The sequence below is a fragment of the Brachycentrus maculatus genome, unplaced genomic scaffold (assembly GCF_059751285.1).
Source record: "Brachycentrus maculatus isolate JH-2025_06_01 unplaced genomic scaffold, ASM5975128v1 h1tg000780l, whole genome shotgun sequence".
Classification (NCBI taxonomy): Eukaryota; Metazoa; Arthropoda; class Insecta; order Trichoptera; family Brachycentridae; genus Brachycentrus; species Brachycentrus maculatus.
The window spans coordinates 5,187-77,275 of NW_028281508.1; the positions used below are offsets into that span (position 1 = coordinate 5,187).

The window sequence follows — 72,089 nt, forward strand, 5'->3', positions numbered from 1 at the left end:
CCTGTTAACCCCCTGGCGCCATTGACACGGATGAAGTCCGTTTGTGTTCCGCCTAAACGCGACAAAGGTGACCACTTTATTATGGAAAATTATTCCGCCACGTATTTGGAGCACAATGGGTCATTTTTGTTGCCAAGCGAGTTCAGGTGTTGAAAAATTCAACTGTTTTTTTTTAGCACACTATAGAAATGATCAAGTATTGATAATATTACTGGCGTATTAAAATTATTAACAATCTCCTTATCATTCATCGTTCAATTCAATTTTATTCAATTCAATTCAATTTATTCAAAATTTAATATATACATTACAAACAAAAATTTAAGGCGTAGACATTAAAATTACAATTTGAAAATTACAATTACAATTTATGTAATACCACCAACAAACACTACTCAGCGCCCTTAGGGTATATTTTTTTATCTACCTCAAGGTACATAGAGAATATTCTTTCTTTTCTACCTTAAGACAGATAGTTTACCTCCAATTACAGGAGTATTTCATATTATTTTTTGACATCTCATCAAAGGTGAAGAAGAATATGGAGTTTCTGCTCAATAAAAAGCTTATTTTTCTCACCAATAGATGTCTCTAATGAAGTTCTAGTGATTCAAGAACAAGTTTCGAAATTCGAAATCACACATATAGAACTTCCAAAAATTTGAGTAATTCGGTTGTCAATATTGGATAGGATTGGTGAATGTTACACGTGTGTAAAGTGATCACATAAACCAGCCTATGACGGTCGTCATCCCTGTAAATGCCTAGACTTCCATATTCTTCATCATCAAAGATGAAGAATATGGAAGAATATGGAGATGTTTCAAAATGTTATAATTATAACCTTATGACATGAATAAACAAGTCATTATTAAGTCAACGGTAGACTACAGTTGACCTGATGATGGAATGGTTATCCGTAACCGGTAGTCATGAAGCATTGTTTTAATGTGGTATTTCACAAAGTGAACGATGAATGATAAGGAGAGTGTTATATTATCATACCGCAAAGTTAATAATGCTTTTAATATGTAAAATACATATGTTCAAAAAAACACTTCATATTTTGCTTCACATAATAAGAAATATGTATATTTTTTAGCTGGACCAAATATATGTTAAAGGATTTTAATTATTTAAGCGTTTCTTTGTTTGTTGGGAGGGTAAAAAATAAAAACGATATAATTTATGTCTCACACTTGTGTAAAATTATTTATTTGCTGGGGCAAAGTAATTAACCATCACGAAGGAGCATATTTTTGTGTCGTCCAATAAATTTACGGGGGTGTTGTAAATCTTTCAATTCTAGCAGGAAGCATTAAGTCAAAAACAATGAAACGTTGTGGAATTTAGAACCTTATTAGAAATGAAAGTGGGAAATTCAGTAGCCACCCTTTATCTTTATAAATTCATTTTCGTTTAATAACATAACATAAAAATTAAGTTAAATCCATCAAAAAACCTGTCGTAATAGATCTTAAGAAATAGTGGTATTTTCGCATTGATGCAGTGTTATTTTGATCGTTACTTGCATGAAGGTAAGGTGATTATTCCTGCTCTTCATGGATCAGTCCAGGGTAATAATAAATAAATATTATAGTGTAAAAATTACGAATGTTTTCACTCCCCCTTTGGAATCGAACCCGGACCTCCATACGGTAGCTTAGCGTGCCAACCATTTCACTACGGAGGTGGACTAAAAATATATTTTCACTGACGATAAACATGAAATAAATTTCGATATTATATATTTTTACTATAATAAAATATTCTTTCAGGGTTACTCCCTTAAAATATATATATATATATATATATATATATATATATATATATATATATATATATATATATATATATATATATATATATATATATATATATATATATATATATATATATATATATATGGACTTATTCTGAAAGAATCTCATACTTGAATCAACTGAAGGCATAAAATTGGCAGCTATAATTGATTGGATGACTTGGAGTTTTTTATTGAAATAGTTATAACTCATTCATTTTGTGAAATACATAATGTGTATTACACGAAATGAACGATGAATGAAAAGTAGAGCGTTATGTTACCATACCACAAAGTTTATAATGCTTTTCGTATACAAAATATGAAATATGAAAAAAAAATACAAATAAGTATAAAAAACACTCTCCTTATCATTCATCGTTCACTTTGTGTAACATAACTTTAATAAACACTAATTTGTGACTATCGGTTCCAATGCTTTTTTTTAATATACAAAATAAAGTATGAAAAATCTGTTTTTACTAATGGTTTTGGAGCTCATGCAAAAAGTAACGAAGTTATAATTGTATGTAACTAAACAGCAACAATGTAGTTTTTTATCCACATTAATTTAATATATAATTTCAACATTAAATATTCATTTACGTATCATTACGTGTAGCGAGTCGTAAAAACTACGTTCAACGTTTGAAATAATGATGTAACGCCATATTTCGTTAAAAACGGGGCAGTCGTTAAAGGAAGTAATGTTTTTACTACGTGTGGATAATTAGTGGACGTAACCATTATGTCCTTTCATGACATCGCACCGTGTTCAGAACATCTATTATCCCTGGTCGAGTATTTTGCCGCTTGTTTTTCCTTATCTCGGATCGATCACCAGTTGTTGTTGAGGGGGAATGGCCGACGTTAATAGGCACCATATGTGCTCTCCGTAAAACTCAGTTTGCTCAATAAAATCGTTTCTTTATTATATTTAGGCGCTAATGCGATATTGTTTATGGATAATAAACGTAAGTGTTTTATTTGCAAGAGATTTATTAAGTTTCTTGTAACCCTTCTCTCATTTTTTTTCATTTTGCTATACTGCTGTGGAAATCACTGAAGGGATAATAATACTACACCAAATTTTTAGAAAAAAAAAGTTAAGTTTTTTTTATTTTTTTTATACCTACATCTATCAAACTTTTTATCTTCTCACATAACATTACGTCCAACTCTATAATATTGTTGTTAAAACATTTGACCATCATTCAAACATCCAAAAAAAATGGTTTTCCTTTACTGTTCTAGTAATCAATGAAGGGGTAATAATTCCACAAATAATTTTCAGAAAAAAATGTTTTTTTTATTTTTTAATTTCAGTCTTAACTTTTTCCTTCTTACATTACATTACGTCCGCTTCTCCTCGTATAGTATAGTAGTTAACACATTTGACTACTTTTCGAGCATCCAACAAATATTGTTTCACCACACGTTCGTCTCAGTGATCACAATTCGACTGCATTTAGATGTGCACATGTTCATTCGTTCCTCAAGATTGAACCAACTCTACTCTTTTTGGTGAGAGCATTTTAATGTTTTCGATTTAAAATAAACCCTGATGATGACATGGTATTGTCGAAACCGGTAGGTTAAATTGTATTAATAAAAAAAAAGTGGTGAGAACAAAGTTAATTAATTTTATAAAGTTTATAAATTGTGCCACAAAGTATCTGCGGAAAACATTCAAGATATAAATAATACACTGGGATTTTACTAATTCAGTTTTTATTGTTACGACTAGTTTTGGAAGATAAAGATGCTTCCATCTACGGGTTTGAAGATAAACTGGAATGTAGATGGAAGCTTCCGAAACTAGCTGTAAAAATATAATACTCAAGTGGTAAAAAACTATTTTTTTCGGGAAATAGACGAGAATGGCGAAGGAGATGTCATCTGTTGCTGCAGACCAATCCGCAGGATTGAGACCAGAGAGAAAAAGAGAAATAAAACTAATGTTTATAATTTAAACATGTTTTACAAAAATTTTACGCCCAAATAATTAAACTATTTGTAACAAAAAAAAATCCTAAATAAAAAAAGTTATTTGAACTGGCTACATTGCTCGTAATATTTGTGACGTAATAACATTTTATGGTGAAGTTGTCACCTTGTTTAATGATTGTTTTTATGTTGGCATCACTTTACCGCTTCAGCTGTCTCCCCTAATGATATCCACCATTCACATGACATTAAAAACGTCAAGCAATTTGATTTATTTTTACGTGCTGTCGGCGGAGCTATACAAAAATATTTTTGTTCGCGGTGGGCCTAAATATAAACACGATTCTCAAGGGGCTATGCGCTCGACCTTTTCCGCGATACAATAATCGTTTTCAATTAAAATTCGAAACGAGTGCTGTAAATCTGTAAAAAAAATTCATATATGGAATCATACAAGTCATATATGGAATCAAGGCTACACTTGTAGAGGCCATTTGTAATAAATTCAAATATAGATATTATTATTAACCATATCCGCTCCCTAGGTGGAGCATATGGAGTCCACAAACTGTCTCCAGGCTTTTCTGTCGGCTGCCAGCTCCCTTGCATCCTCCCAAGTCAGATCCGCGTCCCGAAGTTCTGACGAGAACTGCCGACGAATTGTCAGCAGTGGTCGTCCTGGGCGGCGCGAACCGAATCGAATTTATAGTCGGTGAAAACCAAATGCCGCCTATAAAATGCCTGCATTGCTCCTGTTCTCTTATACGGCTGTGAAACATGGCACCTTACAAGGGCCCAGAGCAGCCGTGTACTAAGCTTTGAGAATACTTGTTTGCGGAGAATCTTAGGCGTGCGGTGGTTTGACTTTGTTTTTGAGGAATGAAGAGATAAGGCGTAGGACGCAGCAAATCTTGGTCACAACTGTCGTCAAGAAAAGGCGATTCAGTTGGCTTGGCCATGTACTCCGCATACCTCCTGAGAGCCTTGATCAAGGTTACCTCTTTTACAAGGCATCAATATAGAAATACATGCCTATAATTTTCAAGGCAAATTGAAGGTTAGTGCGCATTCATCAATAGTTCGGCCATACCTGAATTTATTTTGTGTAACCATCTCATTATCATTCATCGTTCATATTGTACACAAAATAAAAAAAATTAAAAATAAAAAAAACAATTGTTTTACAAGTGTTTTTAAGAGGTATTACACAAAGTGAACGATGAACGAAGAAAGTGAACGATGATGAAAGGTTTGAACGCATCCATCAACAGTTCGGCTATTCTTAAATTGTTTTTACGTAACACTCTCTTTATCATTCATCATTCACTTTATACATAAAGTAGTATAATGACTGACCCCTACCCCTAACTTTCCCCTCTCCTTATTTATAGAACAATTTTATATTTTATATTTCAGTCATTATACAGACCTGAATGATGGAAGTTTAAATTCTGAAACATATAGTCCATAATAAAACTCAAGTAGTAAAAATCAAGAGTTTTCTTTAATCATTGTAACACGTCTTACCACAATAAAAAAAGTATAATATTTAACAACATTTTGAGTTAGCCATATACTTGTTTACAAATCTGAATTATCTCCAATTATAGGAGTTATTTTTCATGTGATTTTTTGACATCTCATCAAAGATGAAGAAAAATATGGAAGTCTGGGCATTGAAAAAAAAAATATAAATATATATATATATATATATATATATATATATATATATATATATATATATATATATATATATATATATATATATATATATATATATATATATATATATATATATATATATATATATATATATATATATATATATATATATATATATATATATATATATATATATATATTATATATATATATATATATATATATATATATAAATATATACAAACATACATATATATATATATATATATTACGTTACTTTTTAAAAACAAATGATTTAATTTATATTACAAACGTTTTAAGAGGTATAACACACTATGAACGATGAATGATAAGGAGAGTGTTATATTACCATGCTGCATTGTTAACAATGCGTTTAATATACAAATATATTTTTACGTTGTTTCACAAAAGAAAATACGGAAAAGTCATTTTATAACTGAGGTTAATTTCTAAATAATAAATCACATTCGATTAATAATTCCCAATCTTAAGAGTAAAATTAAAACATTTTTTTTAGTATTTACAAGCTAACTAACCATTGCATCTTTTCCTTACTGGGGTAGGCAAGAAGAATAAAACGTTATATCACACTAACCATAACTAACCATCACGCCGCTTCCCCGTAGGGGTAGGCAGAGAGAATAGAGCGCCACACCACTCTGTCCTTGCAAACATTCTTCGCCTCTTCCACGTTCGTGCATCTCCTCATACATACCCGCCGATTGTTACGACTCCTAACCTGACCACTTTCAAGTATTTGTTTTTCTCGGTCTTCCTCTGCTTCTTTTCCCGCTAACATTCACCTCATAAATTGGTTTTACCGTTCTTTCCTCACTCATTCGTTCTACATACATGTCCAAACCATCTCAACACACCTTTCTTAATTTTATCGATAATGCTTATCTCAGCTTTGCATTCCTTTCTTATTTCACTATTCGTACATCTATCATACATCGTTTTGTCGCACATTCTTTGAGAGATCGCATTTCAGTTATATCACACTGTCTTTGCAAATATTCTCCGCTTCTTCTAAATTCATACATCCCCTCATACATACCCGCCGATTATTCAGACACTTAACCTGACCGCATTTAAGTACTTGACATACCTGATCATACCAAGTTTTCCTTGTTCTTCCATTGATTCTAATTCCAGATTCGGTGTCGGTACATATGAAACGAACACAAAATGTATATATCTTTTATCCTTTGACATAATCAAATAACTTCCTCTTTAAAAAGTACACAGAAATGTATTTTATTTTATTACTATGTTAAACGGTGTAGTCTCAATTTCATTTCTTATTTAAAAGTGTTTTGAAGTGCTCCATTTTATAATAATTACATAACAACTTTGTAACAACGAACCAGTGCCTTCTATATCTATGAAACACAAGCAGCGATCTGTATAAGCTCAATACGTCGCATAATTTTTTTTCTTTCTTAAAATGTCTTTTGTTTATTAATTATTGTACCTAATGAAGCATGTCACTTCGTTCATTTGCGGAATTGCATTTTTTTTCAGAAAGCTTTTTTACATATTTTCTTGAAACGATATTAAATTAGTTTCTTTGTTTTTTTTTAAATGATAATGTTCCTCTTTTTCCAGTACTATTTTTCCACGTTTTTCTTCAGTGACTTTTAATATTTATGGTATATCTTTTTCTTTGATATTTCAGATAATACTCAATAAGAATTTATCTACCTATCTCAAATTCTTCATTAATATCCTACATCACATCAAATACTATCTTTTTTTTCTCTATCAATACTCATATTTTACAAACGTATGATGTATGTATAACACTTCAAACATTGAAGTATTTAAATCGTTTTTTATTACTAGTTGTGTAAAAAATAATCTGGTTAGGTTCTCGTATCCAAAATAAAAGGATCTCTGCCAAATGAAATCTCTCTCAATCCAACTAAAGATGGCTCTATTGAACTCACAGTAGGAGTTCATCCGGTTCATCATACGGTTGTCCATCATGAGTAGAATGGTGAATGTTGCACGCATGTAAAGTGATTACTAACCGGCCTATGAAAGGTCATTAACCCTGTAAATTTTAAGAATTCTATATTCTTCTTCATTTATATTGAGATGTCAAAAATATGCTACGAATATATGAAAATACCATTTTACATTTTTGTATGTGTCATGATGTTTCAAATGCAACGCAAAGAAAGATGTGTCAGTGGAAGATGCGGGCCATTTGACAAAAACAGCGAGCTTTTTATTCGACACTCGCTTTCAAAATTCATCAGCCATTGAATCCAGATTTCATTTTAATTGGAACTTTATATATGTATGGTACATATTACTAACTTATTGTAAAAAATAAACTAACACGACTATTCAAATCAATAAAGTAATACATAAGAATAGTTATATCGTCGCATCAACTTTTTTACATGAGTTTTTATTTAATTGATTGATTTGGCATTTACTTAAGTCTTTTTTTTTAACTAAACACTTAAATATACCACTTAAATGAGCTTTTTACTTTTCAACCCTCCCCTCCCTTCCCAATATTTATTAACCTATATACACCCCTAAATATATTTTTTGTTCGTTAGGTTTAATTTTTACCAGAAGATGAAAACATCTGTAAGTTTTCGAAACTAGTTGTATATATAAATAAAACTCATTAAATTGGTATATTCAAGTGTTTAATTGAAAAAAAATCAACATAACTTTTTACAATACCGAAAGTCTTGGTTCCAACCCTAGTGTATAGAAGTGAAGCACGGAGTTGGAAAAAGAAGAAAAAATAGTCAGAATACAGTTGAAATTCAATCTCTTAGTGTGGCAAAACGATGTATGATAGATGTTTGAATGGAGATATAAGGAAATAATACAAGGCGTAGATAAGGATTAGAGATGAAATTGAGAAAGATGTATAGAAATGGCATGTGAAACGAATGAATGGTGCATCAGTTTAACAAATCGCTCACATCTTTCAACAACGTCATATATCAAACATTGTCAATTTTCAGTTGTGCATGTTTTTGGAATGCCCAGAAAATGTACTATATCCCAGCAAAAGCGGCATATTTTAAACTTAATATTTACCCGCTACAGGGTAGAAAGTGTTGTTTTTGCATTTTCAAGAAAAGGAATTGTTTAATTATTTTTTTTAAATAACATTTTGAGTGTGTCCAAATACTTGTTCACAAAATCTGGATTATCTCCAATTACAGGAGTTATTTTCATATTATTTTTTGACATCTCATCAAAGATGAAGAAGAATATGGAAGTCTGGGCATTTACGGGGCTTACGACCGTCATAGGCTGGTTTAAGTGATCACTTTACACACGTGTAACATTCACCAATTCTACCCATTATTGACAACCACACTACTCAAATTCTTGGAAGTTCTATATATATGAAACAATTTAGAAACCTTGTTCATGAATCACTAGAACTTCACTAGAGACATCTATTAAATATTATTATTATTATTTTTTAAATAAACTTAATATTTTTCAAATGGAGAAAAAACATTCAGGTTTCCCTTAAAAAGATCTGTTACGCAGTAAAAAGTTTCAAAAGTGGCTTGATATTTATTTTTAATACATTTTATTATATTTTAAAACCTGCTAATATTACATGCTAATATAACTTACATTTTTCTAAAAAAATGTATTAATAAATGAGTTTATTTGCCATCTAGGAGGCATTGGTGGAGCTCATTATTTACTAAAAAAGACTTACTGACTATCCAAAGTTCCCGAAACAATGTTTTATATTCATATTTCAGGGATATTAATACCCTTCATTAAAAACTCCTTTGAAAAGGCCGGATCTCCTCCCCAATAACATTTTTTAGAAGGAAAACTTCGCAAAATAAGACTCCATTAATTTTTAACATCGCACAATGAAACATGTTAATTATAAACATTATGACGAAGTAAAAAGCTTGAACAAAGAGGAACTTTCATTGCTATATTTCACGAATCCCATTCTTGGGGGTAAGGCAAAAAATGCGAGCATCCACTGCCGCCGGCCCCTTCTAGGTGGGCTTAGATTAATTACCCGGTCCTGGAAAAAAGGCTATAAATAACCGGGTTCAGTTAGGTAAAGTGGGAAAAGTTTTTCCAAACTCTGCGGGTCTGTTTTGCTCAAATATTGCAGCGTCCGGGAACATTGTTTTGCCTCCTTTGCCGGGCAAAAGCGAAGCGGAGGTGATCAGCAAAACAAGAAAGTAGGCTCCGGTCAAAGGCGATTTCGCGTGAATAGGCTCTGTAACAAATGGGGATAGCCGAAAAAACACAAAAGGATATTCGATTCCATCAGACACGGAAAATTGATAATTAATCTTACGGCTGGAAGAAAGGTAGTGGAAGATTGAGTGCAGACGGATGTGTTGAAAATTCTTTATAAGTATGACTGGGTTACGTATGGAGAAGTTTGAAAAGAGCGTGTAGTTAAGACAGATGTAATTGGAAAGATTAAGGAAGGGTCTCTAAGATGGTTTCCTCATCTGTGTCAAATGAATGTTGTAAGAACGTTTAACCTTGGATAAGCACATGCATGAAAATTTACCTTGATGTTTATTCTTTGTACAAAAATGTGTCGGGTTGTTGTCCCTTAGTTAGTGACGCGGACTCTCGAGTCAGAATTTCTGGGTATTTGATAACATAATTAATATGAAATTGATATTTTTGTGAATAATACAAACACCAATATTTCTCTTGAAAAAAACTTTAACTTTGTTTTAAACCATTTTAAGTACTTTGTTCCAACCGGTTTCGACAAGCACCTTATCATCTTCAAGGTTCGACCTGTACTTAACTTAAAACAGAGAAATATTCATTTTTAGGTGAGTAAGGGGGGTAAAGAAGTTGGTAATTAAGTGAGGTTTTAAGTAAAAGGGGATCGAAGTGTAAAGTTTTTTATTTTTATTTTTATTTCTAGGAAGAGTCCAGATTTTATTTTGTTTGGTTATTAATGATTGGAATTTTCGGAAGGCAATTGTTATTTCCAAAATCTCTTAATTATGTAATGAGTTCACTTTTTTAAAGAATGCAATATTTTTGTACTAGTTAAATGATTATCATTTTTTACATACTTGTTCAGCAAATTCGAAAACTAAGGTTTCAAATAATATATTGAAAAGTTTTATATGTATTTGGTATTATATAATTTTTATAAAATGCAGTTCCACCAGGAAATATCAGTACTTTTATCATTATTTTGCTAACTTTATGTTTTAATTATAAACATTAAGTTGCAACTAGAACTCCGTTGTAAACTGCCAGTTTAGCTTTCACTAATAGGGTTTTATTTGCTCTTAATAAGTTCAGTATGATAATATTTTTCCAATACAATATAATTAATTTAAAAGCATAATGATAAGCGTTTCATTATTTATAAGCGAACGTACAACGTAAGTGTTTTTTAACCTGTATTGTTACATATTTATGTCCGATAAATGTCACCAATTTAATTCGTATAATAATAAAATATATTTGATGGAGTTTATTCGACTTTATTTGACCAATCGCTAAAATAAATATGTGATAACGTCTGTTTGCTTTTACTTGTAGAAAGTCTGAACTAATATTATTGATATAGGAAGCATAAATGGACTGAGTTTGTTTGTTAATCCTCTGTCTTATTACTTGAATCATCGACTACTTTCGGCTGAGGAAGCTTTTAAAAATTTAAACATGGTCAAAATTACAAACGAAAGAAATAAACAACATTTTGAGTGTAACCAAATACTTGTTCACAAATTTGGAAAAAATCTCTAATAAGGAAATATTTTTACTTTATTTTTTGACATCTCAACATAGATGAAGAAGAATATGGTTAGCAAGCGTTTCTAAAGTATGTAAATATAAACCTGGATTCGGACCTCACATACAAATGGAAAGAGTCTGTGCTTAATAAAACGTTTCCTCATGCAAACAAAGATGGCCGTTGTGAACTCGCAAATACTGTGGAACGAGTTTGATCAATAAATCTAGAAGTTTGATGAATTTGATTAAGGTGGTTGTCAATCTTGCGTAGAATTGGTGAATGTTACACGTGTGTAAAGTAATCACTTACCAAGCCCAAGGCGTTCGTTAGCCCTGTTAATGCCCAGAGTTTTATATTCTTCTTTATCTATGTTGAGGTGTTAAAAATAGTATTCAATAATAACTAGGAGTGTAAAATCACTAACGTTTATTTTCACCCTCTCCGGGTATTAAACCCGGGATTTCTAGCACGATAGGTAAACACGTTAACTATAACATTAAAGATGGACACTTTTTAAATGGATTTTTATTTAACTTATTAAAAGTACAATGAAAATAATAAAAGTGGATTCTTTAAGACGCGAAAACTAAAAGTGCCAATTTACGAAATCCTCGAATTGATATAACAACCAATAAAGTAGAATGCGGCAGGTTTTTACGCTTTTTCCCCCCTGAAAGAGCTGAATTAATAAAACGTTTCATGAAGGCACTCACTGAAAGGAATTTTCAGGTTTCAAATAATGATTGAAAGCTTTAGATGTGACATATTACGAAATAGCTGTTTTTACGCCTCTTACTCGGCCATAATGAATGGCAGCAAAAGTGCTTACGCATTTTTTAGGTCTCAGATACTTTTTCCCACGAATGTTTTTGACATTATTACCACTTAAAATTATTATTTCCGGAAATTTTTCACGAAGGGCTGCTTTTGAAACCGGTGATGGATTAAAACATATACCGTTTTTTTTACGAAAAAACTTTCAGAAAAGGTTAAAATATCAAGAGAGATTTTTTTTCGTATTTCCAGTACCATTAGGGGGAAATGTTTTAAACATGGAAAAATAAATACATAAGGGATATCGTCTCAAAAGAAATGAAATAAATTTTTATGAGAAAGAAAATTTGGCGTGTGGGAAATTACAAAGCTTACCACATATCGTCGGTAGGCTTAAGTGGTCACTTTAAATATGTATATTTTTTTATAATTTTCACAAAAATTATTTTTTTTTAAATATTTTTCATTTGTGCATACTAAAGTTTGCATTCATATGTGAGATAAAGTACGTATTATATATTTGAACACCTATCAAATATCGTCACACCGCACATTCATCTAAGATATCGCTTTTATGGCAACGCCCCTAATATTGAAAAGAGATCCCATTCAGTCTCCTTTCATCCTTTTTTAAGCATTTCCGTTATTTCTTTGACAGTTTTTCCTTACTCATTCGTTCCACATATCTAAACCATCACAATCCACATTTATTAATTTGATCGTTTTTATAATTGAATAAGTTAATTTATATTCCAACATTTTGAGTGTGTTCAAATACTTGTTCTCAAATCTGGATAACTGTCAATAAAAAAGAACTCCTCAATGGAGATTATCCAGATTTGTAAACAAGAATTTGGACACACTAGAAATGTTGTAAATACAGAAATATAGAAATATAGAAATATTGTAAAATGTTGTAAAAATAAAATTACTGGTCAAATTATAAGCTACATAAAAAATATGGTGTTTGTAGGTTCTCAATACTAATATAATCCGGGGTTCAGATTTTGCATTTAAATAAGAGTCTCTGCTTAATAAAAGCTTTCCTCAATCCATCACAGATGGTTGTCGTGAGCTCATATCGCTCACTCCTTTCAACAACGTCATATATCAAAAAACTTGATTTTTCAGGAGATCGTTGTTAAAGTTTAAAAATAAAAAAAGATGTTTTAAAAATAATTATCAACCCACTTTTTGAACTTTTCCTGTGCAACAGATCTTTTTAGGTAAAACATGAATGTTTTTTCTTTATTTGAAAAATATTTAGGATATTCAAAAAAATAATTAAACAATACCTTTTCTTCAAAATGAAAAAAATTAAACTTTCTGCACTGTAGCGGGTAAATATTAAGTTAAAAATATGCCGCCTTTGCTAGGATATAGTACATTTTCTCTGCATTTCGAAAACACGCACAACTAAAAAATGAGATTTTTTTATAAATGACGTTGTTGAAAGGAGTGAGTGATTTGTACTGTATCGCGAGATTGATCAAGTTCTAAAATTCATGAGTTCAAATCTTTTAAGTAGCATGGTTGTCAATCATGGGTAGAATTGGTGAATGTTGCACTTGTGTAAAGTGATCACTTAACCATCTTATGATAGGTCATAAGTCCTGAAAATACGTAGACTTCAATATTCTTCTTCATCTATGCTCAGAAGCCAAAAAAAATGTTAAAAGCTTTGCCTTAAAGCGTTCATGACATTATTTGTTGTTTTTTATTGTAATATTCAAGTGTTTTTTTTCTTTTCCTTTTTGATTACTTTCTCTGTTATTTTTCTTCCCTTTGTCGTCTTATTTTTGTATAAAGTAAAGGTTTAATACATTTTCTTATTCCTTTTGTATCTTTTTCCTGTAATTTAATCGTTTTCTTTCCTCTGTGCTGTATTTTTGCTTTTATTTACCTGCTCCCAAACAAATACAGGACTCGCGGTCTTGGGGATATGGGACATATAGACGGTTCAAAAGTCAACCAGCGTAAGTCACCTCTTTTTTTAAAGTGGACTTATTTCACTTTATTTTTTGACATATCATCAAAGGTAAAGAAGAATATGGAAGTTTATATGAAAAATACTCCTATAGTTGGAGATAATCCAGATTTGTGTACACTCAAAATGTTGTTATTTCACATTGTTTTTTTTTTAAAGCCTTTAGTTGTGAATGATATAGTCATAGTTGTGCTACTTTTGTGCTAAATTAGCTTGTTATTGAAATAAATGTACTGATATTAGATGAAGAAGAATTTGGAAGTATGGGTATTTACAGAGCTTACGACAAGTCATATGCTTGCTTAAGCGATCACTTTATACTCATGTACCTGTGATAGACAACCATAGTAATCAAAGTTCAGATTTATATTTAAGCTTTAATTGATAAGTTTCTTGGTACTTTCTATGGTTAAGATTAATGTTTTATAATAAAACACAGCACAGAAACATTTCCAAACACTTAAAAGCTGATTCTGATCAAATTTTCCTCGGCCTTCCTGTGTTTCTTCTTTCAACTTCATTCCTCTCGTATATTTTATTGAATTACCATTCTTTCCTCACTCATTTTTTTTACATAGCCATACCATCTCAACCCACTTTTATTAATTTTAAGTTTAAGAACCTTTAAATCATGTCAAGTTTTCCTCGGTCTTTTACTGTTTACAGCTCATTATTTATTTCTAGTATTCTCTCTTCACTCATTCGTTCCTGATGTCCAAACCATCTGAAAACCCATTTTTTAATTTCCCCTCTCACCCGACTGTTGACGACAGTCAACAGTCCGGCTCCTGAGGAGTTTTACGTGGCTTCCTCCCAGCAATGATCAAATGCTGAGAAATTCCTGATTGGTGCACACTAGATTATACCACCTGTTCCCAACACAGATGAAAGTGAAACATTTTTCTTCAGTTGTAAGAAACAAAAATCTACTTTATGATCCATAAATCGTGTACATAATAATCAAGGTAAATAGTACATGCAACTCCCATCTTTATAAAATAAATTAAAAAACAATAAAAAAAAAACAATTCGGGCTTATTCCGCAGTGTAAAAAAAAATATGTAATTTTTTCTTGTAAAATGAATTTTGCCAAATGTGCCAGTTACGAGAGTTGGCCAGGAAAGCGTCAAGGCAATATAGTCTAACAGAATGCTAACAACTACATTACGTTACGCATGGCGGAGAAAATCTCCACCGAATGAAATTAAATCATTATGAATTATTACATTTTGTTACTTAAAATATTCGGCTAGAGAGTCGTAATAATTATAATTTAACCTTTAGCTTCTGAGTGTAATATTGCGACTGGCCTTTTACCAGCATAGATAATTCTCGCTACCTTAAAATAGCGAGGCAATTAGTGTCTTAGCGCTGTAGCCTTTAGAGATAAGGTAATGCATGTTATAATATTCGTTAAGTTGGTTCATAACCTTCCAAACTACTCAACCTTATAACTCGAATTGAAATTACCTACATACCTAATTAAATTAAAAAGTAATCAAGTGTGTTTTATCATATAACATACGTTTCACCCGTCCTGAGAAAGTGACTCTTTCAAAATGACATGACGTTCGCTTTACTAAGAAATTTTTATAAATTCTGGATCATTTAATTTAATTATTCGTTTCCTTTTTACCCTTAGTAAGACGATGGATTTACATTTATAAAATACATATATATGAATGTAGAAATCAATTATTTTCATGAACATATATCGCTCAATCCTTTTAAAAACGTCATAAATCAAAAATCGATAATTTTCAATTGTGCATGGTTTCAGAATGCCCAGAAAATGTTATTAATCCTAGCACATATTTATAACTTAATATTTACCCGCTACACGGTAGAAAGTGCTGTTTTTGCATTTCGAAGAAAATTCGTATTGTTCAATTATTTTTAAAAAAAAAATTAAACTAAATATTTATCAAATGGAGAAAAAACCTTCAGGTTTTACTTCTTGATATTTATTTTTCATACTTTGTATTAAATATAGACTGTTGTCCGTAGGAAAAATGTTGAAGTACTGAGTTCCCAAGTGTTTAAAGTTCTGTTGTGAATCATTTTTGATATTTTTTCGTCTAATTCCTGTTTGTCTTCCAGGTGTCCTGGATCAGGAAGCGTGACCACCATCTGCTGACGGTGGGTGGCAGCACGTACTCGCACGACGCGCGCTTCGTGGCACAACACGCGCGCCACGTGCCCGCCGCGTGGCCGCTCGTCGTGCGGCGCGTGCAGCGCTCCGACCGCGGCCTGTACGAGTGCCAGCTGGCCTCACATCCACCCGCCTCCATACTGCTAGAGCTTAGAGTCCACGGTGAGGTCTTGTTCAATTTTTAAAAATTATCTCGAATTATTTATTAACCGGTTTGCTGCCTCGTGCGCGTTAACGCGCTCTCCAATTTCGTTCTCGCCAGGCCGGCCATACAAAATGAGCCAATTTACTACAGTTTACGTTTCGGCTGAAACTTTGCGTCGATTGGATTTCCCTATACGGCTGTCCAAACTCAAAACACAGTAATTTTTTTGTAGTACTTCTTTCTCCATTTTTGGACTAAATAGATTCTACTTAGTCCAAAAATGCAAAATAAACCTACTACAAATAAAATGTCTATTACTGTGTTTTAAGTTTGGACAGCCGTATAAACCTTGAGGTCTAGTGAAAACAAGTAGGGACTGTCTGTTGAACAATGAATGCTTTCTCATACTTAAAAAAGTTATCCTTCCAGTTGTTTAACCGGATCGCTACCACGAGCGCGTTAACACGCTCTTTAATTCCATGCTCGCCAGGCCGGCCATACAAAATGAGCGCGTAAACGCGCTCTCGTTTGAGCTTGTCGCAAGCCAAAATCAAATCCAATTCCAATATATTTTAGTAAGAATATACAGATACATCTATTAGAAAGATCAAGAAATACTAAACAAGACAATTTGTATTTCCGCATGTTGATGAGAAAACATATAGTTCTCGAAATAAATGGTGTGTACATTCATTAGCTCAAAAGTATTGTAATTTTATTGTTATATAGAAATCATCGTTATTTTACAAAATCAATCTTAAAACAAAAATAAAAAACTTAAGAGTTTACATATCATACAATATAAGACCTTATTTAAAAAAAATCTTTTTATATGATACAAAATAAAAATCACGTAGGTTGACGAACCTAATATTTAACATATAATTTATATTTGAAGCACAAAATTTGTGATTTTCCATTTTATAATTAAAATGTTACTTTATTTTAAAATCACTATAAATACTTTACTTAACTCTAATAATTAACTCTTAAGGTAAAAACAACTTATTCATTATTATTTAATGAAGTTTTACAACCTGCTTCCATTTTCCATTAAGTCATTAAAAAGAAAATAAGGATAAAAAACTACTCACAAACGAATAATAGAGAAGTAAGTCCAAAATAGATCGCATCATTAAGCCATGTTATATTTTATTTTATAAAAAATGAATTTAAAAAAAAAAAAATTTTAGAGAAAAATGAAAAACTCACATTAGTTAGGCCATAATTTTTATTTTTAATTTTTTTAAATAATGTGTTTGATGAAATAAAAAGGATTAAATTAAATACATTTACAACATTTTAAGTGTGCCCAAATACTTGTTCACAAATCTAGATAACCTCCAATTATAGGAGTTTTCCATATTATTTTTTGACATCTTATCATAGATGAAGAAGAATATGTCTGGCAGACTTCTATATTCTTCTTCATCTATGATGGGATGTCAAAAATTATAAATTAAACACATTTAAAAATGTTCCAAATTCATAATCTCCCAGTCTTACAACATTTTGAGTGTGTCAAAATACTTGTTCACAAAATCTGGATTAACTCCAATTACAGAAGTTATTTTCATATTATTTTTTACATCTCATCAAAGATGAAGAAGAATATAGAAGTCTGGGCATTTACGAGGCTGACGACCGTCATAGGCTGGTTTAAGTGATCACTTTACACACGTGTAACATTCACCAATTCTACCCATTATTGACAACCACACTACTCAAATTCTTGGAAGCTCTATATATATGAACCAATTTAGAAACCTTGTTCTTGAATCACTAGAACTTCACTAGAGACATCTATTGGTGAGATGTAAATCTCCCAGTCTTGATCGAAGGTTTACAAAGGTTTACCCGGATATTTTAGCTCTGCCTAAAATAATATTTTCAGAATCCCTTAAATGTTTTTAGAACCTTCAACTTAGTGAGCTTGATAATGTGAAAATACACAATCAAGAATTTGGAAAGTTATCAAGGATACACAATTAAGCCTGTTATCACATCCTTTGGGCCGTATATTCCGGGAATTAGAATTTAGCTCGTGGCAATGCAAGACAATGAACATCTATTTACCCAGAGCATATTGCCATAACATGGGGTCTATAGCAGGATTTACCCATTGGAATAAGGCATTTCAACGTACAAATTATGCAGGTGTTGCTAGGCGAATCAACGTATTAATAATGCGTATATTTTATTAAGCATTTTTTAAAAATAAATTTTGATCAATAGTGAACATATATCTGTATACTATATACAACTATATTTTTTCCTTAATTACTATAGATTTGTTTGCTTTTAAGCTAGAAATACATTTTCATTTTAGTTCTCATTACTTTGTTTATGTATTAATTTTAAATCAAACACAGATTTTTTGAGTCTACTAAGTTGTATTTTATTAACAAAAACACATAAAAAATTATGTTGTGACAATTGTTTCGCCTTGTTAGGGCATTATCAAACGAATGTAATAACTCATTACTTAGGGTTGTGACATTTTCAAAGCAAATGACTCTTCTACAGTTGTCCCTTTTATTTAAAGCTTTTAGCCTGAAAAAAATACCTGCCATTGAAATAAAAGTTGAATTTAATTGCGAAACCACATAAATATGACATTTAAAACTACTAAGTGTATTTTGCCGGTTTAAAGAACGTAGAAAACATTATTATACTGTATCATCAGTCGAAATTGCATATTTTCGAGTTGAAGTTTTTTGCCAATATTTAATGAAAAAGTAGTATTAACTACGTAAAACTTAAATAAAAATGGATAAAAAGAAACAATAAATGATATTTACCATTCGCAATATCTTGAATAAATTTTTCATACATATAACCACATTGCTTTTTTAATTCAAATACATCAAAATACTTTCTCTTAGTTGGTTCTTCCGCCTCTGTTAAAATCTTGAGAAATAAATTTATTTTAATTTATTCTTATAAGCTGCGAAACAGATAAGTTTTAAAAGATCTAAGCATTATATGAGACGTTCTGTAGTACAATGTACTTTTATTTCTTGAACATTCCCTGAAATAAGAAGTTAATCCTGCTTCTTAACTTAAAAGTTCTAATAAGGCTCTGGCGCCTTCTCGTTACATTTAGAACTACTTCATTTATGAATAATTTAACTATCTTATTGTTCAACATTTTGAGTGTGTCCAAATATATAAATATTTCTACTTTATTATGCGATTTAAACTATATTTTTTTACCAAGGAAAAACATCGCATAAATTCAATACCTGTTTCAATTCAATTCAATTCGATCTATTTTAATTTGACAAAAATGTATTAAATAACTTCAAAGCGGATATAATCCATATTTGTGAACAAATATTTGTACACACTCAAAATGTTGAAACGTCATTTTAGATGTAAACAGCTTAAATCATTTTTTTTTGACATCTCAACAAAGACGAAGAACAATATGGAAATCTGCGCATTCACAGGGCTTGGACGATTGTAATAGGCAGGTTTTAACTTAAACCAGCCTATGACAGTCGTAAGCCCTGTAAATGCCCAGACTTCCATATTATTCTTTACCTATGTTGGGATGTGATCAAAAATGTTAAAAAATAACCACAAATAGGAGATAATCCATATCTGTGTACAAGTATTTGATGTTTTAAATGTTGAAAACAGCTAAAATTATTTATGTACAAATAAAAAAATTACGCATATAAGTATATATATAACGTGGTAATATTTTTTTTTTGTAAATTGGGTGTAAATAATATGTATAGTGGGTGTATAATAATAAAATAAACAATGTGTTGCTTTGTAATTAAAGAAACGACAATAAAAGTTTATTCTTAATTAATCTTTACAATAATTTTTATATCTATCTGATTCTGACAGTTAATAATATTATATTTTTTCTATCGGATCTCTTTTGTTTAATTTTGTGCGATGCATGCGACATCTGGTGGTAGAACTGTTTTATGTAGGTACTATTTGTAAGTACTTAATAAAATGTATAGGTAGGTACCTAGTTATTTTATTACATATATTTACATGTTTGTAAGTTAAATGTAGTAATTTATCAATAAATTCCATTTACATAATTTTATAAGTACCCAACGTACACACGTTACATTCCAATCTTAAATTAATCGTGAACTAAATTAATTTCCTATGGTTCTGTTAGAACTAATCATTCGAAACAATTATTACCTATTCTAACACATCCTATTAATTCCTTACATCCTTGTAATCCTTAAAATGGCTCCTTGGAAACACGTTTTGCCTCTCAGCTCTCGGCGTACAACAATTACGATTTAAATTGTATCAAATTAAATGAAAACACACATTAGATTGCTTCCTAACGATAGCGTACAAAACTTTAGTTTTATTCCGTAAACGTAATACGTGGGAAGTAGTAATATTCACGCGACTTTATATATTAACCTTCCTGGATCTCACAGGATCTTTTTTGGACCCAATGCTGCATAGGGCACTAACAGCTTACCTTGCCGAATTTCTATCTAAACCCCGCAAGTTAACCCCGCAAAAACCTATAAATAATAAATAAAACCCTTATCCGCACCCCAATGGTGCATAGGACACTGCGTCATATAAACGCAGTGTTATCTTGATCGTTTACACATGAAGGAAAGGTGATCAGCCCTCCGCTTCAGGTACCAGTCCAGGGTAATATTGAATAAATATGACAGTGAAAAAATCACTTATATGTATTTTACCCCCCTTGGGAATCAAACCCGGGACCTCCAGAACGGTAGCCGAGCGTGCTGACCATTACACTACGGAGGCGGACAATAATACAATAATATAATGTCATACATAGGGTAAATAATCTAGTCTTTTTCAATTCACAACATTTTGAGTGTATCAAAATACTTGTTTACAAAATCTGGATTATCTCCAATTACAGGAGTTATTTTCATATTATTTTTGACATCTCATCAAAGATGAAGAAGAATATGGAAGTCTTTTCGTCACACCAATAGAAGTCTTGCGAAGTTCTTGCGATTCAAGAGTAACGTTTTAAAATTGGTTCATATACAATATATATAGAACTTTCAACAATTTGAGTAGTGCGGTTGTCAATAATGGGTAGAATTGGTGAATATTACTCGCGTGTAAAGTGATCAGTTAAACCAGCCTATGATGGTCGTCAGCCCCGTAAATGCCCAGACTTCCATATTCTTTTTCATCTTTGATGACATGTCAAAAATAATATTTTTCAATTCAGGTTTTACTTTATAAATACCACTATTTCTTAAAATCTATTGCGACACGTGTTCCGATACATTCCGGATTATTTTTAAACACAATTATTCTTCGAAAATGATACGGAATGCATCGAAACGCGTGTCTCAATATATTCTATGAAACAGTAGTATTTACCAATTAAAATTTAAGAAAAAAAAAATTATATTTGGTCCCAAAGAACAAATTTGCACGCTCGACTAATTTTTCGACCTTATAACGTTCAAAATAGGAAGTTGACTGTGCAAAGAAGCCTGTTTGATATCGAGATATTGAAAAAATATTTTTGTTTACACGAAAAATTGTTATCTCTAATCTGAAGGCAAACAAGTCAACAAAACGGTATTTCTCTCAAAGATTAAATTTTGAATAACGACTCTCTCACTGTGTTTATTCAATAACGTTGTTTTTATTAGTAATAGAAGAAATTAAATCAACACGGATCATTCAAACGAATTAATCCCTATTCAGGCTTGCTATTAATTTACAAATCTGTACAAATAAAAATGTGAATGATGGTTTATTCAAAATCTCAAATCTTCTCGAGTTTTTCACCGATCGCTTTGAAATTTTGACACAACTGTTTTTTTAAATACGCGCGTGGTCAACTGGGGTCAGATAAAAGTATGTTTTTTTTTTTAAAGTGTAATGGCAGCACCATCTGTTGAGCGTGGTAGGAACATCCCAACACTATACATTATGGTCAACTGGGGTCAGATAAAAGTTTGTGTTTCAATATTTTTTATCATAATGGCAGCACCATCTGTTGGACGTGGTAGCAACATACGCAACACTATACATTGCTCGTGATGGCTAGCGTGTTTTTGACAACTGTTCAAGTATTAAATAATCGCAAGAAATGGGAAAATAAATAAATTAAGATTTATCAAAAAAATATATATATATATTTTTGTCAAAAAAGCAAAAAAGTAAAAATGACAAACCATCTAATATAAATTATATAAAAATTTTAAAAAATCTAAATGCATTTTTAAAAAATTATACCCATAAGCAAAGTGAAAAAAGCCACGTGTTTTATTTCTTTTCTTTCTTTTAAATTTCATCAGAATGAGCCACAACAACGCGTGGCCGCAAATAAAAACAATGTAAAATAATTAAAAAAGGAGAGTACTTACTAACTAACCATCACGCCGCTTCCCCGCAGGGGTAGGCAAATACAATAAAACCCACATCAGTCTGTCTTTGTAAACAACCTTCGCCTCTTACAAATTCATGTATCTTCTTATACATATCCGCCGATTGTTCCGTCTCCTTACCTGACCACATTCAAGTTTTTTAAATACTTGATCATGCCAAGTTTATCTTAGCCTTCCTCTGCTTCTATTACCAACCACGTTCGTCTCATTATATAATGTATGTATAATGGATTTTCAAAAGAGGTTAGTTTACTATATTTTGGTTTCATTCAAATCTTTACACGTATTTATATATACACTGTATTTACCCCTCGAAGCATTGTTATAAATAATAATATGTAATGTATCGTACTGATATAAAAATTTCAAAATACATATCGCTCACTCCTTTCAAGAACGTCATATATCAAAAATCGTCAATTTTTCAGTTTTGCATGTTTTCGGAATGCCCAAAAAATGTACTGTTTCTCAGCAAAAGAGGCATATTTTTAACTTAATATTTACCCGCTACAGGGCAGAAAGTGTTGTTTTTGTATTTTGAAGAAAAGGTATTATTTAATAAAAAAAAATAATATTATTAATATTTTTCAAATGGAGAAAAAACATTCAGGTTTTACCTAAAAAGATCTGTTGCACAGTAAAAAGTTCAATAAGTGGCTTGATATTTATTTTTAATACATTGTATTATATTTTTAAATTTAAAAACGATCTCCTGAAAAATCAAGTTTTTTGATTTATGACGTTCTTGAAAGGAGTGAGCGATATATAAACGATGGCATTTTAAAGAAAAGATAATTTTACAGTATTTGAAGTATGTAGGTAAAAACTCTGTAATTTGATCCGGTAAACGTTATGAATTAGTTAAAATAACTTATAAAAATAATGATTTCATAACAATGTTATTTTTGAAGTTATATTGTAACTACATTATTATAACATGAATAATATTGCCTCGATAATAATGTTTTACAAATAAAATTCTCGTTATGTTGCCCTATCTAATTAATTCATTGTTGACTTTCTGTCGAAGTGTATGGAAAATTTGAAATAACGTTTCCCGAGTTTGTTATAGCAAGTACACGAGAAGTCAAACAAAATCAAATGGCAAAAATTGAATTTGGAGACACGGTGGGGCGGAATATCGAATTACTCATTTTTATTTCAAAAATCCTGCCAATTTTTAAACGTTGCAAATAAATATTTTATACAGTTATTCTATCAAGCATTATTGCAGTGTTTTTATCGCTTGCTAAAAATATGTATGAATTGAACTGTGAAATATAAAAAAAATGTTTTTAATCTTTCCCTTCCAGTGCTGAAATAAAAACGCGCGTTCCGGTGTTAGGTAGTCATTACACAATAAAATATTAGCGATTTAAATCGGAAAAATATAGACATTCATAGCTTTCCCCTTTAATCAATTATAAATGTCAAAATTTTTAATAATTTAGATTTATTTGCTGAAAACATTGAAAAACCATCTGGCAATGCTCGTAGAACAAGCATAGTTGCAAGCTTAGTTGCAAGCCCAAGAGCTACTGCCGACTGCGAACAAGGAGCTTTGAGCTCCTCGCACTTGCACAGTTCAAGTATGCAAGAGTGTGATACGTGAATTTGTTTCCGATATTCACAAAATACCTCGGATGTATCCGATCAATTTTTATTATTATAAATATTATTTTTTAAATCAATGCGTAAATATGTTATAGAGGAATACCTAATATTTTAGCCTTGTATTTATTATATTTACAGAGATATTGATGGTTATTAGTAGCAATGTATACAAGGTACACAACACCGGGAAGGGAGGATAAAGGATGTTTCAAAAATAACTCAGAGATTTGTCACAAAATAATAAATTTGATCAACCATTTTGTATAAAAAAAATATACGTACATATTTCTACATATACATATTTCAACTAATGCAGGTATATTCTTAATAATTAAAAAAAACACTTGTGTAATACTACTTATAATACCACGGCTGTCCAAATTTAAAACACAGTAAGGGACATTTTTTCGTAGTACGTTTTTTTTTGCATTTTTGGACTAAGTAGAGTTTACTTAGTCCATAAATGCAAAAAAACCTACTACAAAAAAATGTCCCTTACTGTGTTTTAAATTTGGACTGCCGACCAGGGGTGAATTGTTAACCTGTAGATGAAAACATCTGTAGTTTTCTTTGTATGTATAAAGTAAAGTAAAAGTGTTTAAACAATCAAAATGTCATACCACAAATGAGTTGAATACGAATCAATAAAATGATTTTGTGAAATATTTTTACTGTGGATAAGGTATGGGCAAAGAAATTCATATTCTAGAAATTCAACAAATTAAAAAAATTAACTTTAAAAATAACATGCGTAGAACGGAAACCCGTGCAGATGACTAAGCGATAGAGAGGCCGTGATGATCTAAAAAATATAATCGCATACAATTATAACGAAAAATCATAGAGTTGTAAAAAAATAAATGTTAACGCAAGAAAATGTGAAAAACTTTTTTCTTAATAAAACTAGACTTGAGATGCTCCAGTGATATAAAAAATAAGGTAAAAAAACGGGTAACATGCGTTTTGTAAGTTATATTTGTCATTGTGTTTTGTAATGATTAAGATTTTTAAAAATATTTACTTATTTAATATGATTAAAATTTTATTTTATTTCAAATATTTTTATTTTTTTATATTTTTTTATCTTATTTTATTTAGGAGTCAAATATACTGCTTCGTTTTTATTATTTAAATTTTTCATTCTATTTTATAAAACGTATACCCCTGTTACTGCTAACGGTACTGGAACACTTTTGATTAGGAAGACGGAAACGCGCAAATGAAGACAATCTTTTATTTACTAAAAATTACAAAGTTATAAATGGGAAAATAACAAAATTACACCAATACATCGAAATTGACCAAACACAAGGGCGAGAAAAACAAGGCGACACCAATATAAAAACTAGCACACTAAAATTAGTCCGCCACCCCTTATATATGATTTTAAAGGAGTTAGTTTAATGTGGTGGGGACAATATTATAAACAAAATATAGATCGAAAGCTAACCTTGAACCTAGAAACTTAAGGTTTGGTAATTAAAAAATATATTTTGAGTATTTAAGGAGTTCTTTGAACAGCCTATAATAAATCCATTGTATGAATTAATTATATATTTTTTATAGTACGATAAATAAAGCTCCTTTTGTAAAACAGCTCTTTAGAATTACTTGGAATCTTTTAATGAATAAACAAAGCTTTCATTGTGTTCTTACACGACAAATCTTATTAAACCTTACCTCAAATAATTAAGATGCCACAAGCCTTACAATGTGGGCTAAGAAATATATTTAAGTTTCCTTACTAGGTACTACTGCCTTTAAGAAAACCTAGTATATCAGTTTAAAAATAAAAAAGTTCATTTAATCGTGAATTAAGTTAATAAAAAAATAATAAAACCCTTATCCGCACCCCAATGGTGCATAGGGCACTGTGTCATATAAACGCAGTGTTATCTTGATCGTTTACACATGAAGGAAAGGTGATTAGCCCTCCGCTTCAGGTACCAGTCCATGGTAATATTGAATAAATATTACAGTGAAAAAATCACTTATATTTATTTTACCCCCCTTGGGAATCGAACCCGGGACCTCCAGAATGGTAGCCGAGCGTGCTGACCATTACATTTCGGAGGCGGACAAAGAAATACAAATACAAGTGAATTAAGTTACCGTGCTTAAATTTCTGCATTAATAATAAGTTAAATAAAAATTGGTCTTTTTATTGATATGATTTATATATGGTTGTTGACAATCATGTTTTTTTTTTATTTTTTTTTTATTAAATTGGTTTGGACACGTAGAACGAATGAGTGAGGAAAGAACGGTAAAACAAATTTATGAGGCGAATATAATTGGAAAAAAGAGCGGAGGAAGAACGAGAAAAACATGCCACGATCAGGTATGCCAAATACTTGAAAGTGGTCAGGTTAGGAGTCGTAACAATCGGCGGGTGTGTATGTATGAGGAGATGCATGAATGTGGAAGAGGCGAAGAATGTTTGCAAAGAGTGGTGAGGCGTTCTATTATATCTGCCTACCTTTGCGGGGAAGTGGCGTGATGGTTAGTTATTTAGTAAGTTATTTATTTTATTCATTTATTATATTTTATTTTTATATATACATTTATACTACATTATTCATCTGATGGATAGATCTACAAATAATAGGTTTTAAATAATTGTAGTAAACTAAATATGTCCAAAATTGTATGTTTTTTATGTACGTTTATAGTTATTATTTTTATTTAACGTATTAAAAGCATTGTGGTCTAGGAATATAACACTCTATTTATCATTCATTGTTCACTTTGTGTAATAATTTTTTAAAAAAACACTACTTCGCAACTGCCGGTTTCGGAATAATCATTCTATCATCAGGTCTAATGTAGGTTGAAATGAAATTCTTACGGTCTGACATTTATACAAAAATAAAATTTCGAAAGAGAGAAAGAAGGCAAATGAATTACAGTGTGAATATTTTTAAAAGTGGACTTGTAGTAAAATTACTAATACTACTACTTCTACTACCATCACGCCGTTTCCCCGCAGGGGTAGGCAGAAAAGATGAAACACCATACTCTTCTGTCCTGACATACACTCCTTGGCTCCTTCACATCCATACGTCTAGTCATACATGCCCCCCGATTACGCAGACTTTTGACACCACCAGATTTTAAATGAAATTAAATTGGTTATTTAAAATGGATAAGTCTTTATCAGTTGCTTTACACAAAGTGAACGATGAATGATAATGAGAGTTTTTTATTATTATCGATTATTATATAAAACTTGTGTTCATCGGAAAAAGCATGATTAAAATTATACATTAATCGATTCGACAGTCACTTTGTGGTAATATTTATCCAATTTTAATTTAAGTCTTACTTGGTTAATTCCACTTTTTCTCAAAATTTGTTATGTCACGTGTTTCGATGCTTTCCGTATCATTTACAAAAAAAACTCGTTAACGGATCGAAACACATGTCATAACAGATTTTAACGAAAAGTGGTATTTACCTAGTTATACTTATTTTTTGAAAATCTTAGTTTTGAAAATAAGCTCAAGATATATGTAACACAAAAACGTCAATCTGCCAAATTGCACTACTAAGTATATGAAGAATTGTGTCGGGTTGTTGTCCCGTGGTTAGTGTCGCGAACTCTTAAGTCAGAGTTTCTCGGTTCGGACCCACTCTACCACTTTTTTATACCTATTTCATATAATGAATTTAACACTTTTTTTCTTATTTATTTTTTTATAAAAATGTTAATAAAATCAGTATATAACCACTCACCGAGATTTTTACGTCTACCGGTTTCGAGACGTACCCGTCTCTTCGTCAGGACAATCACTAACACAGCATGCAAACAATACTACCCTTCACCACCATAGCACCATTTTTTTCTTCACCACCATAGCACCACCATAGCACCACCCTTCACCACCATAGCACCACCATAGCACTTTTTTTCTTATAATGAGCCGCTTAGGCTCGCAGAAATAGCATGAAACTTAAATATTGGTGTAAATAATAAAAACACAAATATTTCTCTTTTTTTAAAAAAAAACTTACTGTGTTTTGCTATTAGATGACTGGTTAATTTTCATCATACAACCTTTCCTTGAGCTTAACAATACAAAGCCAATTTATGGCTAACTCCAATTTGTAATGTTAATTTCGTTCTTACATAGTTAATTTCTAAGGAAAGGAATGAAATAGTGCCAAAGAAACGTAGGTACTCACATGTAATGAAGATAAGATTTGATTACAAAAAGGAATAATTGGTTTTGTTTAAAGGTTCTACCATTTTTATTTACCAAGCAACTAAGTAACTATCACTCTGTTTCCCCGTTCGGGTAGGCAGAGAGAATAGAACGCTACACCAACCTGTCCAACCTTGCTATAAAATCATTCAATTTAAATTCATTTTGTCACAATAATTTTCTAAAATAATGGTTTTTAACTTCTGCCTTCTATTTATAACATTTTTTCAAGCCTTCTATCAGTCCGATGATATCAGTAAAGACGAAACCCGGTAACTGGTCAAGGAAGATAAAAGTGGAGAAAACTAAGTATTTGTTTTATTTTTTTAAATGCAGTTCCACCGAGAAATGTTAGTAAAGAACTTAATTTTTTTACAAGAATTGTTTTTTATAACCACTTACCAAGATTTTAATCTACCAGTTTCGAGACGTACCCGTCTCTTCGTCAGGGCAATCACTATACCAGCATGCAGATAATATTACACGTCACTATAGCATAGCATTATTCACACACATCCAACATAGCACTATTCACACACATCCAACTATATAAAATGTCATTCACATACGTTTTCAGTCGATCTGAGGACTAACATGCACTAAGGATTAGAGAACAACAAGCACTAAAGATGTTATTGTCTGAATTATAAAGGCTGAAATGAATGGGCGGATTTACGTTGTTTTTTTTACGTTCATGCATCTCTCCGTATATATCTATTAATTATTTTGACTTTTGATCGGACCACTTTCAAGTATTTTAAATACTTTGACACACCAAGTTTTTCTCAGTCTTCTTCTGCTCCTATTTCCTTATATATTTCTACATTTATCTCATCAATTTGTGCTTTCCTCGCTCATTTGTCCCACATTCCCAAACCATTTCAGTCCACTTTTATAAAAAAAATATCGTTAATGACTTCCTTAGCTATGCACTTTTTCATTATTTTACCCTTTGAACATCTATCACAAATCGTTTTGCCGCACGCTTGTCTTTGAGATCTCATCTAGAATGCATTAACAAGGCTGAGATAAGGATTATCGACAAAATTAAGAAATGTGTTTAGAATATGAATCGATTGAGTGAAGTAGGAATAGTAAAACAAATAAACGAGGCGAATGCGGTTGGTAATTTACGTAGAAAACTAACTAACTAACTAACCATCACGCCGCTTCTCTGCAGGGGAAGGCAGAGAGAATAGAGCGCCACACCACTCTGTCCTTGCAAACATTCTTCGCCTCTTCCACGTTCATGAATCTCCTCATACATACCCGCCGATTGTTACGACTCTTAACTTGACCACTTTCAAGTATTTGGCATACCTGATCGTGCCATGTTTTTCTCGGTCTTCCTCTGCTTCTTTTCCCAATAACATTCGCCTCACAAATTTGTTTTACCGTTCTTTCCTCACTCGTTCGTTCTACATGTCCAAACCATCTCAACACACCTTTCTTAATTTTATCGATAATGCTTATCTCAGCTTTGCATTCATTCCTTATTTCACTATTCGCACATCTATAATACATCGTTTTGTCGCACATTCTTCTGAGAGATCGCATTTCGACTGCATTCAGTCTACTTTCATCCTTATTTTGCCAACTCCATGTTTCACTTCCATACATTAGAGTTGGAACCTGGACTCCGTGTAGTACTTGGTGTGATTGAAGTCTGTACTTTCTCAGCATTTCTTCTTCATGTTATAATGGATAAATTTAAAAGTTGTGTTTCACTCTCTCTCACTGCTCGTTGATAGTGTGTGAAGGAGACGTGTATGTGCTTACTATTTGTTATTTTATTATTAGTTTATGTTCAAGACGTTTTGTTTCTCTATTAGTGTATTTTTAATTTCATTAATTGATTCGGCAGTCAGTTTGTGGGAGAATCTATCCATTTTAAATTAATTTTTTTACTTAGTTTTACCCTTTTGTCTATGTTCCCAATGATAGAAAGAAATAAAAAATAAATTAATAAATAAAAATAAGAAACAGCTACTACCCCCTTTTCAACCTTCAACGTCCCAAGGACCCAACTCTAAAATTTAGAATTAGCTTCACATACGATGTTTGAAAATGGTACGGAATGCATCGAAACACGTGTCACAGTAGATTTTAAGAAATAGTGGTATTTACCAAGTAAAAAATTAATTTAAAGTGTATTTTTATATAAGATGCTGTATATATGCATTATATTAAAGGCTTTAGCCGTTCAATAACTAAATAAATAATTATAAAAACAAATAAAAATATTTCAAGCGCTTGAAATTGGTCAGATCATGTGACAGAATTGTCGGTGGTTATGTAAGAGGAGATGCATGAATGAGAGGCGATGATTGTTTGCAAAGATAGCTTGATGTGGCGTTATATTTTTTATGTAAGGCAAAGGCAAAATAAAGGAATGGGTAAATGATCAAGAGTTAATTTTATGAAAATTGTAAAATGTTAATTCTTAATTTTTTCTCTTTTTTGTGTGTATATTAGGTTAAAATCGTTAAAAAACTAAAAAAAATATACTTAAAAAGAACTCCACTGACAAGACACACAAGATGGCTTGGTTGGTCTCTGCAAAAAAAAAAGGTTCTTAATATTCTTAATATAAATTGTGATTTAAATAAATGTATACAAATAAAAATATATGTAAAAAATATGTAGGTTAGTAGTTAAGACACATATAGGGGATTAGGTACAAAGATAATAATGTAACATGATTTTATTTTTTAACATCTCATCAAAGATGAAGAAGAATATGGAAGTCTGGGCATTTACGGGGCTGACGACCGTCATAGGCTGGTTTAAGTGATCACTTTACACATGTGTAACATTCACCAATTCTACCCATTATTGACAACCACACTACTCCAATTCTTGGAAGTTGTATACATATGAACCAATTTAGGAACCTGGTTCTTGAATCACTAGAACTTCACTAGAGACATCTATTGGTGAGATGTAACATGATTTGTTTTGTTCACAGATGCATATGCGGAAGTAGAGGGAGCACCGGATATTCACGTTAGAAGTGGGTCGGAACTGAGGCTGACGTGTCGCCTGAGAGATGCCACGGAACCTCCATCATTCTTGTTCTGGTATTTTTATTTATTTATTTATTTTACTTACCGTACACGTGATAGAAGTAAAAATAAAACAAGCATATTGTAGTCATACAGGAGAAAGTGACCAAGTGCATTTTTTCACAAAACAGTGGTCATTTACTATTTGATATCTTACTAGCTTAATATTGCCCTGAACAAAATGGATTTTAAACTTGGAAGTATATAATATTTTGATTTGTTAAAAATGACTAACTGCATTGATGTTTGTTTTCTTGTCAAGCAAAACTGACTTAAACGTTTTGGTAGTTGGTCACTTTCTTCTGTACGACTACGATATATTATAGTAAGCCATGGTGAAACTTTTGTGAGAGTCAGATAGAGAAAAAGAGAGAATAACACAAAAGAAATACAGAATTTCCTCTTAAAACATTTTGTCAATTCAACATTTAAACTCTTGTTGGTTGGTGTTTCAATAATTAATACTAAAATTAAAAGTTATTGATAACTGAAATTATATTTTTATCTGAAAACTAAAAGAATATAAAAACAATATTAAATTAATGGTTTGAAATTAAAATTAAGTGTTTCAATTAGTAACACTAAAATAATGGATTGTGGTAACTGAAATTATTTATTTATAAAAAAAAAACAAAACATGAAATAAGATAAATTGGATTAAATTAACAGGTTTCCACTTAAAAACAACCTAAAAAAACTTTCCTATAAATAAGTATTACTATAAAATATAAAAACTTGAATTTCTGTATCAAATAGACACCAACAATGTTTCTCTTAAACGTTTTAAAAGAAATATTATTGATGTCTATTTCATTGCACATATCGCTGGCTCTATTTAAAAATTAATTTTGTCGGGACTGCTGTGCACTTTAGGGATTTTATAAAACCTTTGTGATGGTTATAATAAAGGTTTTAGAGAATCCTTGAATTTTTATATAAGTATTGTTAACTATGTGGTATGGCAGCATAACACTTTCATCGTTCACTTTGTGAAATACCACTTTTTTTTAAATTATTGAATTACCTATTGTTCAAGTGACTTGAATTCAAGCTACGGCTTATACCACACCTCTTATCACGTTCTTGCTTAAACTTAATCTTTATTAACCCTTTATCATATTCTTACTTGTAGGTGGGTACTTACTCTTTATGTTTAAAGTCACTATAATTTCATGCAATTCATCCGTGAAAATTCTAGGCAAAAACACTCGGTGTGAGAATCCACTGAAGGCATATATGTATGTCATGTAAATAAATTACACAAAGCACTAAAAACATTTTTGTAATTTAAAAAATATATATTTTACTACACACAAGCAATCCCTCTACCAGGCGAAGGCATAACTAAACAAGAATAAACTGAGAGGCTTGCAAAGTTTTACTGTATAAAGGAAAATTGTTGATATTGGTTTCGCAATAGCTGTGGGACTAAACGACTCCCACATAAGTCGTTAACAGTTAAGTAAGGCATTAATCGCGACGAAACCTGACAGAATATTAAAAGGCTTTGAATTTTACGAAAATACCATAATTTTATGCATCTCCACATTGAAGAAGAATAATATGGAAGTCAGGGTATTTATTTACAGTGCATATGACATGTCATAGGATGGTTAATTAATCACTTTATACACGTGCGACATTCACCATTCTACCCATGATTGACAGCCAAACCATTTTGTTTGGAACCTATACTTATATCATTAATAATATTTGTTTACCACATTTTTAATTGTGTCTAAATACTTGTTCACATAATCTGGATTATCACCAAGTATAGGAGTTATTTTTATATTATTTTTTGACATCTCATCAAAGATGAAGAAGAATATGGAGTCTGGGCATTCGGTCGTCAGCCCCGTAAATGCCCAGACTCCATATTCTTCTTCATCTTTGATGAGATGTCAAAAAATTATATTTATTGACATCTCGACAAAGATGAAGAGCAATATGCAAATCTTGGCATTAACGGGGCTTACGACCGTCATAGGCTGGTTTAAGTTATCACTTTACACACGTGTAACATTCACCTATATTCTATACATGATTGACAACCACACTTCTCAAATTCTTGGATCTTATGTGTGTATATTGTTCAAATTCGATGTATAATGCTCGAATTCACTAGAATTTCACTAGAAACATCTGTGGTGAGATGAACAAATACTTTTATCGATCAGAAACTCTTTTATATGTAAGTGCCCTGATTTCCAAATTATTTTGCATGTTTATTGAGATCTAAAAAAATAATATGTTTACCTTTATGAATAAATGTTTTTTTATATGTGTGTGTGTATGGAAAAATTCCTTGTGTTATGATTAATTCCTTTGACTTTCGACCATCGCTATGAGGTATAGTTTTCCAAATGTATATCTACGTCGTAAAATAGGTAGATAACATTATCCTTTACGGGTCATTGCATTTGGCTGATCCTTACATTCTCTACATTACCGATTCAGAATACTTACTGAGGAACGATAATGCGAATAAATCTACAGCGTGCGCCAAAACTTCTTTTAAATATTATGATTTCATAAAATCAATATTAATTTACAAAGTTAAGGAAATATCGCTCACTCCTTTCAAAAACGTCATAAATAAAAAAAACGTCAATTTTCAGTTGTGCCTGTTTTCGAAATGACCAGAAAATGTACTATATCCCAGCAAAAGAGGCATAGTTTTAACTTAATATTTACCTGCAACAGGGCAGAAAGTGTTGTTTGTGCATTTTGAAGAAAATGTATTGTTTAATTATTATTTCAAATATTATAAATATTTTTCAAATTAAGAAATAACCTTCAGGTTTTACATAAAAAGATCTGTTGCACAGTAAAAAGTTCAATAAGTGGCTCGATATTTATTTTTAATACATTTTATTATATTTTTAAACTTTAAAAACGATCTCCTAAAAAATCAAGTTTTTCGATATATGACGTTGTTGAAAGGAGTGAGCGAAATATCGTTTCTTGCGCTCAACCAAAATAAGTTCTGTAGACGTCGCTAAATATCTTGAGAAAAAAGATGATATAATACTTGTTGTCCTGAATAACATACACGAAGATTTTTCATCCCCAATGTACCTGAATATCTACTATTACGACTCATACTACTACCATCACGCCGTTTCGTGCAGGGGTAGGCAGAGAGGATGGAACACCACACTCTTTTGTCCTGACAAACACTTCTCGCTTCCTTCACATCCATACATCTGGTCGTACGTGCCCTCCGGTCAAGCTGACTTTTGACACCACCAGATTTAAGGTTCTGATTGATCGTGCCGATTCTTTTTTAGCCGTCTTTTTTCTGTTCTCTCGCTCACATTCGCCAGATATATAAGTCGTTCTCTCGTCATCTATTCGCTCCACAAATTAATATTCTAATATCATATCTGTATAACTAATTTATTTTATCATAAAGTGCAAGCAATTAAGTTTTATCAACCAATTCATTAAATTCCATATTCCCTCAATCAATTTATTTTTCACCTGATGAAAACATCTCGTGTCTATTATTAAAAAAACTAGTCGTGTTTTATTATTAAAAAAATCTATTTTTACATTTAAATAATAAAACTTTGAGCCTTAGAAAAGTTTTTTTACGATTATGATATTTTTAGGATATTATTTTTGCAATCAAATTCTAAAATTCAGTAAGCAGTGGTCTGAAAATTTATCTTAAGTTATGAAAATAAGAAATTGATGAAAGAAAAAACTTTTGTTTTGATTTAAAATATTGAAAGTATTGAAATATTACTTAAGTGCGTAAGTCAAAGTTATACGAGTTCAAGTCGATTCTGTTAACAAAGTTTTTTTTTAGTCTACGCTTCTTTTGTATCAGTAAATAGATTTAAATTTTTAAAAAATATTTTGGCATCTCAAGGTAAGTATTGTAGATGGAAAATAATATGGGATTATGGGCATTTACTGGACTACATCTAGGGATGTCATAGGCTGGTTAAGTGATCACTTCACACACGTACAACATTCACCATTCTACGGGTCGTGAGCTCTGTAAATGCATTCATATTTTTCATCATCCATGTTGAGATATCAGCATGTTAAAATAAACTTCAACGTAAGTGAATAAAAACTCTGATTTTTCAACAAGAGTATTGTAAATAAATGAATATGATTTAAATTTATTTGATTTCACTTTTATTATTACGTTTTTTTCTTATTATTTTATTATTATTTTATAAATATTTTATTACTGCTATATCAACCAAGTTTAAACATTGTACTTGATTCACTAGAACTTCACTAAAGACATCTACTTGTAAGATAAAAAGAAGCTCTCAATTGAGCAGAAACTTTTTTATTAGTATGTGAGGTCTGAATCCTGGATTATTATCACATACATCAGAAACGCCACGAAATATCATTTTCATTTTTATTATCTTAGCTTATAATTTGACCAGTTAATTTATTTACAACATTTTGATTGTGTTCAAATATCTGTTTACAAATTTGGATTATCTCCAATTATAGGAGCTATTTTTTTATTATTTTTTTTTTTAAAATATCTCCAACAATTGGAGATAATCCAGATTTGTGAACAAGTATTTGGACACACTCAAATAGTTGTACTTTAATTTTTACTCTAAAAAACTTTAATTTTTTAAAGTTTTTTAAAAATATTTTCGCAAAACTATTTCATCTGCTATTTTGAGACGGTCTTGCGAATTTCATCAACTGCAGTGTTTGTCTGAATACCACTGTAATGTAATATTGTAGTAGTAATATTAAGTTACAGAGCTGCTTGACAGCGCTGATTTACATAAAATACAACATATAATATAATTCAAATGTAAACATGAACCACGAAGTCCAGTGGCTTTTCAGTGGATTACTGACTTGTCTTTTTTTGTTATCTAAACCGTCTCACAGAGATTTTATTTCCTTATAAAATAAAACAACTTTATTGGAACCATATTTTTATTGGTACATTTTTTCCAACCGATTTCGACAAGAGCCTTGCCATCATCATAAGTGGTTGAAACAAATTTGTTTTGTTTTATAAAGTGTATAAAATGTGCCACAAAGTAACACAAGAAAAAAGCTTTTTTTTCCTTGCGTTTTTTCTAACATTTTTAGTTTATGCTTTGCTAAGTTAATACCACTTTTATTTAAAAAAATATTATGACTCGTGTTTTGATGCATTCCGCATCATTTTTGTTTCTGTTTTCTAATACCTTATATTTTTAATGAGCTTCCGTACGTAAAAACTTACAAAATAAAAAGTAAACTATCTAAACCCCAAAGTTTTGATGGTTTATTTTTTGTTAAGTTACACTTGTTTATAATGAGGACTTAAACCAGGTTATGAAAGATCGTACGAGATATAAATAAGTAATGCATTTCTTTATGTTTCTGAATGCTAAAAATAACAAATTTTATCCAAATTTTTTTCCTACATTTTTTTATTTGATTATTGTTGCGTCAATTATATGATATAATTCATCTCAAACATTCTTAAATGTCTCGGGCTGTGGTCTTGTGGTTAGTATCGCGGACTCTTGAGTCAGAGTTTCTGGGCTCGAGCCCACTCTTCCACAATTTGTTCCCTATTTCTAATAATGAGCCGCTTAGGCTCACAGAAATAGTATGTAATTGAAATATTTGTGTAAATAATAAAAACATAAATATTTCTCTTTAAAAAAAAGATACTCATTTTTTAACAATTAGCCGCTTAGGCTCACAGAAATACAAATTATAAAAGTGAAGTATTTTTGCAAATATACGCTCACTGTTACCGCTACAAGCTTACAACTTTTAACTCTCTCCTTATCATACATCGTTCACTTTGTGTAATACTACTTTAAAAATCACTAATGCGTGATTACCAGATTCGGAATAATCACCAGGTCATTAAAATGAAATTGTTACGGTCTGACACAAAGTGAACGATGAATGATAAGGAGAGTGTTAAAAATTATAAACTTAAATATGCAACATTTTGAGTGTGTCCAAATACTTGTTCACAAAATCTAAATAAATAAATAAGTTGTAAATAAATTGTCTGGTCAAATTATAAGCTTAAATAATAAAAATGAAAATGGTATTTACTGGCGTTTCTCATGTGTGTGATTATAATCCAGGATTCGGACCTCACATACTAAGAGTTTCTGCTTAGTAAAAAACTTCTTTACATCTCACCAATAGATGTCTCTCGTGAAGTTCTAGTGATTCAAGAACAAGGTTTCTATAATTGGTTCATATATATAGAATTTGAGTAGTGTGGTTGTCAATAATGGGTAGAATTGGTGAATGTTACACGTGTGTAAAGTGATCACTTCAACCAGCCTATGACGGTCGTCAGCCTCGTAAATGCCCAGGCTTCCATATTCTTCTTCATCTTTGATGAGAAGTCAAAAAATAATATTAAATATACAAAATATTTATCATTTCTGACCAACCTCTTGGCAGGATAATACAGAATAATTCATATTAATAGTTAATATGGCTCTCGAATATTTATTCAAATCATTTCCTTTCTCGCAGGTATCACGGGGACCGAATGATCAACTATGACGCCGGCGTCCGCGTCTCGATGCTGAGCGCCGGGACGCCCGGAGCGGGGTACGGCAGCGAGCTGGTCCTTCCGGCCGCCGCGGCGCCGCACGCCGGAGCCTACGCGTGTATGCCTTCCAACGCCAGGTCGGCCAATGTAACGGTTCACGTTCATGACGGTATGTAACACATGTATGTATTTGGAGGGTATATAAATAAATAAAAAACAGTCAACTTCATCGGTCATCGTTACACAGATTTGCAAACGCACAGCTTTATATTAAAAAAATAGTGATGTATACTACAAAACAATGAAGGTACACATAGGTATAGGTACTACAAAACAATATAGAAAAACTAAACAGCACATATTCAAAAACGATAAAGATACATTTCAGAAAACGATATAGACGTATATTTGAAAATAAATAGCTGCATATTGAAAACGCATGCATTTATTTAAAAAATTTATATGTTCATATTTGAAAACTATACAGCGCCATATTAAAAATTCAAAGACATAATACAAAAACGACACTTAATTTTAGAGAACGATACAGCTTCATACTGGAAATTCAAGCAGATATGTGATTAAGCTACGTATGTAATAAAATATCTAAATGTATTTATAAAAATAATGCGTTTCTTATGTTTTTCATAAATTTTGAAACAAATGAAAATAATTTCGTAACTTACTACGAATTATTTATTTAATATTCTATATATTCAATATTTGATTTGATAAAATATTGAATATATAGAATATTATAGAATCATTGTATCATTGCGAATCAGATCAATCAGAACCTAAAGTCTGGCGGTGTCAAAAGTCTGCGTAATCGGAGGGCATGTATGACTAGATGTATGGATGTGAAGGAGGCGAGGAGTGTATGTCAGGACAGTAGAGCGTGGCATTCCATCCTCTCTGCCTACCCCTGCGGGGAAACGGCGTGATGGTAGTAGTAGTAGTAGTAGTATATTCAATATTTGATCACTTACCTTGTGATCTTACGTAAACCATAAATCAAACTCAATAATAATTTCGATTGGTTTTGAAGTGAATAGATTGTTCTTGAAGATCAATTTATTCTTATTATTTTGTATTTAATGTTTAATAATCTTTTTCCGATCCGTTTTTTATCCTTTTTTGTTAAATACGAGTAATTTGAAAACAAGTATATATTTAATTAATATATCAAGGCAAATATAAATTTAATTTTCACCAATGAAGTAAGTACAAATATTGTGTTTTATTAACAGGAAACACATAAAAAATTATACTGTGACAATTGTTTCGCCTTGTTAGGGCATTATCAAACGAATGTGAAGATCAAATGGACTACGGTCCTTATGTAGCTATACAATTCTAAGTGACAGTTTTAACACGTGCAGCAATAATTTATGGGAGACAACAGTAGCTAATGGGGGATGTAGGTATGTACCCTTATATTTGTTTTCTGGGAAAGGAGGAATTTATTGACATGGCCATATTTTAGAGATTTTAATACAACTGTTGGTAATATTATTTTTAAGAATTTTTATATTTAGATGTAATTATTAGTCACAATAACATAATAATACATAATAATAACATAATAATAACATAATAACATGGCGAAACAATTGTCACAATTTAATTTTTTATGTGTTTTTTGTTAATAAAATACAACTTAGTAGACTCAAAAAATCTGTGTTTGATTTAAAATTAATACATAAATTAAAATGGAGTTCTACAAATTGAACGCCAAGTCAATAAATAAAAAACAAATATTGTGTATCATGACCGTTCAGAATTAATGAAGGAAAGGAATTTTCTCATAACCATAGGTAATTACAAAATAAATTGTGTTTTTTTGTGATTAAGTATACTTAGGGTAGATTACCAGAAAAATATAACCTTTTTTTAAATTATCTTTATTTCAAATCTAAGGGTGAAGTTTTCAGATTCACATCCTTGAACATTTTATAAAATAAAAGTGCTTGTAGACTTGATTACCTCGGGAATTCGGCTCAACAATTCATTATTATTTATTCCATCAGACACTGGATTATTTTCCTTATGGATGATTTATGAATATTAAAGGCGTCTCAACTTGATAAAAAACATCTTTCATTTTTTTTAATAAGTATAATTTTCATCTTTCTGCCGATTATTGAACATCAAATTTGGCGATTTGGCGTTCAATTTGTAGAACTCTATTTTAATTTATGTATTTATTTTAAATCAATCATAGATTGTTTGTACACACTAGGCGAAACAATTGTCACAATATTAATTTTTTATGCGTTTTTGTTAGTAAAATACAACTTAGTAAACTCGAAAAATCTGTATTTGATTTAAAATTAATACATACATGTTTGTATTGTTTATATTGTATAAACTTTATACGATAGTTTACTCGAATTGAAGATAGGTGAGATTCACAACATTTTGAGTGTGTCCAAATACTTGTTCACAAAATCTGGATTATCTCCAATTACAGGAGTTATTTTCATATTATTTTTTTGACATCTCATCAAAGATGAAGAAGAATATGGAAGTCTGGACATTTACGGAGCTGACGACCGTCATAGGCTGGTTTAAGTGATCACTTAAACCAGCCTGTGACGGTCGTCAGCCCCGTAAATGCCCAGACTTCCATATTCTTCTTCATCTTTGATGAGATGTCAAAAAAATAGGTGAGATTCATTCCGAATTACTTCACATATATTTTTATATATTATTTATAGACATTTCATCAAAGATGAAGAAGAATAGGGAAGTCTGGGCATTTACGGGGCTGACGACCGTCATAGGCTGGTTTAATCACCAATTCTACCCATTATCGACAAACTACACCACTCAAATTCTTGGAAGTTCTGTATATGAACCAATTTTGTAACATTGTTCTAGAATCATTAGAATTTCACTGGAGACATCTATTGGTGATGATGACACACCTAAGAGAATGCCGAATGTAACCCCAATGTTTGAAATAAAAATTGATAAAAAAGTTAAATATGAAAATGAATAAATGAAAAATAAAAAATAAATTATATCCTTCGATGTATGTTATGAAAAAGATTTGTTATACTTATATCCTTTAAAAAACGAAATAAAAAATGTAATAAACATAATTCTTAGATGTTCTCTGACTAGGTGTAGATTATTTCATTCCATACATTAGTTTCGAAAACATGATCACAAAAAAAAGTTGTGATCATCTGTGGATTAAAACATTTGTAGTTTTTTTTTTAATATACCTTACCACAAAGTGAACAATGTTTTTAATATTTTAATGACCTGATGATGGAATGATTATTCCAAAACCGGTAGTCACGAATTAGTGTTTATTAAAGTGGTATTACACAAAGTGAACGATGAATGATAAAGAAAGTGTTGAAATAAAACTCAATTAGTGGTGAAATACAATTGTTTAATTTTTAGTAATAAATAAAAATGTGTCGGGTTGTGGTCCCGTGGTTAGTGTCGCGGACTCTTAAGTCAGAGTTTCTCGGTTCGATCCCACTCTACAACAATTTGATACCTTTTTCTAATAATGAGCCGCTTAGGCTCACAGGAATAGTATTAAATGGAAATATTTGTGTAAATAATAAAAACACAAATATTTCTCTTAAAAAAAAATAATAACGTATATTAATTTTAAGAAGAAAAAAAAATACGTTTTCATTTAAGAAAAATACTATATATGTTCAAGTGTATTTTTTTTAAATTAAATATAGTTACATTTTAAAGTACAACATAATACAATTTCTAAAATTATATACATATGACAAACTTATAGTTTTAGATTCGCTGTGCCTCTCCAAAAAAGAGACTGAGCTCTTGTGCTTGGAGAGGGACTTACACTCAAGGTTTAATGTTTTATCTAATCAATGGTATAATTGTCTTTTTTATATATTTTTTCAAGATTTATATGTAATGGGCATTAATTTTTTTCTTAAGAATTTTTATATCTGCTATTTTTTAAATTTCTTTAGGGAGTTTATTGAAATATTTAATTCCCAAATATTTGAGGTTTTGTTGAAATTGTTTAGTATTACATTTTGGAGTTGAAGAATCATTGAAGAATCTCGAAGATAAACTTGTTTTTCAAATTCAAATATTTGTCACCCTTTAGTAATTGAAAAATTGCGTTTTTTTTAAATGTTTGGGACTTGAAATTTTGTAAATAATAATTTTGTTTTGATTTACCAAATTGTAATTGAAAAATGCCTTTACAGATGCCGCTTGCCCTTCGTTTGAGAACCAAACTCGAGTCGGGGTGGATGCAGGACTCATAGTACAGTGTCCTTTGGCCACAAAGGACCGCCAGGAAGTTAACAAGTCCCCCACCAACGTCAATTGCGGAATGACAGGATTTCCGTCTACATCCGGTATCCTCTTGACTTCCGTAACTATCTTGTTGAATTTCAAACTCAAATCAGTTCATTAACGGCTAGCAAGATATATGGAAATATATCTTGCCAATGGACCCTTTTAATACAAGTAAACCTTCATAATTCATTTTGTAATATTAATACAACCGTGTCTAAGAGATATTGTATTATCTGTATTTTAAATAAGATGATCGTATTTCAAAAATTCCAGTGTATTGTTTTATCTTCATCTAAAATATGAAATATGTAGACTGGTTTTATTATTGAATCTTTAAAAGAAAATGTTTTTTTTGCCATTATTTTCTCATGAATATTAATGTATATTATTAATATTTTTGGTTTGCAATTTATTGTTTTATAATTACACAATATTTTAAACTCTCTTCTTTAATTAAGAACAGGTTTAATTATTAAATGAATTTAATAAAATTTTGGAAAAAAAAATATATGCGTTTTTAAATCAAGTTTTGTTATTTTTTTAATACCATTATCCATTATTTCTCAATAACAAATGCTTTTTATTCATCTAATTAAATTAAGACAAATGAGTTTTTATTTCCATACAAAAATATGCAGAAAAAAGATTTTTATGTTTATAAATTTCTCCATCACATATCGCTCGCTCCTTTCAACAACGTTATATATCAAAAAACTTTGATATTTGACGTTGATTTTTTTTTTCAAGAGATCGTTTTCAATGTTTAAAAATATAATAAAATGTATAAAAACAAATATCAAGCCACTTATTGAACTTTTTATAGTGCAGCAGATCTTTTTAGGTAAAATCTGAATGTTGTTATTTGAATAATATAAAGTTTGTTTAAAAAAAGAATTTAACAATACCTTCTATTAAAAATGAAAAAAACAACAGTTGCCCTGTAGCGGGTAAATAATAAGTTAAAAATATGCCGCTTTTGCTGGAAATAAAGTGCATTTTTTGGGCATTCCGAAAACACGCACAACACAAAATTGACGATATTATATATATGACGTTGTTGAAAGGAATTAGCGACATATAAAAATACTTTTATGTAAAAAATTCAACGATAGGCAAAAAGTGATAATTGGTACTTCAAGAAGTTGAGCGATTCGGTGATAGTTACTAATAATAACATAACAGTATTCCATAAAACGTTTATTCATTAAAGTACTTTAAAAATATGAAAGTTTTTTTTACGATGGTAACTTTTTTACAGTAAGTGTTAAAATGGTGCGAATGTCCGTTAGGATCGTCAATTAAGTGACTAATTTAATATAAATAAATAAATAAAATAATGTTCCTGTAAAACGAGTTTTTGAAACTGTAAATAAGGTATTTAAATTATAATATCTAACATGGAAATTAATAATTTGCATTATTAATATTAAAAATGTACATAAAATATTATAGAGAATTTGGAGTTCTTGGGGTTAAAAAATTAAAAACCTTATACATTTTCAATTCATTTGACTTGTATATATTCAAACTTCATACGATTAATTTAAATGAGAGTTTAGAGTGACATCTTGTGAGATTCTTGAGTTTATTTGTATGTGACAATTTTTATTTAATTCAAATTTTAATAACGATTCGTAAATAAGTACTTAAAAACGCCTAAACATTATATCCAGTTTTATACATTTTATTTATATTAAAGGACAAATGATTATTGATGAAATATTTTGTCCGCCTCCGTAATGTAATGGTCAGCATGCTCGGCTACCGTTCTGGAGGTCTCGGGTTCGATTCCCAGGGGGGTTTAATAAATATAAGTGATTTTTTCACTCTAATATTTATTCAATATTACACTGGACTGGTACCCGAAGTGGAGGGCTGATCACCTTTCCTTCATGTGTAATCGATCAAGATAACACTGCGTTTATATGAAGCAGTGCCCTATGCACCATTGGGGTGCGGTAAGGGTTTTATTTAAGGACAAAACAACATAGTATTTTCATAAATACGTATAAATTCACCATAAACTTTCTCCTTACAACAGTGAAGTTTAGAAAATATATTTTTTTAAGTTAAATAAATTGCACTAATCTACTAAATATAATTTATAGAGCATTAACATTGCGGAATGAAATGATAATTTGAATATATGAAAAAAAAAAGTGTAAGCTCAGCTAGTTTTGGGAACATTGTAGTTCTTAAAACTACCATTTTCAAAACTAACTTTGTAGTTCTTCGTCTGAGTGATCACACTTTGACTGCATTCAGTCGACATTATTCCTTTTTTTTCCAACTTCATGCTGTATTTCCAAACATTTAGGCTGGTATCAGGACTCCATTGTGCAAAAACGATATTCTGAATATATTTAAATAGATTTTTAGTAATAAATTCTGGATTTATTTAACAAGAGATTATAAACAAGATGTTTATTTTATTTCATTTAAACATAATCTAAATATTGTAAGTTAAAAAGTATTTTCATAAAATCCCTCACGAAAATTAATGTTTGAAGAGTAATTGAAATGATTACTTGATGAAAACTTCAAGTAATTCATATTGAATATACGTTATTCAATTAAAATTAAAGCAAGTTTTAATTGGACAATAATTGGATCCTTAAAAGTATCACTTTAAGCAAATTATGTAACAACAGCAAAGCAATAACGTTGATGGCCATAGACTGTCAAAAGATGTAAAGATTTGATCAGAACTCGTTGAGAAAATATACAAAAACAAGTAAACAATTTAAGAAAATGTAGAATTGTGTACGCAATTGTCACATAATTCTAACCCTTTGCTCTCAAATTTTAAAAAGAAACTAACTAACCATTACGCCACTTTTCACGAGGGTTAACAGTGGAATAGGACGTAATACTACTATATATATGCAAACATTTCTTCACTCTTTCACATTCACGCATCTCTTCTTACATACACGCCGATTATTTCGACTCAAACGACTGATTTCAATTATTTATTAATTGATTCTTTCAGTTACTTTGTGGTAAAGTCTATCTTTTTTTAATTAATATTTTACTTAGTAAAAAATACCACTATTGCCCGTATATACGGTGTTTGAAAATGATGCGGAATGCATCGAAACACTTGTCACAGTAGATTTTAAGAAATAGTGGTATTTACTCAGTAAAACATTTATTGAAAAAGACTGATTTTAAGTATTAGAAAAACCCAATTATTATGCCAAGGTCATGTAATGCATCTTTTCCAACAAAATTCGCCTTATGAATTTGTTTTACCGTTCTTTCCTCACTCATTCGATACACAATGCTTTTCTCAGCTTTGCGTTCATTCCTTTTTCACCATACGAATTTCCATCACAAATATATCGTTTTGCCGCACATTCGTCTGAGGGATCGCATTTTGACTGTATTCAGTCTACTTTCATCCTTTTTTAGCCACCTCCGTGCTTAACTTCCATACATTTGGGTTGGAACTAGGACTACTTAATGAAACGTTCGATTTTTTTTAGTATGTGCATATCGTAAACTCTTCCAAATTTCGTTTTATTATTGTTAAAAATGTTGATCATACCATTACAAGTAATAAAAACATCCGACTTACGCATCCTTTAAAAAAAAATTATCCAAAATGAAAAAAAAATATTCGCAAACAACATGTAATAAAATTCTGACATTAAAAACGGTAAATCAGCATTTAACAACCGGAAATTGGAACAAATACGATCGTATTATGTCCGTAATATATTAGTTGTTCAAAATTTTACAGATGCTGCCATAAGGCAATTTGTAGGGCAGTATAAAGTGAAGGCTATTATTAGGACATGATATATGGACGCGAACCTTCGGATTTTTCCCGAGCGATGCTCGACAAAGGGTTGGATTTCAATTTTGAAACATTTTTCTCTTTAATATCTCGTTCGCATCAATTATTCGCGTATTCATGATCGAAAACGATGAATATTTATTTTTTCTGTAATGCTGGAAATTTTATTGTACCAAATGATTTTTAATGGCGGTTGAACCAATTTATGTCTTGGGTATTTCCATATAATGGAGTGAAACAGTCGTTGAATATTTTATTTTTATTTTTCAGTTTTTCTGAATTAAATTTTCAAATTGAAACAAGGACGATATTTCAAGGGTTTCATATATCATAGTCGTACAGGAGAAAGTGGCTAACTACCAAAACGTAAAATGTTCAGGAGGGCCATTTAAGTCACTTTTGCTTGGCAAGAAAACATACATCAATGCAGTTGGTCATTTTTAACAAGTCGATATGTTATACTTCCAAGTTTAAAATCCTTTGGGATGTTTTCAGGGCAATATTAAGCTAGTAAGATATCAAATAGTCAATGATCACGTTTTTGTAAAAAATGCACTTGGTCACTTTCTCTTTATGACTACGATATATCCTGAATTTCGTATACCAGAAGCCGAAACGCATTTTGTTGCCACTAAAAATGTCCTCATTACTAAATTACTTAAAATTTCCGCGTGAATGATCAAATATCTATAAAATTGTACACAATATTTATGAAACAAAAAAATGATAAATTCAAATTATAAATATGAAGTATTATTTTAAAGGTTGAACGTTAGAGTAATCAGCGGGTATGTGTGAGAAGATGCATTAATGTGAAAGAGGCGGAGATTATTTGCAAAAACAGAGTGGTGTGGCGTCCTATTCTCTTAGCCTACCTCTGCGAGGAAGTGGCGAGATATTTATTTGGTTTATTAAATTGATGAAAACAAGGAGAGTGAAAAGTGTAGAATCAGGTAAGGCGTTCAGGGGCAACTGGTAGAGGAACCAATGAAATGATGATAAGATGAACAGTTAGGTTTCTAAGGATAGAAAGTAATGAATTAGGCGTTTCTTAAATACATGAAAACTACCCTTTAAGTTCGATATTCAACAGTCATCCCTTGGTCACACTTCTACTATGTATTCTATATACAACTGCTGAATATAACAGAAAGCTACGATGCATCATGATGTATCGATGAACTAAATATAATTTTCAAAGACATTTTAAAATAAGTAAATGTTTTATGCAATTTCTCAAAGCAGTAATAATATTCTGTTTAAAACTATATGCAAACATCTTAAAACCCTTTGTAAAAATTCAACAGTATAAAAAAAACAATAACGCATTTTATAAATACCCATTATTTCATAAGGGAAAAAAAAACATTTTTTTATAATCCTCATTACATTATTTTTTGACATTGAGATGTGTCAAAGATGAAGAAGAATATGGAAGTCTGGGCATTTACGGGGCTGACGACCGTCATAGGCCGGTTTAAGTGATCACTTTACACACGTGTAATATTCACCAATTCTACCCATTATTGACAACCATAGTACACAAATTCTTGGAAGTTCTATGTATATGAACCAATGTTAATGCCCAGACTTCTATAGTCTTCTAAAGAAGATAAATCTTAGATGAGATAATAAAAAATAATATGAAATATAACTCATATAATTGAAGATAATCCAGATTTGTGAACAAGTATTTGGACGCACTAAAAATGTTGTAAATTCTCATTTATAATAAATAACAAAACATTTATGACCAGTAAGCTCACCCTTTATACTTCCTTAAAGCATCGTTGTATATATTTTATTTATTAAAAATTGAAGAAATATAAGAAAATGTTTTATTTATAAAATCATTATCAAGTTGTGTTATTATACAAAGAGTCGAGTATATTCTAAAAAACTAAATTTTGTAAAAAAATAATATTATTAGTATGTAAATAACTTTAAAATGTATAAAATAATATTATTTGAAAATTCTGTTTTGTAAGAAGAAAACTAAGAAATCTCTGAAATAATTTATGAAAATTATGATAACTTATTGAATATTTATAAAATTTGATATTTTACTAAAAAAATTGTTTTATTGATTTTGAATCAAGTATATTTATATGAAAAAAATGTGTTTTTAACTAAAAGATAATTATATTAACCTTATTTTAAGATGCTATAATTAATCATAGAAATATAAGAATAATTTTTATGTAGCGTTCGTTATAAGCATGTATATTTTTCAAAATAAAATGTTCAACAATATGGGTCTTTCATTTCATGTTGAAATTATCCTCATGTTATGTTATGTTACAATTAAAAAGATCACTTCGTCAGGACAATCAGTATTCAAGCAACATAACACGTCACTACCATAGAACTATTTATACTCTTACGACTACACACAATATCAATCAGATGCTTTTTTGCAGCATTCGCAGCATCGAAATAGCATGTGATAAAAGAATGACTGATATTGTCAGAAATAAAAACGGATACTAGAAGAGTTATTTTTATCGCAGAATAAGTTGAATGGTTCTACGAAAAATATAGATACAGTAAAACCTCGATATAACGAACAATATGGGGAGAGGGGGTGTCTGTTAAAAGCCGAAAGTCCGTTATATACAATAAGGTTAAAAATAAATATATAAAATGAAAATATAATAAAATTAAAATACACAACACAAGCAAAATTCTACTCATTGTCTTCAGACACTCGTCGTGAAGGGATATTGCTGTTTGATATCAACGCGCTGGCTTTTGGTAATCCTGCCTTGAAAAGGGAATTAAGTTTTGTTTGCACTTTTGAAGTATGCTATTTTTTATAATCAACTCCCTAAAATTACAAAAATACGTATAATATTTGCTAACCAGATGTTTTGTGCGTTATACTCCGGATAGACAGATTAGCCTCCTGCAATGTCGATTTCCAGCTGTCAATCCACCTCTTTAGTTGTCTGCCCAGAAGTCGTCTACTTTATAGTTGGCCGTGCATTGGCAATGTGGGAGAGTCTGGATGGTTCCATTCTCCTTGTATGCGCATACCATTGTCTCATTCGTTGCCTTCCCCACCTAACGACATATTCGATCTCGCATATTTCCCCTATCTTGTTGTTCCTTATCCTGTGTCGTAGACTCTTGCCAGATATGCTCCTTAGAGTCTTCATTTCTGACACTCTTAGAGCGATTTTGGCGACTACGGTGTCCGCTCTACCTTTGATCCGATATGTCATAATGGGTCACACAAAGGTCTCATATATTTAGATGACATAAAAATATAAATATATATATATATATATATATATATATACATGCCCACAAACAATATAAAGACAAGCGTCCTTGGGGTAGTTGGCGCCTTTAAGGTAGTATTTTACTAAGTTACATTTTTTTCTTAAGGTAGTGTTCTTTATTCTGATTCGCAGACTTTTCGAGTTCGTTAAATGGAGGTCCGTTATATCAAAGTTTTACTGTAATTTTCTTCTATACAATTTCACCTTCAAACGGTCCTAATTGTAACAAGGAGCACCAATTTATTCCATTCAAATTGCTTAATTTTGCATAATGCATTCATTTTGCTAAAGGATGTGTTTTTTGCGAAGCCTTTTTTCTCAGTATCCTCGCGATTAATCTTAAGGAAGATTCAGCCGCTGACGCTATAAAGAAGGGAAAAAGAAGCCAGAGTAAGAAAACGGGTGAAAAGTAAGCTGGAGTGAGGAAAGGAAAAGAAAAACAGTGCCCGAAGATTCATTGTTCCCATAATTCTTCCGCTTGTTTATCCTGACTTAATTTGTTTAAGTAGCAAAACTGCTAAGGAGGAAAAAAAATAGCCGAGAGAATGAATAAGAAGATCATTATAAGTGTCGGGGAATTTTAAAATATTGTTGTTAGTGTACTCTTACTTAATGTTTTCTATTAAGACTAACGCGGTCGGCTTACTAAGCTAGGGTGTCATTTCCCTTTGACAATTTTTTTAAGCACAGTCAATTTTAGCTACCCTGAACCCTAAGGGAATATTTAAATAAAGTGAAATATTTCATGAGGCATTTTTCTACCCGAAATATGAATCATGTTAATGTTATAATCTTTTATTCAGAGTTTGCTAATTATTCAAAAGATTGATTGTTTGATAACAATTACATATTATTTTTATTTTAATTTTTATAAATTAAGTTTCGAAATATTAACAATTCAATTAATTTGATCTGTAGCGGGTAAATATTAAGTTAAAAATATGCTGTTTTTGCTGGGATATAGTACATTTTCTGGGCATTCCGAAAACATACACAACTAAAAATTGTCGATTTTTGATATGTGACGTTGTTGAAAGGAGTGAGCGATAGGTCGGTATGGGCAATTCTGATGGTACCAATTCGATATAATAAATAAACACTTTCATTGATTGGAAAACTCTCTTTTCCACTTGTGTTTGCATTAAGGATATCTGTTGGGGTTCGGAATCCGTACAAAATACCAAGGGCTGTAAATTCCAAGATCGAGGCGTAATTAATGGGCTCTAATAAAGATGCAGGCAGAGGTTATTTAGTCAACTAGTTATTTACTGCCACCCCTGAGCGGAACAAACTTCCAACTATCCCGTTTTGTGCCATCATTTTGTTTGTTCAAATGGCATTGTTAAACCTGCTTTAATAGTTGAAGTTAGGTTAACGGGACTTGACGCGTGAAGAGTATGAAATTGGAGGAAGTTTGGCTGTTTTGTCTCCTTTGAAGACTTGTTCTAAGCCTTTGCAAGGGACGGTGAATTAAGTAAGTTTCTCCCTTGTAATGATAGTTAAAATGCTTCTAGTCTATGATCATTATTAATACCGCAAGACAGTTTTGGCACTGGATACAATATGATATATATTAAGTCTGTATATTCTAAATTAAATATCAAAAGCCTTGATAATACTCATTTTGGTAAGATGAACTACTTATCATTCATAAATAGGTATCTACCTTAACTTCTTTACAGCTGAATTGTTTTTCTTGGGTAAAAATTCCTTTTTAAACACCCTTGTCAAACCACATACCGTCGTACAGAATTTTTTTCTACTTATTTCAAAGAAATTGCATTATTTTTATTGATACTTTTACAATGTTAATCTGAGCAGTTATAGGATTTACAACTAGTTACTAACCAGTTTAACTAGAGACAGTGTACATTTTTCATTTAACCCTTAATAACTAAACATTCATCTGGCGGACTGCGTAATTAAACACGTGAAACTTAATCAACAGTATTTATGAAAAATAGGAACCGGTTACATGGCACTTAAGTCTGGTTTATTAGAAATGAATGTAAAAGAAAATAAACAATATACTACTGTTCCGCATAGTTACTGCATATGTCAATATTGTGTGATCCACAAATGGCATTGTATCTATATGGTTTAGTTATAAAAGGTTGAACATCACTTGCTTAATACCACTTTTCTTAAAATCTGATACGAGTTTCGATACATTTGAAAATGATGCATAAAAAATATAAAACGTGTCATAATGGATTTTTTTAAAACAACTGCTGGATATAATTTTAATAAAAATGGACAGATATTATCACAAAATGACTGGCCAATTAAGTAATTAAAAAGTTTATTTTTCACGATTCTACACAGTATTGATGGCCCTTTATCATAAATTAAAAATTTTGGTTTTACATATATTACTTTTCACACAATTATTTATTTAAAAAACAATTTTCAGGGTGTAATCCAGTAGTTGCGTTTAAAAATACACTAATAATCCAAAAATGAAGATTTTTTAAAGATATGTATTTTGTTTTTACATTAGGTACAAAAACATATTTTTATTTCACACTATTTTTACGACTAAACAACGTGTTTTAATAATTAGGTATCAAGATACAAAATAGTATATTTGAACCAAGTTACTTAGACTTCGTGACAAATACCTTATTTTAATGTTCATTCGACCTCTGAATGTCCAATTAAAATTAATTATTATCCTCTAAGGAGCGCTACCCTTAGAATGTGACGTAATGGTGATTATTTAAAAAAAAAATCATTAGGGGATGGGACCATTTAGTTTCAGGAGACGATCTGATAACGTTCTCGCTATTTGCTCTTACTGCAGTGTTTTAGTTCAGGACCAGAATCAGATAATCTCCATGGTTTCATAATTTGCCTTTTAAGGCCTGAAAATTAATTAATCATATTTAAAAAAATCTCTTGTTTTTTTAGTGGTTAAAATTAAAAATATCATTATTATTCTTTCTTTGTCCGCCTCCGTAATATTATGGTCAGCACGACCTACTACCATTCTGGAGGTCCCGGGTTCGATTCCCAGGAGGAATCAAAAAAATATAAGTGATTTTTTCACTCTAATATTTATTTAATATTATCATGGACTGGTACCTAAAGCGGAGGCCTGATCACCTTTTCGTCATGTGTTTACGATCAATATAGTATTGCGTTTATATGATTTAGTGCTCTATGCAAAGTGCAAGTGTTTTGAATTTAACATTCTTTTAGAAAATAGGTTTAAACATTTTCATGAAAAAATGAAGGGATTTGGATTAAAAAATGATGGAATAAAGCTTTTTTAATCTGATTTTGCAATTTTCAATGAAAACGAATAGTAAAACAAATTTATGAGACAACTGAGATAGGAACAGGAATAAATGATTGGATATATTAGAATGATAAAATAATAATTTACATGTGATAAAATAATATGAAAAACCTTTTTGTGTATTTCGTTAAATTTTGTTTTTATTTAACAAACAAGAAATGAGGAAGCAAAATATTTGGGACCGAAAAATAATACATCGACCCATTTCGGAAAGGAAATATGCCTGAAGCTTACCAATACATATGGTATTGCCTGATACCATTTTCTTTGTGTAAACTCATTTGTAGAATTCGTTTTACAAACTGTATGTATTTTTCCCCTTCCACAGTTTTTTAAGTCGTTTTACTGGAACAGCTGTTACACGAATGTGCAGAGATATGAGGAAAATGCATTTGAAGCTTTAAAAAATATTAGAGTTAAATGCGAAAAAGGTTGGTTTTAATTGAGGTTTTGAAGGCGCGTTGCAGAAGCCTGGGTGAGGCTCGTTACACAAGTCACAACACAGATTAAAATAAAATATTTATTTTTTAGGTGGAAGAAATAAAAATCTATTTAATAATCTTTTAACCTTGTACAAACAAAAAAAGCAAGGTTAACGTAAATGCTACTCTCATCTAAAAAATATTGCACGTTTTTTATTTGTTTACTTAAACGAATAAAATTGTGTAAAAAACATTTTCTTAAGACATTTCAACGAAGTTGAAAAAAGATGTGGAAGTTTATGTATAAAAGTCAAGATAGGACACATTTTTTTTAATAAACCAACTAAAATTTCACCAATTTCTCAATTTTTTGTTCTATAACTTATTACTGTTGTTTTTTTCAAATTTTAATACTTAAAACAGAGAAATATTTATGTTTTACTTTTATTTTTAAAAATACTTAGCGGCTCATTATTAAAAATAGGTATGAAATCGTAGTAGCGTGAATTTGAACTCAGAAACTCCACGAAAGAGTTCACGAGTTTACAACCCGATACAATTCTTTTATTTTACATTTTATATAGGATGTTTTTTGTTATACTTTTATGATGTTTTAAGTTTAAAATATTATACCAATCTTGCTTTACTTGTATACACACACACACACACACACATATATATATATATATATATATATATATATATATATATATATATATATATGTATATATAAGTATATATATATATATATATATATATATATATATATATATATATATATATATATATATATATATATATATATATATATATATATATATATATATATATATATATATATATATATATATATATATATATATATATATATATATATATATATATATATATATATATATATATATATATATATATATATATATATATATATATATATATATATATATATATATATATATATATATATATATATATATATATATATATATATATATATATATATATATATATATATATATATATATATATATATATATATATATATATATATATATATATATATATATATATGTTCTTATAAATACTTCATTAATTATCCTTATTGAACCGTTTCTTAGAATCCAAATAAGTTAAGGGATGAGAAAGGGTTAGAGTATAAGGGTTAAGAGGAGGGGTTATAGGAACACGCTAATAATTATCAAGGTTAAGGGTAAATATTGAGTTAATTAACGGAATTAATTAGCTCAGACTTGCTTACACATAATATAGTATAATTGAGTAATATCCGTTCATTTATGTAATTATGTAGGTTTGCTGATATGAAGCGCAAAAGAAAAATTAACGAGAAACTGATTAAGACGAATATGATTAAGATTTTTTGTTACATACAACACTGCCAAAGAAATGAGATATTTAATTAATATGATTCAAATACATACATAGAATGAATCCACAGTTCGAAAGATTATCCCAGGATTGATTATCTTTGGATAGTTTAAGTCTTTCATTTAAGTTTTTTTTCATGGTATTTCTTGGTGAAACTGTATTTTATATAATTCCATATAATAACAACCATAACGTATAAATATTTTCGACCTTGTTTTTACCAAAGACCGGATTTCGCATAACGAGACAGGGGTAAATAAACATGTTTTTATTAAAGAAAAATACTTGTTTTTTACCACTTGAGTTTATTTTATGACGATTAGTTTCGGAAGCTATGCTTCCATCTTCAGGTCTAAGTGTGAACAAAATAAAATAAATAATCAACATAACATATAATCAAGTGGTAGAAAAGTGGTTTTCTTTTAAAATTTCAACATGTTTTACCACAGTGTGAATGCCGAAACAATTAATAAAACATGTTTTTAATTATTTATATGATAAAAAAAGAGATTTTTCCTTTAATAAATTAAATTGTCTTATATTGTACATTATGATACATAAATTCGTATATATTATTATGTTGTACAGTTTTTTTAATTAAAAGGTTAATTTATATATACATACATTTGATTTTTTAATTTATTTTATTTACCCCTCTTATGGAGGATTCTGCTAGTGTTTGATATTTTATTTATCTATTAAGAGAACTCTACTGTATTTATTTCCGGTTCAGTACTTTTACAACTTAATTTGAACCAAAATGAAGTATTATAGTTTAAAACGACATTTCCTGAGCTGTAATAAAACTAGACATTGTTGAACGTAGAAACATTAAAGAAAAGGGGGATTAGTTATTCAATTAGTACTTGTTTCTTGAAAAAAAAATCTTGAAAGAGCACTTTGAAGATGACTTGAGGCGGAATATAAAAAGGATACGGATATACAGATGTATGTGTACATCATGAACAGTATTTTTATTTTCGTACATCGTCTGATGACATAACGATCATTATTATATAACGCAGGGGTGGCCAACATTTTTAGTAGCCGGGCCAGATTTTATAAAACAGATTTCTTTTCGGGCCGTAAAACAAAATTTCTTTTATTATTCAAAGCAAACATGAAATATTCTATTTTTTAAAGAAGATTTAACAAAAATATGAATCAAACATATTAATAAGAGTTAGGCAATACAAAAAATTTAAATTTAATTTGTGAGATTTCTGATTTTGTTTGTTAGAAATAAGTACATCAATGTTGATACGTTAACGATTGATGTTGTTGCTACACGCAAACATTTTTCCAAATGTTCATCAGTGATTCTTGTTCTCACATGAGATTTAAAATGCTTCATTCGACTAGTATCATAGCTGCTGTATAACTAGCTTTTTAGGGGCTATAAAGGCTTCCAAGCCAAGCGCGTTTCAAATGTGTTTCCTTTGCAACAATTTGAAAAACCTGCCGTTTAAATAGCATCTAAGTTTCTCCATAACAACAGATGGCATCTAAATGGATCCATTCCAGGATATAAAAAACCACTTATAGTGCCGACAATGTCAATTTTGCCAACGGTTAAATTTGCATTTAAATTTATGACCGAACGAAACCTGACGCAGAAGAGGATTGCTTTTATGTCTTAGTTTACTGACAATTTCAAGTTGTGGCAGAAATGATGAGTCTGGAGTATCTGTATGGACAACTTTTTAGTTCAAGCTTTTCTGAAAAAATGTCTCTCACGACGGATCTGTTTCATCTGATTTTTTTTTCAAATAATTAATTTTAAACTAATTAAGTTAACATCACGCCGCTTCTCCGCAGGGGAAGGCGGAGAGAATAGAACGCCACACTACTCCGTCTTTGCAAAAAATCCTTCACTCTTTAAACACTTTCTGGCATCTCCTCACGCAAACCCTCTGATTATTTTGACTCCTGACCCGGCCATTTTCAAGTATTGAACATATCTTATGATGCCAAGTTTTTTTCGGTCTTTCTTTGCTCTTTTTTCCAATGCCACTTCCCTGCAGGGGTAGACAGAGAGAATAGAACGCTACACTACTCCGTCTTTGCAAAAAATCCTTCACTCTTTAAACACTTTCTGGCATCTCCTCACGCAAACCCTCTGATTATTTTGACTCCTGACCCCGCTGTTTTCAAATATTTAACATACCTCATGATGCCAAGTTATGCTTGGTCTTCATCTGCTCCTTTTTCCAACTACATTCACCACTTAAATTTGTTTTACGCCATGAACAATGCTTAATTTTGTGTATGTTGTTGTTACGTTCAACAGAAGGCCCTGTCATTCCATTTATTTATTTTTTCTAAATAATCACGTTTTACCTATAAAAAGACGTTTCGTTAAAATTTCAAGGTAATCTACGCAGGACTAAATAAGATTCACGATTTTCGTCATACGCACATAAGCATTTTCGTTCAGATGGATATTTAAAAACACGCACATATTTAAATGCAACGTTGTATTAAGATTTGAAAAAAAATGTGATTAACTTTAGGAGATTTAAGATTTTGAATAAACGAAAATTAAAAATTTATTTTCTCTATATTATTAATATTTGAAGCATTTACTTTGTGGTTTGTGGTTTTTACCTATTATTTTTTGTACAAAAATGTTAATAATATTGGCATAGAACCACTCACAGAGATTTTTTTTATGTCTACCGGTTTCGAGACGTACCCGTTTCTTCGTCAGGACAATCACTACCACAGCATGCAAACAACACCACCATTCACCACCATAGCACCATTTACACACTTAAAACTACACAAAACGATTAACACATGCGATTTTTGGTCGACCCGTAGACCAACATGCACGAAAGGTGCGTTAAATGAACAAACATACGTTACGAGCCGGGTTTAACATGCACTAGGATTGTGAAATCTTGGTGAGTGGTTATATGTATACTAATATTATTAACATTTTTGTAAAAAAAAGGAATAGCATTTTAATTTATGTAGATAAATCTATCGCGATATTTTCCTAAACTAACCTAGGATCTATCGTTTAGTTCCCTTAAGTAAATGTTAATATCAGTGTTGATCAGTGAAAATCGGTCGAAGATAATAGAGGTCTAAAAACAAAATTATGTTTCTATTTATAAAACCTTGTGGGGTGAAAATATGCATGAAAACTATTAGCTTCAAAGCTTGTGTTTGCTTAAAAAACTTCACAGCTTACATGTTTTCGATAGTTCTATGAATAGAAGTTTAGTCAGTGTTCATATGAACATGTGTGTTTGGAAACATTGTTTCCCAAGTCCAAAAACTTTATCAATATACACTTTTAGCTTATCCGATGTTGTGGTTTCACCCCGATCCAAGCGAGGAATATCTACAGGAGGGCGCAAAATTAATCACCATATCGGAAGATGTTATGATTTTTGCATATGGCGTTGTGCGTCCATCATAATTGACATTTGTGAATAAAACAGTATACAAATAAATTGATTAAACCGGCATAAATGTGTATCAACGCTGGCGGTAGCCATTCGACGGATATCATCTATTTTACTCAACAGAAAAAAATGCTGTATAGAAAAACCCTGAGATGAAGGTCGGCAGCAAAATCAAGATTTACAAAACTTGTGTCCGACCCATCATGACGTATGGAATCGAAAGTAGAACGGACACCCTTGCCACAAAAAATGAGCTATGAGTGTCAGAAATGAAGACTCTAAGAAGCATATCAGGCAAGAGTCTTCGAGATAGAGTAAGAAATGCCAGGATCAGGGAAATATGCGAGATCGAAGATGTCGTTAGGTGGGGAAGGCAACGAAGGAGACAATGGTATGCGCATGTGAGGAAAATGGAACCACCCAGACTCCCCCACATCGCACTGTACGGCCAACTCCATGGTAGATGACTCCCGGACAGTCCACCAAAGAAATGGGTCGATAGCTGTGAATCGACATCGCAGGAGGCTAATCCCTCTTAAAAACATGCCACAAGGCCTATAACAAGATGAAGAAGAGGAAAAGAAGAAAAAAATTGTAAAGGTCTAAATAAAGATTTCTATCGCAAATTTATTTTTTTGTAAGAAACCTATTAAAAAAACGAATTGGATGATTAACTTTGCTTCTCTCATATTTTCTTTTTATACTGCAGCTATTTTGTTTATAAGTGTCAAATATTATTGACGTATTATGCCATTTGCAAAAATTATAACATCTTCTGATAGGGTGATTGATTTTGCGCCACCCTGTAACTTAAATATCTACTAAAAAGCACTCACTAAAATAAGGAATTAAGGTTAATCTTTGCTTTTCACTTTTGCTTCGAGGATATGATTTTCGAAAGAAAAATCCAGTTATTTTCTGTGATCTGGCATAGAAAATATATTTCCGTAGTAATAGCGAAACATAAATTATTTGATATTTTATACGTATAACAGTATGTAAAAGATAAAATAACTTTGTAAATTTGGTCACGTTCACCTTTTGGCTAGGTCCTTCCCGCTCCCAAGTAACGTACACTTACCATACCTACATATGTAGTTACGAGTAATCAATTATTTATTCAAATGGTAAGTTGCAAATGTGTATTTTAACTTTAAAAGCAAAGCTCTTATAAATTATAAACATTAATATGTGTTTTTCACTTTAAATTCTAAAAAAATACAGTTATGAATCTTTTATAGTATAACTGTAAGAAATGATCGTTTGAATACTTAAAATTGTATAACGCAGACTTTTCAATCATTAATAAATTAAACGGGACTAGTACCTATTTGGTATGTGAATATTTAATAGATTTATATTATCCACTGACACTTCGTGATGGAATTGCATTTTTAATTTATTATTAGATTAAAACCAATATTTTTAGCTTTTCCACTTTTTTATTTGACCAGCGACCGGGTTTCGTCGTTACCGACATCACCAGTCTGATGATGTCGGTAACGACGAAACCCGGTCGCTGGTCAAATAAAAAAGTGGAAAAGCTAAAAATATTGGTTTTAATCTAATAATAAATTATGTGAATATTTATCTAATTTTATTGTTGCCTAAAAATCATTACTAAAAAGAATGCTTGATGCGTCAATACGGACTCCCACAGAGGAAATATGTAACATATAACCAATTATGACAGACAAAAAACTACACGCTAAAACAATAGTCACACATGCATTTAAGAATAACTCACATATTTCACAAAAAAGCACCTCCAAGCAAAGCACACAGGTCACCAATAATACACTTTAAACGTACATAGAACCACAAGATCCAAAACCCAGAAATGCATGAAATAAAATCTGGCACAATACATACCCATTGAGTCAAAGTATCTTTGAATAGTAAACAATAAAGTTTTACAATTACTTCCATTATATATAAAACCATAATTTAATAACACAACGAATAAAAGAGCTTTTTATAAAAGATTAATAAAGATAGGTAGTAGTAGCGGTGGGTGACTCTTTTGTAGAAGGGATGCTGGACATTAAATGTTTATACTCGTACTTACTACGTACTGGATAACAAATATGCACATCTAGACGCTAGCCCACAAACACGATAGAATTAGGTAACATCTAAAATATTCTCTTCATAAATCCATTAAGCTCCATAAATCAACAATTACAGATACAAAATATCTCAAATGTGTTATTCGTATAATCGAAAAAAATCACGTTAAGGTCGCTGTAAAATATCCACATATATGAATTGCAGTATTGCTGTTTACGGATAGCAGTCCAAATCTTTTTACTCTAAAATGCAAGAGATGTGGAGCATCCACAGTAAGTATGGACGCACCGCGCCTGATAGGTAGATCTGAAATAGGTCACATCATTTGGTATTGACTGCATGTCATGAGCAATAAAATTTGTACATAGTGTTTAAATTTAATATTGTCAAGGAACACTTATTAAGGGTTTATAATTATTGATTTTTAATTAATGTTTTACTTATTAAATACCACGATTTTTTAAAATCTACTGTGACACGTGTTTCGATGCATTCCGCATCATTTTCAAACACCGTAGATTTTAAGAAATAGTGGTATATACTAAGTAAAACATTAATTAAAAATGTATAGATTCTACCACAAAGGGACTGCCGAATCAATTTATGATATTTATAATAATTATTCGTTTATTGTTATTTGTAATTTTATTTATGAAAATACAAAAATAAAAACCAAGCAACGTTTGTTTACGTGGATACTTTAAGTATTTTAAGGAATATATTTATTTTGTATAAAAATAGTTACAAAACCTGTCTTCCTTTATACATATAAAGATATTCTTCCCTACAATTTTTTGGAGACATTTGTAAGTATTCATAAAACGGTGTAAGCGTAGTCCTTAAACATTGATGGTATGCCGTTTGTATCCAAACGACGTCATAACATCAGAAGCCTTTCTAAAGGACTTTTCCTTATATAACTGAGGAGGCTTTATGGCATCTGAGAGAGAGAATTTCTCTACAATAAACTCAGTCAATATTAATATTAGGCACTTATGAAATATGGTAAATGGATTACGATGGATATTTTAGAATTGATATTGACCTTAGCATTGAACTCATAATAAGGAACTACTCAAAGTTCGTCAATACGTATTAAGTATTTATTAATTATACATGGTACGCGTTAATTGACTTTTTGGGAAAGTGTTTTCATGTTTTTATTCCCATATGATGAATTCATTCATATATTTTCTGAAACACGTACATATGAATTAAAAATTCAATAAAAGAAATATAAAATGAATTACATAAATAAATAACATTGTATGTGCTATACTTTCCATATTCTCAATATTATTAATATTTAAAGCATTCACTTTGTGGTCAGTCATTTTTACTTATTTATTTTTTTACAATTTTTTTTAATAATATTAGCACATATACACCCACTCTTGAATCTGAAATTGACCATAAATTTAATTTCTTAGAATTATACTTGAAAATAATAATAAAGTGAAAATAAAGCCAAATACTTGAAAGTGGTCAGGTTAGGAGTCGTAACAATCAGCGGGTATGTATGAGGAGATGCATGAACGTGGAGGAGGCGAAGAATGATTGCAAAGACAGAGTGGTGTGGCGTTCTATTCTCTCTGCCTACCCCTGCGGGGAAGCGGCTTGATGGTAAGTTAGTAAGTTAGTTAGTTGTGGAAAAATCACTTATACTAATTTGACCCTCCCCCTGGGGATCGAACCCGAGACCTCTAGAACCATTATACTACGGAGGCGGATACTGTAATACACCGAACTATACCGTAGTATACTGAACTCTACTGTAGTTTACTATAGGACAGTAAAGTAGACTACTAATACTTAAATCCAGACCTTGGAATTTCATTAATTTTGTTTGCCAGTATACAGTGTTCTTTTATTGGCAAATTTGTTTTAAAAGGTTTAAAAAAAACAAATACGGGTTAAGCTTTGGTCATCCCCCAATTTACCAAAGGGATTAACCCTTAACCCAAACATTTGCAACCTTATTTTGTGGACAAGGGAAAAAAATATTAATTTTTGTTACTGTTTTATTATAAAAGCAATTCCCTTGAAAGCTGTTCACGTTTTTTTCACAATTTTTTAGAAATTTTAACTTTATAATCAAAATTAATACAGGAATGAAACTTTTGCAGTATAAATTGTAACAAATTATCGTTTGAATGCTATTTACTTTATAAAAATCGTATAAATGTATTTCCTATTTCATTTTTTTACCGTATAACCCTTTAAAGTTTATGTTTTGAATATTGAAAGTATTAACTATGTGGATCATATTGATATTCCTTACTCTATCGTCATTTTGTTTTTCTATTTATGTTACCCTGTTTAAATTCTTAATTTGTAATTATGCTCTCTTATGTTTCTTTGTTTTTCTTTTTTCTTATCCTTATCTTAACCTGTTCAAGCATTATCTCCCACTAATTTCTAACAGACATCAAAAGGTACAAGCCTAGATCGTTCACATTAGTCTGTTTTTTTGGTTGGTTGGAAGATATTCCTTTATAGCAATAAGCCCGCCAATGTACACACATATTGTACAAAAAGTTCAAATAAATAAATAAATAAATAAAATATACAGTATCTACTCAATGAATTAGGGCCACGCAGAATTTCGCGCAATTTCTCAATTCAAACAGGAATACCTCAGAGAAAACCTTGAATAAAACAACATTGAATTTTATTTACACATGAACACTTTATTATGCTTAAATTATGCATATATTTTCATATAAATAAAGTTAGTATTTAGTATTTCCACCTTTGGCAGAAATAACTGCCTTAATTCTTTTTGGCATACTTAAAATGCACTGTTTTATCATGTTTTTCATTTCTTCGTCTTCTGACCAAATTTTTTGAATATTTTTTTTAGACAGTCTACTGTCGGATTTGGAAATGAGTATACCTTATTTTTTAACATGCTCCATACGTTTTCTATAGGATTAAGGTCCGGAGAATTTCCAGGCCAGGGGAGCAAAGGCAGATTTTTGTTAGACAAAATTTTTATTATTGATTTAGCCCGGTGGCAAGGTGCCCCATCCTGCATGAAGGTGTATGGACCTTCTGTTGGGTCGAGTGTATGGTAGAAGGGCAATAAAATTCGTTCGAGGACCTGCTTATAGGAATTTTGGTTCATTGTTCCTTCCACGAAAAACAACGGCCCAGGTAAATTGTTAATAATACATGACCATATCATTGTTGCAGGGGGGTGTTTGATAACTTTTACCACACAGGCCTCATTGTAACGTTCCATTGGTGTTCCCCTGACGAATCGACGGCTCTCTGTCACGGCTTCTAACCGGCACTCATCACTAAAGATGACCTGAAAAATAATGAAAATTTAAGTTTAATTCAAATATATAAGTTTATTTACTAAAATGATATGATGAAAATTCAATTTAAATAAATACCTTTTTCCAATCATCTACCGAGTAATTTCGATGTAGCCTGGCCCATTTTAATCGATCCGCTTTCATTCGTGGTGTCAATTTTGGTACTTTTACAGGGCGCCTGCATTTCAGATTTACTTCGTAAAGACGTCGCCTCAGTGTTGATACCGATATATTTATACCCTCTTCTTCCAATTTTATTTTTAATGTTTTTGCTGATGCACTACGGTTTTCTAAGGCACTTTGAACGATTTTTCGATCAGTCTTCGGTGTTGTTTTTCTAATCCTACGACAGTTCTTTCGCCGATTGCTGGTGGCGGGTGACTGATTTTTTATTGATTTTGAAATTCTGTCCACTGTTTGACGAGAAACGTTTTCTTTTTTTGAAATTTCTCTATTAGATAGTATTCCTAATTTCAGTAGCACTATAACACTAGACTTTTTTTCCTCAGAAATGTCTTTACTTTTTCCCATTTTGTCCTTTTCAAAAAAAACACTTGTGTTCACAAAAATTTTTTATACTTTATGAACTAAAATTAAAAATTAAGTTTTTTTCACAAGACACGATAACTATATAACCTCTCTGAACAAAACAACAACCAGAACTCAACAAACTTCACTAATAAATGAGATAGGACTATTTTTTGAACTTTCAACTATCTGTCTACCTGTGCTAATTAGGGACCTTTCTCAGAAAAAGGGTTTGAAATTTTGTAAAGGCTTAAATAATCCAGGTATACTTTACATATTATTGAAGGTAATATACATGATATTAGATGTCAATAGAAAACTTAAAGTATTTATGTAAAATAAATATAATAATCCAAAAGATTTCAGAGTATTCAAAAAAATAATGGGTGGCCCTAATTCATTGAGTAGATACTGTATTATTTTGAGAAATAAAAAGACTTTGTTTTTTGACCCACTTACATTTTTACTAACCATCTAGTTTCGGCAACAATCTGTTGCCCTCTTCAGGGTTTAATTTATGACTAAACATATAAATAAAAAAACCTTTTTTTATATATGTTTAGTCATAAATTAAACCCTGAAGAGGGCAACAAGTTGTTGCCGAAACTAGTTGGTTAATAAAAATGTGAGTGGATAAAAAAACAAAGTCTTTTTATTTCTCAAAATAATATATGTATAAAATTTAATTTCAACAATATTTTAATATGAGATATACGTATATACATATATATTTGTACATAAATATATATATTTAAATAAATATATATATATATATATATATATATATATATATATATATATATATATATATATATATATATATATATATATATATATATATATATATATATATATATATATATATATATATATATATATATATATATATATATATATATATATATATATATATATATATATATATATATATATATATATATAATACAATGACAATTCCTGACGACATGGTAATATGGTTAGTGATACAAAAGGTTTTACCTTTGTTTTTTTTTGTATAAATACATTTTTTGTCTAAAGTAATACGAATGTAATACGCGATAAGTAATAGTATGGGATCACGTGGTACAAATAATGAATCCTTGTAATTCCACTCGACGTAATATGTACCGTAACTTGTGCAATCGCGTCTGGGAATCCAGCATGACTGCGAGCAAGGCTTGTATACAATAGTGCTTTAAGCCTTGCTTTAATAGCGAAATTCCTCGAAGTGCTGAATTCTTTTGAACCACCCTATTCATTCTGGCCGTTCACTTTTCAGGCATTGTGTTTCCGGAAAACGTAATACGTTTTATTATTGTCGCGTTGCAAACCAGGAAATACAAAGAATCACTGATGGAAAATGGCACGAGAAAATAATGCGACTGATATGAATTTCAGCCGAGTGATTTATGTAAAAAAAATACTTTTTTCAAATTTACCGATGTAACGTATTTACATCGAAATTTCGCGTTTCGGATTATGTAGAGCGTGTATTACAATATCCGCCAATATCACATATAAAAGAATGCAAATTTACACATCAAATGCCAAATAAAGGAACGGGTAAGTGATCAAAAGTTATTACTATGAAAAATGTTAAAAAAAAATCTTTTATATTTTATGAAAATTATATAAAACTATACTAAACAATAAAAAAAATTAAAAACGTATTTAAATGATGTTTATGTATACTTAAATTTTAATTGTTACTGAGATGTATATTTTAATCATGTGTAGAATTTTTTTAATGTTACACGTGTGTAAAGTGATTTAACACTAACCAAACTTATCCAAGCCTATGTCAAGTCGTAAGCCTTGTAAATGCCTAGACTTCCATATTTTTATTCATCTATGTTGAGATGTCAAAGTACCTGTGGAGCCGATAAACACAACTTTGTTTGGAGTTAGGTCCTTACAATGTATTTTCAATACCCAAACTAGCTGCCTGACAAATATAAAATAGAATCCAGTCAGGGATCCAAAATAAATAAACTGAAAAAATGCTTTATGAAAATATATTTTTGTAAGTGATTAGTTGTGTTTTCTATTTTTTTCTTTTTAACGAGCTTCTTTTTTTGTATTTTTTTATATGTTTTCTTATTTGTTTTTCAGTCTGCTTAACCTTAATCCCATGTCCCAAAATAAGTAGTAGAAATTTCTCATCGGGAATATTATATCGGTAGTGTAAAGGCAAAGGGGTATATCTGTCTCAGACCAAATTTTACAGGAGAGCAAAAACAAACTTGTGAAATTAAATAAATCATTTGTTTTTTTTTCATGTATATTTCGTAATAAAACTAAATAAGTATTGAATTACAGCTATATCCTTTTGCCAGATTATGAAATAAACTATTTTGAACATTTTGTGGAACAAACAAAGAAAATGAAAAATTTGACAGATATACTACCCCTTTGTCATAATACTATCGATATATGGTATGTGACTTATATAAGTAATGTCTTTAAATAAATAAATATAAAAATATTTCACAGTTTTAATACTCCCCGAGTCCAAGATATAATTTTTAATTTTAAAGCCACGTTTCTTATGCTTATATTGCTTATACTCCTCACAAAACTAGTATAGGCGTATTAAACTCGGTAAACTGGTCTGGACTAACGGTCTAAGGGTAGAAAATAGAGGTTGAAAGAGTTGTAGGAAGATTGAAAATACTTTTATCTTGTTTTTAAAGTCCGAGCTCAGGTTATACAGCGGGAAAACCAGACGTAGATGGAAATTGAAAATTGCTTTTTCGTAAGGCAGTCTAAGAGAGCTGTTTGCAGTCATATCCGTTAATATTGACGTCTTATTTGACCTCGTCTTACACAAAAAAATTAACAAGAAAATTGTGATTCTGAGAAAATGAAGAAAAATTTAAAGCTAAAAATCATTTTAGATTTTTAGTTTTACTTGGTAAACAGCTCTTTTTCTTAAAATCGATTTTGACTCGTATTTCGATGCATTCCGCATCATCATAAGATAAAGTGGTGTTTACCAAGTAAAATTTTAATAAAAAAATGGTAGACATTACAACAGTGCCTGAGGAATCATTAATGATCTTTTTTTTGACATCTCATCAAAGATGAAGAAAAATATGGAAGTCTGGGCATTTACGGGGCTGACGACCGTCATAGGCTGGTTTAAGTGATCACTTTACACACGTGTAACGTTCACCAATGACAACCACACTATTCAAATTATTGGAAGTTATATATATACAAGTATGAACGAATTTCGAATCGTTGTTTTTGAATCATTAGAACTTCACTAGAAACATTTATTGGTGAGATGATAAGAAGGTTTTTTTATCGAGCAGAAACTCTTTAATTAGTTTGTGAGGTCCAAATCCTGGATTATAATCACACACATGAGAAACGCCAGAAAATATAATTTTTTTTTAATTTTTATTATTTAAGCTTATAATTTGACCAGATAATTTATTATTTTATTTTTTGAGATGTCAAAAAATATAATGAAAATAACTCCTCTAATTAGAAATAATCCAAATTTTTTAAACAAGTATTTGGACACACTCAAAATGTTGTAAATCATTATTGAATTTATCATCAAATTCAAATATGAATTGTATTTTCGTCACAACATTTTAATTGTTATCTAAATCCTTGTTCACATATCTGGGTTTTCCGTTAGTATTACTAGCTGACATCTCAATAAATACAAAGAAGAAATAAGGGTATTTTCAGGGTTTTTATCTGGTATACGCTAGTTACGTGATCCCCATTCTACCCACGATTGACTATTAAACTACTTAAATTTTGGAACTCATGCATATATCATTAATTTCTTGAGCCTGTTATAGGTCAAAATCCCTGTAACTACCCATACTTCCATATTCTTCTTCGTCATATTTGTTAGTTTTATTATATTTATCGAAAACATTCAAAAAACAATACAACAGTATATTAAAGGAGTTTTTGTTAATGTAACGTATTTTTATTTTAGATTTTACTTTGTCAATATCACGTTTGTTCGATTCTTGTCAGCTGAAAAAAAAATCAAGAAAATTTTATTTTCAACTGGTTTTAGTATCTGTGAGTTTTTTTTTACATCTACCTTCCTTATCTTTACTATTCTACCTGCAGATGAACATATAAAAGAAGAAACTTTGCGAGTTATTCCTTATTATACCTAACTATCTTCCTTCTTACGAAGGCCCAAACTACAGATGAGGACCCAGCTTAATCTACAATACATGGACTAAATTATCTCCGAGATACGATGTATTGGGTATGCTGAGTTGAAGAGACAAGCGTAGAATTGAGGCTGATAGAGATTGACCATAAAAGAAGTAAACCAATCACACATATGGTTATATACGAAGAACACCTTCCTACATACCTACATATATTTAGATACACGCTTTAAATGTACAATCTGTATTTTTATGCTGAGGCAGTGTAGTGGACTGAGAGGTAGGGAGTAGATTAAATAGTTCTATATGTTCGCCAAATATTTCATTAAATAACGTTCAAAAAATTATAAAAATATGTAAAAAAAACATGTGTTTCCTCAGTCATCATCAATTCCATATTGACAGGCTTGATTTGTAAACAAAATACTGCGTTTCTATATCCTTCATTCAAAAACACATTAAATTTATTGGATTCTATACCTGTGTTACGAGAGTATACCAGTTTATCCACTATTGTATTCACCAATCCATCAAACGGATTTTATCTCACCCAAGTACAGCTTTTATATACATTTGTATAGTATTTTAATGTAATCGAAAAAAATGTTTAATGCCTCTGTATTTATTGATATGAATTCACTGCTTACACATTATAAAAAATAATAAAATATAAGCTTTGTTTTGCTCTTTATTTTTGAAAATATGTCTTTAGTATAATTAGGTTGAAGGTGCTACTAAGTAGGTTAAGAAATATCTCTGTTTACTCTAATGAAAATAATAAAACGCAATGAAATGCACATTCAAATAAATCAAAAAGTGACAAGTTTTATTTTTGTATGCTATTCATAATAAAATATAATTTAATAGACTCTAAAAATAAGTTTTTGATTTTAATATTTAATATACAAATTAAAATGGAGTTCTACAAATCTACAAACAAAATTTCTCCATGTCGACTTTATATTTGGTAATGTTTGCACCTAGTAATTTTTGTAATGATTTAGTTTTGGTAGTCTTGTAGGTGTAAGGTGCTGGTAAGTATCATAAAAAATATTGGAAAAATCATATTGTTTTCTGTATAAAAATTAAAAAATATAGGTTATTTTAGGCTTCAAGAAAAAAAATATACCTTTTATACATAAGAATAAAACAAACAGTTTTTTTTATTGTGCTACATCCATAATAATGTATTATATAAATGATAACTATTCTTAGTTCATGTAACATATATGTAAAATTTGTCAGAAAAAAATTGTAATTGGACGAAGACATTAGTTCATCAATCAATAACAACATTTACTTATTTAATATATTTTTTTAAACCAAAGTACAAACAATCCAATTTTATTTAAATTTCATCTTTATTTTAGAATTTAAACACACTTTATTCGCTTTTCCCCAAACGGTGAAACAAAAGGTTGACACTTTCAAGAAATCACTAAAAACGTCTTCACACGTTTTTACGACACATTTATTTGTTTAGGGGTTGACGGCGAGTATCCAGAATAATGGTGAGTGCCTATAACATAGCTACCCCCTGAACAAAGGGGTAGAAATGTAGTATCTTAAGGGATAAAGCGACCCCCGTCAAGTGTTATAATTGATAAATAATTATTTTAAAAAAATAAACACTTATATAATACCTCTTATTGAGTTATGTTTCATTACTTACGACTAGTTTTGAAAACTTCAACTGCGTCCTTCAATAGGTGATGACAAAAACTTATTATTCGTCTTATTCCTCATTACTGAGGGTTGTGACCCTTGTGGAAGCAATGACAATTCTCCAGTTATCCCTCGACTACGCTGAGTGGGCTCGAATTGAGAAACTCTGACTCGAGAGTCCACTACGCTAACCACGGGATCACATCCTGACACTTTTTATAATTACGTTTGTATATTTTTGTAGAAATATTCAAACACCAAAAAATGAAGTAAAAACACTTTTATCCTCATGGAAAAACTACTACTTGGCTTAGTGAAACACTTCATTATATATGTCATCAGGTCACATATTCACATCCTAGTATAAACATCAACACAGAAATAAAAACCGGACATGGTATGTATGTTTTTAAACAAAGTTCACAAGTCAGCCTTGAGCTTCGCCGCATACCCTCGTAACTCCTAAATAAATCAGAAAAGTCAAACAAGTGCCTAATAAAAGCGGGTATAGCAACTTTCGAGAATTTTCCAAACTAATGAGACCCGGCTAACCCCTCGAGGCCGCAACACGATTCTCAAACTAGTAAGGGAAGTATTTAATTATTTCACTAAACAAATTGACCTTCCAAAGTATCTAGTGAAAAAAACAAATTTCCAAGGAAAATTGATCAGTAAATGCTCTTGAATCAGGAGTACACGAAACTTTCGAGAATTTAAATGAAACTTTTTTAATTAGAAAATATTTAAACTTGTAAAGAATTTGAGTTCAATTTAATAAGTGATCGTTATTTGAAATTATTAACAAGAAATTAAATTTATTTCTTGAATGTTTTTTGCTGTTACTTTGTGGCACATTTTTTTAACTTTAATGAAATAAAACACTAACTCTATGAGTAAACCCCAGACAAGACTGTCCGATGACATTAAAAAAGTGGCGGGCCTGCACTGGAAAAGACTTGCGTCCGACAGAGAACTGTGGAAGTCTTAGAGGGAGGCCTTTGTTCAATACTGGACACAAGAAGAATGCTGAAGTAAGTACCTAAGTAAGTATATTTTTAACCACTTTTATTTTTAATCCTTTTTTTCCTACTGGATTCGACCTTGTCATCTTCATATACAGTATTATCTTCAGTACATATCCATCCTTGAAGATGACAATGTGCTTGTCAAAACCAGTTTAAAAAAGTTACAAAAGTAAAAGTGGTCTAAAACAAATTTTTTTATGAAATTTATTTGATTGGATTATTAAGAAAAAATATTGTACAAGATTTTTGAATTTTTTTTCCTTGCGATAAAATATGTATAAAATAAAATATATGCACAAAACAATTACCAAACATATGTTAGCAAAGCGTGTGATACAAGTCTGGAATAAGAGAGGAAAATGAACGAAAGAAAACTACGAGTTACGGTGCTCATATGGTGAATCAAATAGTAGTCATTCCAAAAACATACCTTTTACAAGCATGATGCCAAAATAGGGCGCGTCTAAAAAAGGCCATTGCGTTGTGTAATATATATGTATATTATGTACGACAAAGTGCGGGTGATACTCTGACAATCCAATGTAATTTAACAATTTAACGTTAACAGTACCCATTTCTTCTTCTTCTTAATCTTTCTAAAGATCATGAGGATGTGTCTATGCCGACGTCTGTTAGTTTTGGGATATGGAATACCAGCTCTCCATCTTTTAGGGGTCTGGCTGGCGTTTCATTAGTAGTTCTTTTCCATACATTCTCATTTGACTCACATGCACTTAAATTATTGCACTCAAGTCACATATAAAGGTCAATGAACAATTAAAAAAATATATACAAAATAAGTCTAACAAATATAAATTAATATTTTAATTCTGATAAAACGTTAATTAATAATTTGGTTTTTCAAAATATGTACGTCACCATTTTTATTTATGTTCCCATTACAAAAAATCCAGCCCCTTAACCCTCCCCCCCTTTATTTATTACCCCACCCACTTCTATCTATACCTGAATAGTTTTTTTTCTCGTTAGTTTTTATAATCACCTGTCCATGAAAACAATTGTGGTTTTCGAAACTAGTCGTGTGTAATGAAATAAAACTCAATAATTGGTATTATTCAAGTGTTTGATTTAAAAAAAAAAACAATACGTCATTCCACAAAGTTCCACATTCGAAACTAGTCGTGTGTAATGAAATAAAACTCAATAATTGGTATTATTCAAGTATTTGATTTAAAAAAAAAAACAATACGTCATTCCACGCCGAATTAATGAAAATATAACTCTTTATTTGCCTGTACATCAAAAAATGATGAAACGAAAAAGAAATTAAAGTTTCGTGAATAATTTAAGGAAAATACGAAAGACATTTTCAATAAAATATATCAAGATCTTACTTACCGTAAGAAAAAAAGTTTT

At 30.5% G+C, this 72,089-nt stretch overlaps 1 protein-coding gene across 1 annotated transcript; it reads left to right on the plus strand.

The window, feature by feature from the left end:
• Positions 1 to 16,038: 16,038 nt before the first annotated feature.
• On the plus strand, positions 16,039 to 42,610 carry LOC148300235 (uncharacterized; the record flags this gene model as incomplete). The annotated part of the gene is made up of 4 exons (XM_088275070.1): positions 16,039 to 16,252; positions 31,412 to 31,523; positions 38,010 to 38,197; positions 42,243 to 42,610. Coding segments are annotated over 4 exons (726 nt in total), but the record flags the coding sequence as incomplete, so codon positions are not given.
• Between the last annotated feature and the right edge of the window lie 29,479 nt (positions 42,611 to 72,089).